General features: G+C 43.7%; 2 protein-coding genes across 3 annotated transcripts; one reads left to right on the forward strand and one right to left on the reverse strand.

Annotated features, from left to right (window-relative positions):
• Window positions 1-2,563: 2,563 nt before the first annotated feature.
• On the reverse strand, window positions 2,564-20,056 carry LOC120060705 (dnaJ homolog subfamily A member 2-like). Its single transcript, XM_039010112.1, has 10 exons — window positions 19,964-20,056; window positions 18,500-18,618; window positions 17,622-17,681; window positions 16,876-17,111; window positions 16,705-16,785; window positions 9,823-9,956; window positions 9,545-9,741; window positions 5,245-5,389; window positions 4,211-4,338; window positions 2,564-4,088 (listed from the first exon to the last, which is right to left on the reverse strand). Exons 2-10 carry the CDS (start codon window positions 18,575-18,577, stop codon window positions 3,900-3,902), a joined length of 1,248 nt encoding a protein of 415 aa, XP_038866040.1. The 5' UTR covers window positions 18,578-18,618; window positions 19,964-20,056; the 3' UTR covers window positions 2,564-3,899.
• Window positions 18,697-35,535, forward strand: LOC120060690 (serine/threonine-protein phosphatase 6 regulatory subunit 2-like). 2 transcript variants are annotated; one of them, XM_039010094.1, is made up of 25 exons: window positions 18,697-19,159; window positions 19,624-19,742; window positions 20,018-20,156; window positions 20,250-20,348; window positions 20,428-20,614; window positions 21,540-21,677; window positions 21,751-21,816; window positions 21,920-22,032; window positions 22,125-22,238; window positions 22,377-22,497; window positions 24,518-24,709; window positions 24,788-25,129; window positions 25,223-25,287; window positions 27,091-27,206; window positions 27,299-27,384; window positions 30,057-30,134; window positions 30,226-30,323; window positions 30,416-30,470; window positions 30,614-30,738; window positions 31,113-31,276; window positions 31,480-31,837; window positions 31,930-32,015; window positions 32,600-32,825; window positions 34,956-35,066; window positions 35,141-35,535. In XM_039010094.1, exons 3-25 carry the CDS (start codon window positions 20,029-20,031, stop codon window positions 35,172-35,174), a joined length of 3,102 nt encoding a protein of 1,033 aa, XP_038866022.1. In that variant the 5' UTR covers window positions 18,697-19,159; window positions 19,624-19,742; window positions 20,018-20,028; the 3' UTR covers window positions 35,175-35,535. The 2 variants fall into 2 exon arrangements, with proteins under 2 accessions (XP_038866022.1, XP_038866027.1); XM_039010099.1 differs by having other exon boundaries at window positions 20,021-20,156.
• Window positions 35,536-72,089: the final 36,554 nt, after the last annotated feature.

The raw sequence follows: 72,089 nt of genomic DNA on the forward strand, positions 1-72,089 counted from the left end.
AAAGGCACACATACCAGAGAAATATGCACTTAGGGCACTTGGACACACTAGACATATAGTCTGCCCATTCCACTAAAAGCACACATACCAGAGAACATGCTGAGGCACTGAGTTAAATACAGGGCTAAGTCATAGGCCTATAGGATAGATGGACATATATTATTTTTAAGACAAGCACGGGTCTGGCCACTATTATAATCTAACTGAAAGCAGATATGGGCGTTATTGGGCGTGAACAAGTAGGAAGCTTGAACTAAAAGATAATGGTGGTGAATGACTTAAGAAGAGAAACTTCATTTGCATAAGGGATGGACATAATACTATGTGTGTATAAATAGAAGAGCTAGGGCTCTGGGAAATTGTGTGTTCCGCGGGACATTCCAGCTTGCTATACAATTGTATTAAAAGCATGTTTGATTTCACAAGTTCTTGTCAGCGTTATATTTGAACCGATTGTCCACGACAAAATTCGTCACTCGTTCATCCCACGAGGATTGTTTTCAGCCACCGGTAGCTTGTGGGTGCTTTATATGCGCTACAGTCAGTCATTATGATTGCATGTCTACTTATATTAACTATAAAATACACCTACCATATAATAGGTAGCAAATTAATTTGCTAACTAACAGCCTGTCTAGCTGGAACTTCTGAAGGAGGAAAATGTTTTATTTATACAATTTCCAAAAGCTAACCAAACAAAAAACATTACTTTTACGAGACGTGTTTGTGCCGTCGTGTGCATTAGCAGCACCATTTCTAACTTATTTACATTTGTTTTTACTTACACGTGTATGTTAACTTCTCCATATTGACGTTGAGGTTTTGGCTGACTTTTCTTAGCGGATGTACAATCATCGCGAATTGAATTACAGGGCGTTTCAGGCCCTGACGTGAACATAATTGTACACTCGCAATCTCGATCAAAAACGAGAGCAACATGGAGCATAGCCCAGCAGGAGGCTGAGAGGGCAGGGCAGTCCTCCTTTCAATGAGGAACACACTGATGACTTCACTGCTGTGGGAGCCAATGAGAGTGCTTACCTGGGCTCTGTGGGAGCCAATGAGAGTGCTTACCTGGGCTCTGTGGGAGCCAATGAGAGCGCTTACCTGGGGTTTGTGGGAGGGGAGAGGGAGGAAGTGAGAGACAGAGCACTGTGCCATGAGTGGACTTGCTCCTCCTACATCAGACCAGGAGACCCATAAAACCCCACACGCTACTCTAGAGGGAGACAGAACGATGCGGAGTGTGATGGAGAGAGGACATTGGAGCCGTTCTCTGCAAAGGAGAGAGAATGATGCGCAGCCTGTTGGACCTGCAGAGGAAACAAAAGAGACAGAGAGACTACTGGGGCGGCCGGTAGCCTATCTGTTAAGAGTATGGGACAGTACCTGAAAGGTCACTAGTTCGAATCCCCAATCCGACAAGGTGAAAAGTCTGTGCCCTTGAGCAAGGCACTTAATGGCAATCCTGGAGCAATTAAGGTTAATAGTGACCCTGGCTGTGACCCCATATCCTGAGGGTGTCTCAGGATATGCAAAAAAAAAAAAAAATCTCCCAATCTACACATATTAATAAATACTTGTACATGTGTAAAATAGGAGAACACAATTTATATTACTGAGAGTGAGACAAAGGGGGAGTGGGGGGGGGTACTGAGAGTGAGACAGGGGGGGGTGAGAGACAACTACTGAGGGTGGGAGAAAGAGAGGGAGAGAGACATACTCAGTGTTTTTTAGGAAGAGAGGCACAAGGGGGGAAAAAAAGAGAGCAGCTTAGTTATAAAGAGATACTTCCTGTGTCAGGTCCAGGAGCGGCTGTCAATAATCCAGAACAGGAATTCCCATGAGGACCTAATGGGCCTGAGACTGATTGACACCTCACGCACAACCTGCCCCAGGTAACACACACGCATAACCTACCACATATAATATACCCTTTTGTTAGGCATTGGAGGGTGGTGTATAATTCTGGGCTGTATGTGTCTCTCTCAGGAGGATAAGAAGATCAGACAGAGACTGGAGCAGCTGAAGAGGGAACACTCCTATGTCATGCAGTCTAAACGAGACAGTTAACACACACACAAGTAATATGTAAGACATACAGGTAAACAAGACTGGTGTCAATTTCCACCTCTTACTCATTCTTTATTCTCCCTCCTTCCCAGGAATACAGCAGGCTATAAAAGGAGCTGCTGGGTCCAGTGGAACTCCACAGCGCAGACAGATGACACTGCTGACTCACTCAGGCTAGCCACCAACACTAACTAATATACTATCACTACCCATATAGCGATGCCATTACTACACATCTGTCACTAGAATTCTGATCAGTAAGTCCTGCTCTGGCTGTTCCCCCTCAATCTGTCAATTGCTATACTACTACCCACCCCGTTCACTTGCCTGGCTGCAGTTCAGTAATGATTGTTTGTGTATGTATAAGATTCAGCTTTCCTTTAATTAAATACAGTGGACTTCAAAGACCTATACTTTTTTTTATTAAACTGTCTGTCATCGGCTTAAATACCGTAGCATGCTGGTAAGTGGATGAACAGAGGCAGAGAGCTGATGGTGACAGAGTTTATTATACAGTTCAATTGTCATCCTGACAAACATGAGCATCAACAATAATATCACTTACTAAATAAAGCCTGTCTGTTGGTCTGAAGCGTGTCCCTCCAGTGGCCTATTTCATATTTACAGTGACAGTCACATGACTACATCTCTACAGTCTAAAGTAGCCTCCTATCCTCTCCATCTGCACTGGTCTCACAGAACTGGACAGGAGAAAGGAAATAGGCAGACTGTAGCTAAATGTTTTGAAACTGGAAATGAAAGTGTTTTTTAGGTTGTGATCAAAACATTTTCTAATTTGTGCCAACTGAACATGACCCTGCTGTTTTGTCCCATTAGTGCAGATGAAGGACAGGAATTTGGATAGGAAGGGAGGAGGCAGCTGAAGAGTACTGAGATGCAACCGTGCACAGGGGATGGGGTTGTGGCTGGTATTTACAGAGCTACGGGAATGGAAGTTGGAGATGGCATGTGACAGTTCTACTGGCATGGAGAGTTGTGTATAATACAGAGGTTTCGGGTCGAGGGTTAAAAGGTCAAGGTGGGACAAGTTCAACAAATTCAGATGTTTTTATCTTTAATTGAGCATAAACATGAGGTCATCACTCACACTGCCACTACACACAGAGTACAAACTGCTATGAGTAGAGAAGCCAGCAGCTCACACACACACACAGACAGAGAGCCTTGCTTGCCCGAGTTTAGAAAGAGGAATAGAGTATGCTACTCAGACAAAAACTCTGTGGTCACACGCACGGATGTGCAAAAGCACACAATCCTCACGCAGAAGAATCATTTTTTTCTGACTGAAAGGTAAATAAGCCTAAAGATTCAAGCTATGTGATTGGTGGAGATAAATCTGAGCCAGGAAGTTCCCAGGTAACTCAGTGATGAGAAGAGTTTGAGCTTACAGAAAGTGATGCAATCACTTCCTGTGTGGCTCAGCAGGCTGCCGTGTAGGCCAGGGGCTATGGTAGGCCTGTGTTAAATGTCTTTTCAGCATGCGCTGATGTGACAGACTAGACTACGACACTGAAGCCTGTTAGAAGATAAGTGAATGTATTTTTCCAGACAATATTTTCATTTTATACAAAGGTTCGCAAATGACGTTTCCAAAGACAGCAGTAGAGCCTAAAATCCTAGGATGTCAAATGGCCACCACACATCCAGCACAGCCTGCTGACCACACCCACACACTGATTGTGGAATGAAGAGGGTGGAGGGTCCTGATGGGACCTGGGCAGGGTGCAGTAGGGAGGTGCCCTTCCCTCACAACAGATGGGCACACAGAATGGAGAAAGGGTTGTCGGGGTGTGTGTGTATTCAGTCTACTGGTGGGCACACTGTACCCCTGGGCCGTGCGGCCCCCCCTCCTCATCAGAGCTATCATTGTAGGCCTCCCTTCTGGCCCCCGCTGACCCCTGACCTCTGACCTCACAGTCCTGGAGGTCAACCTCCTCTGCCTCCGACGAGATGACTGGTCCATCTGCACGCGCAGGCAGCAGGTCCTCCAACTCCTAAACACACACAGGTAAAAAAAACACACATTCTGTAAATTACGTACACAAAGTAAAGGTTAAGACAATGTGTGATGCACCAGACACCTTGGGCGGGCTATTTGGTTCTCAGAGGTACTCACGGTGAGTTTCTCGGGGCTGATCCAGTTGTTGTCAGGGAACTGGACATCAAACTTGATGAACAGATCTCCCTTCTCAAATGGGTTCCTGTACTGAGGCATACCCTCTCCCTTCACCACCCGGATACAACCTGACACACACATAATGATACAGGGCAAGCAAAATAGATAAAGTTAAAGAGCGACTGCCCCTAAAAAGCAACTTCTCGTTTTGAAAACGTCCTATTTGGCATCGATAGGAGTCAGAATTATCATGTCAAAATGTACTACAAAGTAGAAGTATGATCATAAAGTCATTCTCCAAAAAAATGGTACGTCACGGAATGAAGGGTACCGTAAGTGTTCCTTTGGTTGGGTTTATTTCAATCCTGCCCACAGCTGGCAGCACACAAGTAATCATGAATTCGGACCGAAGCTGCATGCGACCCGATCGTAATGACCATGGGCAATTTGTATTTGACATCCCTATGGGGCAAGTTAGGGACCATAAGTAAATTACAGTGTACATGGGACAATATTTTAAAATGTCAATAACTCCCAATTTCAATTATTTAAACACCTCAAACCATCTATAAATTGTAGAAATATCGAAAGCATTTAAAAAGATGTGCAACATGACAATATTGTCCCATTTTGCTATTTATTGACGGTCACTAACTAGCCCCAGAATTAGGCTATCTGATGTCAAACCAACTTTGCCACGGTCGCACACCAGCCAGCTGAAGCTAATTGGCGAAAGAAGTTGGCTAGCACTAGCAAGCCTAAGCGACTTCAAGACACAAGACCTGGTTAGACTGTTTCAAGTTATAAGCGTGAGTGAATACTGTGTGCTGTACAAACGAGTGACTGTACAAACGCTTGCCACATCCGAACACACACAGAGACACCCACATTAAACCACTCTCGTTTGGCTTCAGTCATGGCTGCTGCATTTCTTAATGACCAAGCCAAAAAACTAGGCAAAAATCAGGAAGTTCAGGCCCCCTTTAAACTTGAAGCGGTGTGTGTGTGTGTGTTGTGGAGTGGTGTGGGTTTACCTGGGTCTATGACCTTGCCAGGGGGATATTTGACGGCGAGCTGGCGTCCGTCGAGGTGTGTGACCGCCAACTGAAAGCCACACAGCGCTTCCACCAGGCCAATACGCTGGGTCATGTGGAGGTCATGGCCATCACGACGGAACTCCTGCAGAACACACTCAATAATTAACATTTTATCAGTACTTTGACCCAACCTCTCTGGGTGACAAGTCGGCGAGAGCGTTTCAGGATTGTCTCAAACTCAGGAAATGGGAATTGAGGGCCACCTTCAGAGAGGAAGCTAAAACATTTTGTCACTGGCCAGCTACCACCCAGACTCTATCCTCCACCTTAGACTGCTGTCCTATGTACATAGTCATTGATTCTCTGGCAGTAAACATGCCAATTGCACACTCCCTCAACTTGAGACATCTGTGGCATTGTGTTGGGTGATTAAAATGTGCAGTGTTGAGTGCCTTCTATTGTTCCCAGCACAAGGTGCACAGGTGTTACGACCATGATGTTTAATCAGCTTCTTGATATGCCCCACCTGTCAGGTCGCTAGACTATCCTGGCAAAGGAGAAATGCTCACTAACAGGGACATAAACACATTTGGGCACCACATTTGAGAGAAATAATATTTTGTGCATATGGACAATTTCTGGGATCTTTTATTTCAGCTCATGAAACCAACCTTTTACATGTTGCATTTATATTTTTGTACACACACACACACGTCAAAAGTTTGGGCACACCTACTCATTCAAAGGTTTTTCTTTATTTTTACTTTTCTACACTGTAGAATAATAGTGAACACAAACTATGAAATAACACATGGAACATTGTGGTAACCCAAAAATGGTTAAACAAATCAAAATATATTTTATATTTGAGATTCTTCAAAGTAGCCATCCTTTGCCTTGATGACAGCTTAGCACACTCTTGGCATTCTCTCAACCAGCATCAAGAGTTAGTCACCTGGAATGCATTTCAATTAACAGGTGTGCCTTGTTAAAAGTTCATGTGGAATTTCTTTCCTTCTTCATGAGTTTGAGCAAACCAGTTTATGTTGTGACAAGGTAGGGTTTGTATACAGAAGATAGCCCTATTTGGTAAAAGACCAAGTCCATAATGGCAAGAACAGCTCAAATAAGCAAAGAGAAACAACAGTCCATCATTACTTTAAGACATAAAGGTCAGTCAATACGGAAAATTTCAAGAACTTTGAAAGTTTATTCAAGTGCAGTCACAAAAACCATCAAGCGCTATGATGAAACTGGCTCTCTCATGAGGATCGCAGCAGTTACCTCTGCTGCAGAGGATAAGTTCATTAGAATTACCAGCCTCAGAAATTGCAGCCCAAATAAATGTTTCAGAGTTCAAGTAACAGACATCAACTGTTCAGAGGAGACTGTGTGAGACTTGCTTGGGTCAAGAACTTAGATTGGTGGAAATCTGTCCTTTGGTCTGGTGTCCAAATTAGAGATTCTTGGAGCCAACCGCCGTGTCTTTGTGAGATGCAGAGTAGGTGAACGGATGATCTCTGCATGTGTGGTTCCCACCGTGAAGCATGTAGGAGGTGGTGTGATGGTGTGGGGGGTGCTTTGCTGGTGACACGGTCAGGGATTTATTTAGAATTCAAGGCACACTTAACCAGCATGGCTACAACAGCATTCTGCAGCGATATGCCATCCCATCTGGTTTTTGCTTAAATGGGACTATCATTTGTTTTTCAACAGGACAATGACCCAACACACCTCCAGGCTATGTAAGAGCTATTCGACCTCAACCCAACAGATGGTTTGGGATGAGTTGGACCGCAAAGTGAAGGAAAAGCAGCCAACAAGTGCTCAGCATATGTGGTTGAGATAATGCCAAGAGTGTGCAAAGCGGTCAAGGCAAAGGGTGGCTACTTTGAACAATCGCAAATATATTTTGATTTGTTTAACAGTTTTTGGGTTACTACATGACTCCATATGAGTTATTTCAGAGTTTGTCTTCACTATTAATTCAACAATGTAGAAAATTGTACAAAATAAAGAAAACCCTTGAATGAGTAGGTGTGTCCAAACTTTTGACTGATACTGTAATATATATATATATATATATTATTTTTATTACACACACACGGCCAAAACTATTAGGACACAGCTTCAAATTTGGCTATTTCAGCCACACCCGTTGCTGATAGGTGTCTAAAATCAGCTCAGTGACTTTCAACGTGGCACAGTCATAGGATGCCACCTTTCCAACAAGTCAGATCACCATGCGCAATGACAAGCTCCGGCTGGAGTGGTGTAAAGTTTGCCACCATTGGACTCAGGAGTAGTGGAAACGCATTCTCTGGAGTGATGAATGACGCTTCACCATCTGGCAAAACTGGGTTTGACGGATGCCAGGAGAACGCTACCTGCCCGAATGCATAGTGCCAACTGTAAAGTTTGTTGTAGGAGGAATAATGGTCTGGGCCTGTTTTACATTCTTCAGGCTAGGCCCCAGAGTTCCAGTGAAGGGAAATCTTAACACTCCAACATACAATGACAACTTTATAGCAACAGTTTGGGGAAGGCTCTTTCCTGTTTCAGCATGACAATGCCCCCGTGCACAAAGCGATGTCCATACAGAAATGGTTTGCCGAGATCGGTGTGGAAGAACTTGACTGGCCTGCAGAGCCCTGACCTCAACCCTATCAAACTCCTTTGGGATGAATTAGAACGCCAGGACTAATCGCCCAACATCAGTGCCCGACCTCACTAATGCCCTTGTGGCTGAATGGAACCAAGTCTCCGAAGCAACTTTCCAACATTTCGTGGAAAGCCTTCCCAGAAGAGTTGAGGCTGTTATAGCAGCAAAGGGGGATCCAATTCCATATTAACGCCCATGATTTTTGAATTATGTGTATATGTATGCATGAAGGTATCTACACACACACAGCAAAAAAATAAACTTCCCTTTTTCAGGACCCTGTCTTTCAAAGATAATTCGTAAAAATCCAAATAACTTCACAGATCTTCATTGTAAAGGGTTTAAACACTGTTTCCCATACTTGTTCAATGAACCATAAACAATTAATGAACATGCAGCTGTGGAACGGTCCTTAAGACACTAACAGCTTACAGACAGTAGGCAATTAAGGTCACAGTTATGAAAACGTAGGACACTAAAAGAGGCCTTTCTACAGACTCTGAAAAACACCAAAAGAAAGATGCCCAGGGTTGTTGCTCATCTGCGTGAACGTGCCTTAGGCATGCTGCAAGGAGGCATGAGGACTGCAGATGTAGCCAGGGCAATAAATTGCAATGTCTGTACTGTGAGACACCTAAGACAGCACGGACAACTGATCATCCTCGCAGTGGCAGACCACGTGTAACAACACCTGCACAGGATCGGTACATACGAACATCACACCAGCGGGACAGGTACAGGATGGAACCAACAACTGCCCGAGTTACACAAGGAACGCACAATCCCTTCATCAGTGCTCAGACTGTCCGCAATAGGCTGAGAGAGGCTGGATTGAGGGCTTGTAGGCCTGTTGTAAGGCAGGTCCTCACCAGACATCACTGGCAACAACGTTGCCTATGAGCACAAACCCACCGTCACTAGACCAGACAGGACTGGCAAAAAGTGCTCTTCACTGACGAGTCTCAGTTTTGTCTCACCAGGGGTGATGGTCGGATTCGTGTTTATCGTCAAAGGAATGAGCGTTACACCGAGGCCTCTACTCTGGAGCGGGATCGAGGTGGAGGGTCCGTCATGGTCTGGGGCGGTGTGTCACAGCATCATCAGACTGAGCTTGTTGTCATTGCAGGCAATCAACACTGTGCGTTACAGGGAAGACATCCTCCTCCCTCATGTGGTACCCTTCCTGCAGGCTCATCCTGACATGACCCTCCAGCATGACAATGCCACCAGCCATACTGCTCGTTCTGTGCGTGATTTCCTGCAAGACAGGAATGTCAGTGTTCTGCCATGGCCAGCAAAGAGCCCGGATCTCAATCCCATTGATCACATCTGGGACCTGTTCGATCGGAGGGGGAGGGCTAGGGCCATTCCCCCCAGAAATGTCCAGGAACATGCAGGTGCCTTGGTTGAAGAGTGGGGTAACATCTCACAGCAAGAACTGGTAAATCTGGTGTAGTCCATGGGGAGATACACTGCAGTACTTAATGCAGCTGGTGGCCACACCAGATACTGACTGTTACTTTTGACCCTCCCTTTGTTCAGGGACACATTATTCCATTTCTGTTAGTCAGGTTTCCTGAGCAGTTTATTTAAGTCTTTGAGTACTCTCTGCTACAGTGTGTGTGTGCGTTTTACCTCATGCTCCTTCTCCTGTAGGACCAGTAGGATGTCTCCAGGCTCAGTGCCTGGGGCTTGGTCAGCCTCTCCAGTGAAGCTTATTTTCTGGCCATGCCTCATGCCTTTATCAACATGGACCTCCAACAGCTTGGTCTCCTTGTTCACCTTACGACCCTCACACTTCTTACAGCGGTCCTTCTCACTGATCACCTCCCCTATACAAAACACAAATTAGTTTCCTAACAAAAATGTTACTTTTTATAGTGTATTCATTATTGCAGTGTGTGTGGTCCTACCCTCTCCGTTGCAGTCTGTGCACACTGACTGCATCTGTTGGACCATGCCAGGAGCCAGCTGTCTGATCATGATCCTCATGCCTCTCCCTCTGCAGGCCACGCACTTCTGCACCGCCCCCGCCTTACCCCCGGCACTGGAGACGGACCAGAGAGAGAGGAGAGTCAATTATCACATTAAGCAATATACACTGCTCAAAAAAATAAAGGGAACACTTAAACAACACAATGTAACTCCAAGTCAATCACACTTCTGTGAAATCAAACTGTCCACTTAGGAAGCAACACTGATTGACAATACATTTCACATGCTGTTGTGCAAATGGAATAGACAACAGGTGGAAATTATAGGCAATTAGCAAGACACCCCCAATAAAGGAGTGGTTCTGCAGGTGGTGACCACAGACCACTTCTCAGTTCCTATGCTTCCTGGCTGATGTTTTGGTCACTTTTGAATGCTGGCGGTACTTTCACTCTAGTGGTAGCATGAGACGGAGTCTACAACCCACACAAGTGGCTCAGGTAGTGCAGCTCATCCAGGATGGCACATCAATGCGAGCTGTGGCAAGAAGGTTTGCTGTGTCTGTCAGCGTAGTGTCCAGAGCATGGAGGCGCTACCAGGAGACAGGCCAGTACATCAGGAGACGTTCAGGAGGCCATAGGAGGGCAACAACCCAGCAGCAGGACCGCTACCTCTGCCTTTGTGCAAGGAGGAGCACTGCCAGAGCCCTGCAAAATGACCTCCAGCAGGCCACAAATGTGCATGTGTCAGCATATGGTCTCACAAGGGGTCTGAGGATCTCATCTCGGTACTCAAGTAGCTTGCAATTGGCATGCTACTGCAGGAATGTCCACCAGAGCTGTTGCCAGATAATTTAATGTTCATTTATCTACCATAAGCTGCCAACGTCATTTTAGATAATTTGACAGTACGTCCAACTGGCCTCACAACCGCAGACCACATGTAACCACGCCAGCCCAGGACTTCCACAACCGGCTTCTTCACCTGCGGGATTGTCTGAGACCAGCCAACCAGACATCTGATGAAACTGTGTTTGAACAACTAAAGTATTTCTGCACAAATTGTCAGAAACCGTCTCAAGGAAGCTCATCGTCCTCACCAGGGTCTTGACCTGATTGCAGTTCGCCGTCGTAACCAACACCTATGGGTAAATGCTCATCTTCGATGGCCACTGGAGAACTGTGCTCTTCACAGATCAATCCCGGTTTCAACTGGTACCATGCAAATGGCACACAGCGTGTACGATGTCATGTGGGCGAGCGGTTTGCTGATGTCAGCGTTGTGAACAGAGTGCCTCATGGTGACGGTGGGTTTATGGAATGGTCAAGCATAAGCTACGGACAACGAACACAATTGCCTTTTTTATTGATGACATTTTGAATGCACAGATATTGTGACAAAATCCTTAGGCCCATTGTCATGCCATTCACCCGCCAACATCACCTCATGTTTCAGCATGATAATGCACGGCCTCATGACGCAAGTATCTGCACACAATTCCTGGAAGCTGGAAAGTTCTTCCATGGCCTGCATACACACCCATTGAGCATGTTTGGGATGCTCTAGATCGTATGACAGCGTGTCCAGTTCCCGCCAATATCCATCAAATCCGCACAACCATTGAAGAGGAGTGGGACAACGTTCCACAGGCCACAAACAACAGCCTGATCAACTCTATGCGACGGAGATGTGTCGCGCTGCATGAGGCAAATGGTGGTCACACCAGATACGGACTGGTTTTCTGATCCACGCCCCTACCAACCCACATGGTATCTGTGACCAACAGATACGTATCTGTCAGTGTATGTGAGCGGAATTGAAAATGGAAATCCCGCTCATGGAGCACTGCACTGCTACGGCGCACCACGTCCTTTCCAACTGCTCTGACAAAAACCGCTCCGAGCTCAAAATTGCAGCTCCATTGCAGCTCCAAATTCAATCCCTTCATTAAAATCACAATTTATCCAACACCCATCTATTTGTGACTACCTGGACCTTTCATTTGTTTTTTAAGTATTGAAACCAAACCATATGATTTGAATGAAAAGTATTTTAATAAACATGAAAAAGGTGAATGTAAGTGCTCAGAACTTCAAATAGGCTACATGTCATATTAAAACTGCATATAAAACCCTCTAAATAGGTCAGGAGCCAGACAGGGAGCCTAAGAAGGAACAAAAATGAATTATTTAGTTTATAGCCTACAAAGAAATACATTGTGATCAATTGTGTACAGATGAAGCAGATGCTAAGCTACTATTTTGCTAGCACAGACTGGAATATGTTCCGGGATCCCTCTGATGGCATTGAGGAGTACACCACATCACTCATTGGCTCCATCAATAAGTGCATCAATGACGTCGTCCCCACAGTGACCGTACGTACATACCCCAAACCAGAAGCCATGGATTATAGGCAACATCCGCACTGAGCTAAAGGGTAGAGCTGCCGCTTTCAAGGAGCGGGACACTAACCCGGAAGCTTATAAGAAATCCCGCTATGCCCTCTGACGAACCATCAAACAGGCAAAGCATTAATACAGGACTAAGTTCGGATCGTACTACACCGGCTCTGATGCTCGTCGGATGTGGCAGGGCTTGCAAACCATTAGACTACAAAGGGAAGCATAGCCGAGAGCTGCCAAGTGACACGAGCCTACCAGATGAGCTAAACTACTTCTATGCTCGCTTCGAGGCAAATAACACTGAAACATGCATTAGAGCACCAGCTGTTCCGGAAGACCATGTGATCACACTTTCCGCAGCCGATGTGAGTAAGACCTTTAAACAGGTCAACATTCACAAGGCTGCAGGGCCAGACGGATTACCAGTACGTGTACTGCGAGCATGCTCTGGTCAACTGCAAAGTGTGTTCACTGACATTTTCAACCGATCCCTGACTGAGTCAGTAATATCAACGTGTTACAAGCAGACCACCATAGTCCCTGTGCCCAAGAACACGAAGGTAACCTGCCTAAATGACTACCAACCCGTAGCACTCACGTCTGTAGCCATGAAGTGCTTTGAAAGGCTGGTCATGGCTCACAACACCATTATCCCAGAAACCCTAGACACACTCCAATTTGCATACCGTCCAAACAGATCCACAGATGATGCAATCTCGATTGCACTCCACACTGCCCTTTCCCACCTGGACAAAAGGAACACCTACGTGAGAATGCTATTCATTGACTACAGCTCAGCGTTCAAAACCATAGTGCCCGCAAAGCTCATCACTAAGCTAAGGACCCTGGGAATAAACACCTCCCTCTGCAACTGGATCCTGGACTTCCTGACAGGCCGCCCCCAGGTGGTAAGGGTAGGTAACAACACATGCTCCAGGCTGATCCTCAACACAGGGGCCCCTCAGGGGTGCGTGCTCAGTCCCCTCCTGTACTCCCTATTCACTCATGACTGCACAGCCAGGCACGACTCCAACACCATCATTAAGTTTGCCGATGACAACAGTGGTCGGCCTGATCACCGACAACAACGAGACAGCCTATAGGGAGGAGGTCAGAGACCTGGCAGTATAGTGCCAGGACAACAACCTCTCACTCAATGTGATGATTGTGGACTACAGGAAAAGGAGGACCGAGCACACCCCTATTCTCATCGATGGGACTGTAGTGGAGCAAGCTGAGAGCTTCAAGTTCCTTGGTGTCCACATCACCAACAAACTAACATGGTCCAAGCACACCAAACAGTCGTGAGGAGGGCACAACAAAACCTATTCTCCCCTCAGGAGACTGAAAAGATTTGGCATGGGTCCTCAGATCCTCAAAAGGTTCAACAGCTGCACCATCGAGAGCATCCTGACTGGTTGCGTCACTGCCTGGTATGGCAACTGCTCGGCATCCGACCGCAAAGGCACTACAAAGGGTAGTGCGTACAGCCCAGTACATCACTGGGGGCAAGCTTCCTGCCATCCAGGCCCTCTCTACCAGGCGGTGTCAGAGGAAGGCCCGAAAAATTGTCATGGACTCCAGCCACCCTAGTTATAGACTGTTCTCTCTGCCACTGCACGGCAAGCAGTACCGGAGCGCCAAGTCTAGGTCCAAGAGGCTTCTAAACAGCTTCTACCCCCAAGCCATAAGACTCCTGAACATCTAATCAAATGGCTACTCAGACTATTTGCATAATGACAAAGCCAACAGTTCATACATTTTTTGCAAATGTATTAAAAATAAAAAAAACTGAAATACCTTATTCATTTAAAAGTATTCAGACCCTTTGGTATGAGACTTGAAATTGAGCTCAGGTGAATCCAGTTTCCATTGGTCATCCTTGAGATGTTTCTACAACTTGATTGGAGTCCACCTGAGGTAAATTCAATTGATTGGACATGATTTGGAAAAGCACACACCCGTCTATATAAAAAGGTCCCACAGTTGACAGTGCATGTCAGAGCAAAAACCAAGTCATGAGGTCGAAGGAATTGTCCGTAGAGCTCCGAGACAGGATTGTGTCAAGGCACAGATTTAGGGACGGGTACCAAAAAATGTCTGCAGCATTGAAGGTCCCCATCCTTCTGAAATGGAAGAAGTTTGGAACCACCAAGACTCTTCCTAGAACTGGCCACCTGAGCAATCGGGTGGCCAGAGCAATCTTGGTTAGGGAGGTGACCAAGAACCCAATGGTCACTGACAGTGCTCTAGAGTTCCTCTGTGGAGATGGGAGAACCTTCCAGGAGGACAACCATCTCTGCAGCACACCACCAATCAATATTTTATGGTAGAGTGGCCAGACAGAAGCCACTCCCCAGTAAAAGGCACATGACAGCCCACTTAGATTTTCCAAAAGGCACCTAAAGGACTCTCAGACCATGAGAAACAAGATTCTCTGGTCTGATGAAACCAAGATTGAACTCTTTGGCCTGAATGTCAACCGTCACGTCAGGAGGAAACCCGGCACCATCCCTTTGGTGAAGCATGGTGGTGGCAGCATCATGCTGTGGGGATGTTTTTCAGCAGCAGGGACTGGGAGACTAGTCAGGATCAAGGGAAAGATGAACGGAGCAAAGTACAGAGAGATCCTTGATGAAAACATGCTCCAGAGCACTCAGGACCTCAGACTGGGGTGAATGTTCACCTTCCAACAGGACAACAACTTTAAAAACACAGCCAAGACAATGCAGGTGTGGCTTCGGGACAAGCGTCTGAATGTCCTTGAGTGGTCCAGCCAGAGCCCGGACATCTCTGGCGAGACCTGAAAATAGGTGACCAGCGACGCCACCCAACCTGACAGAGCTTGAGAGGATCTGCAGAGAAGAAATGGGAGAATCTCCCCAAATACAGGTGTGCCAAGCTTGTAACGTCATACCCAAGAAGGCTTGAGGCTGTAATCATTGCCAAAGTGCTTCAACAAAGTACTGAGTCAAGAGTCGAATACTTGCGATATTTCCGTTTTTTATTTTTAATATTTGCCAACATTTCTAAAAACCAGTTTTTGCTTCATTATGGGGTATTTTGTGTAGATTGAGGGGGGGGGGGGGGGAGACTATAATCCATTTTAGAATAAGGCTGTAACGTAACAAAGTGGAAAAAGTCAAGGGGTCTGAATACTTTCCGAATACACTATAGGCTGTGACATAGAATTAAATACAAATTAAACAAAAAATGCCTTATTAGTGCCTTTGAATTCATTTTTAGAAACACGAGTTTGGCCAGTCTGTGACTTCAGGCTCATGCGATGGAGCCTAGAGAGCAGGCCAGCAGCGATGCATGTCTTTTCAGATTCCACAATGATTCTTTAGTTGTGGACACTACATCACCGCAGTCGCTCTTGGTCCTCATCTTTGTAAGTCACCTTATTTTTGCAAGTGTGTTTTTTTATCCGTTTCTTTATGAAAATATTTAGCAAACTCAATGACAGTAGTTAAAGAAAGGGGCTATAGCAGCACTTGTTGGCTGACCCTCACTACATATTAGTCGCCAAACCCACTGGCTCCAGGTCATCTATAAGTCTTTGCTAGGTAAAGCCCTGCCTTATCTCAGCTCACTGGTCATCATAGCAGCCACCCGTAGCACGTGCTCCAGCAGGTATATTTCACTGGTCATCCCCAAAAGCCAACACTTCCTTTGGCCGCCTTTCCTTCCAGTTCTCTGCTGCCAATGACTGGAACGAATTGTAAAAAAATAAATAATAATAATCACTGAAGCTGGAGTCTTATATCTCCTTCTCTAACTTTTAGCATCAGCTGTCAGAGCAGCTTACCGATCATTGCACTTTTATACAGCCCATCTGTAAATAGCCCACACAACTACCTCATCTATCACTCAAGTGTTAATAATAAATAGTAATTATTTCACCTCTATGGCCTATTTATTGCCTCTCTACATTTGCACACACTGTACATTGATTTTTCTATTGTGTTATTGACTGTACGTTTGTTTATGTGTAACTCTGTGTTGTTTTTGTCACACTGCTTTGCTTTATGTTGGCCAGGTCGCAGTTGTAAATGAGAATTTGTTCTCAACTGGCCTACATGGTTAAATAAACGTGAAATTTAAAAAAATCTAATAAAAACACAAGTAGACTACAAATGCATGGTGAGCCCGGCATGCCCTGACCTCGTGAAGTGAGCACTACTGGAGCAAAATTGGTGCGGGCGAAAAGGTCGACGCTCCAGCTCCGCTCACATACTCTATCTGTATTCCAAGACATGTAAAATCCATAGATAGGTCCTAATAAATTCATTTCAATTGACTGATTTCCTTTTATGAACTGTAACTCAGTAAAATATTAGAAATTGTTGCATTTATATTTTTGTTCAGTGTATTTCAAAAAGTGTAGTAGCTCAGCAACTACCAACATTGATCTCCATGTGAATTACATTATTTTAAAGTGTGTGTGTAGACTCACCCATTGCAGGAAGCACACAGGACATTCTTGCTGAGTTGTAGTTTGGTTGTTTTACCATTGTAGAGGTCTTCCAGTGAAACTCTGTTAGACAGGTAGGCAGGGTAAGGCATAACTAAAATAATATGTCTGGATGAGGACCATAGATGTGAAGGGAGAATAACTGTCACTCACTTGAGGGGATGCACCATGTCCTCGCCTCTCCTGCGCCCTCCGTTGCGTCCTCCCCCTCCGCGTCCCTGCCCCCCCATGAAGCCAAACAGCCCCCCTCCAAAGATGTGGGAGAAGATGTCATCCATGCCAGCCCCTCCACCACCTCCCTCCCGCAGCCCCTGCTCTCCATAGCGGTCATATAGCTCCTTCTTTTCTGGATTGGTCAGCACCTCATACGCAAAACTTATCTCCTTAAACTGGGAGAGATGGGGGGGGGATCATTAGGGAGGAACCTGCCATTGTCCATCATAACTACCTCCCACAGACATTCTACTTCATCAGGTGACATTTTTCATACTGTTAACTTTAAATCCACATGAACAATCATCACGTTGTTGTCTCACAGATCCTCTCATCTCAATAGTCTAGGTTTCCTCTCCTTCATCTGCACTGATGTTACACAGGTCAGATGATAGAGATGCAGAAGAAGATGCCGGTTGGGGCAGTGCTGCAGATGAACCAAAGGAGACCAGGAAAGAGGGTGCCTCAACAGATTAGCTGGTGCACTCTTGCTCTGGAGAGGAGGCCATTTGAGTAATACCAAAAGCGATTGATTACCAGTCTCTGTTACTGCACAATACAGATACCATGTGATGGTACTACCATAACTAGTGGTCATGATGTGGCTTGATCAGTGTTATGTGCTGCTGTGAATCGTGTTGTGTGTACTGTGTCATGTTGTGATTGTGTAACTGCCTGTCTCTTACCTTGTCCCCGGCATCTGGGTTCTTATCAGGGTGAAATTCTTTGGCCAATTTGCGGTATGCCTGAACACAAGAGAGACCTACATTATCAGTCACTGTCTGGGAGTGGGCTGTTGTAGGGCCAACATTTTCTAACTGCGTAGCTTTACCCTGCTGCTGCGGCAAGAGAAACACTTGGTGAATCTGAAAATATTCTAACGTTAGCTAGCTAGCATGATTAACATAATCATCCTCCTCATGACAATCCCTAGTAAAATAGCAATCTGTAAATTAGTATCTGTCAAAAACATGACGACAGAGTGTGAGTAACTTTAGACCATATTAGCTAACAATAATATATGTAGTTAGCTAACATTACCAAACAAATTAGATAAATCCCGAGCTCATTATGTACTAGCTGGCTATAACTAGCAAATAACATACCTAGTACCTCTATATGGTTTTACTCTGCCAGCTAGCGCAGCATCTTACGCTAGCGTTAGCTAGCTACTGCAGCTAACTTCGCGCAGCAGTCTGCACTGCCTAGCAACGATCGGCCGCTGCCTGTGCTACGTTTCTATGCGTAAGGACGGTAGGCCTAGTTTCATATACATATACCCAAATTCCCAACAGGTAGTTAACTAACTAGTTAACTAGCTGCTTTAAATCGCGCTTTTCAAATCAGAGAAATACTTGCTTTTCATTAGATATTTGCCCCAGAATATGCACTGGCTAACTCGCATGATTAGCTAGCTAACGTTAACTAGCGATAGTTTAACTAGCTAAATTAGCTTAGCATCTGAATAGTGTTGGTAAGGCCACATCAACCCTGTTTTGGGGTCATATAATTTCCTGTCGGCGCTGATTGTGTATTATTTCTTTACATAACACCAGTCACTTACCTTCTTTAGGTCGTTTTCTGAGGCGGAGGGTGAAACTCCGAGGATGTCGTAGAGCTTGGTATCCACAACGTTGGCCATAATGCTAGCTAACGTTAGTCAACTACAGACAGAAACACCTTCTGCCGAGGAAAGGAAACGAGAGAAGATAAACAAGCCGGGTGGGAACGTCATAAGCAATGCGTCAATATGGGTCAGTGCTGACAGTCAGCTGATAGGCTACAGAGAGCAGCAGAGGCATGAAGGCATGAAGCATTCATATTTATTTGTATAAACCTATCTCTAGGCTAGTTGCAGTTTTGAATAACGCCGGCTAGTCAATGTTGGAAGTACCCTTCTGACTGGGCCGCCTAGTTAGCATTTTAATAATCTCCTGTTATTTTTACTAGGGGCGTGCAGTCTGGGCTATGTTTTAATGGTGCTACACATTTTTGTGGGACTTGTCAAGAATATTCAAGATGCGCAGTATCTTTGGTACAACAATAAACCACACATGCTCGGCGTAGATTTGATTGCTCGTTCCCGCAATAGTGTCCGCCATTTTGATTTAAAATATGTGAGAATCGTTCTCTGTCTTGCTCCAATCTTCAGGATAAAAGTGACAACTAATTTACTGAACCTGGGATTGTCCTATACACAGTTGGAAGGGTCAGGCAGCTTCTGGTGAGTTGACAAGGAAACACTCGACAGATTACTGACATATTTGGTTAAATAACCTGGACGTGCATCACCAGTTGACTGGTTTGGAACATAAACAAAATGCTCAGCTAACGTTAGCAGGTTAACAACACTGACGCACTGAAGCTAAAGTCAAGGTGCTTGTCGTAGCTTAGCTGAGAATTCTCAACCCAACGATATCGTGGAGATGATAGTTCTCAGATAGTCGTAGCTATGACATGGCAAGATTGCAATAATCAGCCTGGCTAAATACGCAGTCTAACGTTAATTAGCAGCGCGTAAGCTAGCAACAACATCCTGATCCTACTAGCTAGCTAATATATGCTCAGACATTTGACAGTCATGGATAGCTAGCCACCTTGCTAAGCAGCACTGCATCCTAAAGATAAGGAGAGCCAACTGTGTGTGCTGGAACACACTAATTACTGTTATCTCTCTATCACATTCAGGTTGCAGAGGTAGTGATGGAGTGTAAGTGTATCATCCATACAGATTCATGACCATTCCTACCTGCATATTTGAAATAAATGACTGAAGAGGTCTGACCTAGGATACACGTTTTACTAAGGTAAGAAGAAAACACACTCACATGTGACACATTATGCTCACTTAAAGGTACAATCTAGACTATCTGTTCACTTCAGGTTTAAAGTGCTTCCCCTGTAAACTGAGGGTGTGTGTCTGACTGTCACCCCCCCAATCATACCCCCTCCTTGCATCCGTCTTTAGCAAGACCATAGGAAACCCCATAACACACAAGACCAAACAGAAAAGTGAAAGTTGCAAAACCTATGATACACAGTGAAGTTGGTGTCTTTCTATTCACTGTGTCTCTCCTCCCAGCAGCAGCAGCCATGTTCTGGAAGTTTGACCTGCACACGTCATCCCAGCTGGAGGCCCTGCTTGAGAAGGAAGATGTCACGCTCACTGAGCTCATGGAGGAGGAGGACGTACTGCAGGAGTGCAAGGCCCAGAACCGCAGGTTAGCCTTTAGCATTAGCCCATGCACACTTTTTTATTAGCATTAGCATTTCCAATGCTAACAAGTGTCTGTTGGCTCCTCTCTGCGCCCCAGGCTGCTTGTCTTCCTGTCCCAGGACACCTGCATGCAAGAGCTGCTGCACCTCATCACCACAGAGCCCCCTGCTGGTCTGGAAGAGATCAAACGCTTCAAGTGAGTCGATACACACACATGCACGTACATCCAGTCAGTCACTGGGATGCTTCACTGAGCTTGTGTGTGTGTGTTCCAGGCACCCTAACATAGCATGTGAGCTGCTGACGAGTGATGTAGGGGTGATAAATGATAAGCTGGGGGGAGAGAAGCCCCTTCTAGACATCCTGTACACCTTCCTGGAGCAGCCCCCTCCCCTCAACCCCCTCCTCGCATCCTTCTTCAGCAAGACCATTGGAAACCTCATCACACGCAAGACCGAACAGGTACAGTAACAAACACATCTCGCACACAGTTAAAGGGATACTTCGGGGTTTAGGCAATTTTATTTCCTACTTACCCAGAGTCAGACGAGCTCATGGATACCATTTTTATGTCTGTGTGTGCAGTTTGAAGGTAGTATATCGTTAGCTTAGTGCATTTGTTGGAAGTCTCCACAAACTACTAGCCAGCTCCTTTCAAAAGCAGGGAAATGGACCTAACTACTCCAAAGCTGGGTGGTTGGTCATTTATATTCTTACAAAGCTATACATAGTAATCAATATTTTATAAATTCGTAAATTTTTCTGATAATCATAAGGAACAAAGTTCTATCCACTTCCTCATTCTGTCCCCTTGTCACATAGAGATTGCAATGTTGTATCTGTCTGTGGCACTACCCATGCGCTCACAGACGCAATAATGGGACAGATACAGCATTGCGATCTCTGTGACAGTGGAGTAGAATGAGGAAGTGGATAGAATCTTGTTTCTTATGATAATCAGTCAAATTAACACATTTATAGAATATTGACTTGTATAGCTTTGTAAGACTAAATTACCAACCACCCAGCTTTGGAGTAGTTAGGTCTATTACCCTGCTTTTGAGAGGAGCTTGCTAGTAGTTCCTGGAGACTTCCAGCAATTGCGCTATGCTAACAATATACTACATTCAACTTCGTTCAAACTGCATGCGGAGACACAAAAATGGTATCCGGGAGTTCGTCTGACTCTCGGCAAGTAGGGAAAAAGGCTTAATTGCCTAAACCATGAAGAATCCCTTTAATGGTTCTAATCTGGTTGTTGTGTTCCGTTTCCTGCAGAGCAAGGAGATTTCTTCTCTCTAGTGTAGATTAATACATTTGGTTATAATAATCTATATTGTTGAAATATAGGTTTTCAGTTGATGTGGTTGTGTTGTGGTCTCTGTAGGTGATCTTCTTCCTGCGGGGAAAGGAGGGTTTCCTGGGTCTGGTTCTTAAACACATCAACACATCGGCAATGATGGACCTCCTGCTACGCCTCATCAGCTGTGTAGATCCTGCTCCTCTCCGACAAGACACACTCAACGTATGTCACACACACACACACACCCTCTGTGTGATGTAAAATATGTAATGGTGTGTTTGTGTTCCCTCTGCAGTGGTTGAATGAAGAGCGGCTGGCCCAGAGGCTCATAGAACTCATTCACCCTGGGAAAGACAAGGAGGTGAGACACACACACACACACACACACACACACACACACACACACACAATCTACTGATGACTAGAGTACTGTCAGAGGAGTAATGTAGCCGAATGTGTTTCAGAGACAGTCGAATGCGTCCCAGACTGTGTGTGACATCATCCGTCTGAGCAGAGACCAGGCCAATCAGCTCCAAGAGAACTCTGAGGCCGACCCTCTGCTCGCCGTGCTGGAGTCGTAAGTCTCTCTCTCTCTCTCTCTCACACACACACACACACACACACACACACACCTTCCTGTAATGTTCTCTGTCCTGTGTGTTCCTGCAGGCAGGAGTGTGTGAGTCAGCTGCTGGACAACATGTTTGTGGGAGAGAGCACAGAGAGCTGCATCGTCTACGGAACTCAAGTCCTTCTCACCTTACTGGAGATCAGGAGGCCGGGGTGGGTGTTCCATTCTCACATTCCTATAAAGCCTACCGAATAGGATGTATAGGAATTTGGTCATAGGCTAGCCCCTCTTTGACTCACAGATTTTCACAAATCCTAACTGTGTCTTTGGTGTGTGTGTGTGTGTTCCAGAGTGGATGGTGTGCTGGATGTGTGTGTTCTGGGATATGAAAGGTGTGTCGTCAGCAGCATCCTGCAGGCTGTCCAACCCCACCTCAAACACTACCACCAACTACTGCTGGATCCTCCCGGGGTAATCTTGCACACACACAGACACACACACACAGGGTTGGGCGGTATCCAGATTTTCATATTGTCATACCGTCCTTTTCTCATCCTGGGATTTACGGTATTACTGCACAAGGGGGCACCAAAAAACGTTTAAAAAAAGCCCATCGGGTGTCTATTACCAGAATGCTAACAAAATTAGCACAAGTAATAGTGAACGAGCGCAAATGAAAATAAACAAATTGTAAAGACAGACAATCCAGCTCATAAAGTTATAGATGTGTGTGTGTAGGCGCTACTGAATGTCCTTTTTGGTGAGTTTGGATATTACAAAGCGAATGTGAACAGGAGACATTGTGCAAAGGAACAAAGTTTTGATGCGTGCGTGTCTGAAGGAAGTACAGTACTGGCTCTGGAGCAGCATGTGAACAAGCTGTGTTTGTGTGGTATTTGGAGTCGCTAGGGCAACTGGGCCTGCCTGCTCTGCCCGGTGAAGGGGGGGGGGAGCAGACAGGCCTAGAATGGAGAGGAGAAAAAAATGCAAGGAAATTAAGATGGCACTGGCAGCTGTACAGATAACCCATCCAAAGGGCTTTGACTTCTCAAACACGGCAGAAAGCTAACACAATATAATGCCCCAATACCTTATTAATTCAGCCACTTACTTACATAACTAGCACGTTAAACTTAGGGGTTGCTATCAAATCATAGTTTATTTGTCATGTGTGCTGAATACAACAGGTATTACAGTGAAATGCTTACTTACAAGCCCTAACCAACAGTGCAATTTTTAAGTAAAAAATAGGTACTGGGTAAACAATAGATCAGTGGAGAAAAAAAAGGAAATAGACAGTGAAAATAACAGTAGAGAATCTTTCTACAGGTGGTACCGGTACAAAGTCAATGTGCGGGGGCACCGGTTAGTCGGGCTAATTGAGGTAATATGTAGGTGTATAGTTAAAGTGACAATGCATAGATGATAACAGAGTAGCAGCAGTGTAAAATAGGGTGTTTTTCATGCAGGAAAAAAAGATACAACGCAGAAATATCTTGCTGCGTTTTGTCGACGCAGAGCTAAAATGCTTCTTATTGTAATTTCTGCTCGGGATTGAACACATTTTGTGCTTCAGTTGCACTTCTTCACTCGGATGAGAATTCACGAACGAACCGGCATTCTATCACCAGACAGCGCTCTGACTGATGTGTTGCTACTTTTACCGGTACTTTTCTCTGTGTAGCCAGCTTAATTTTCTCAGGTAAAATGCTAGATTAACTTAAAACAAAACATTAGGAAATGTAGCTGGCTACATTCTTTCTATAAATAAACTTTAGAAATATGGCAGCCATGCATTGTTTTTGCAAGAAAATACCATGCTTTTTCATTGTAAGCTCATTTACTTATGTGGTTGCCAGCCAAATGGAGTAGCACTTCTGTTGTCATCTGATGAAAATTAAGCTATTTTCTGCCGAATGTGTTGCACTAATGTATTTTCTGTGATGGGTAACTTTAGTTGCACATCCCTGATCACTCTATTGAAGCAAAAAAACACAACTTTCAATATAAAACGCGACCCCTGTCAATACACAGCTGGACTCAACCTGCTCCCGCTTTCTCCCGTTGTGCTATTTACAAACAAACAGGAGATGGCTCAACTGTTCTGTGGAACTAAGGTAATCTTCATAATGTAATGTGACCGGTGACATGAAGAACACGATCTGCTTTATCTCTTAACATATTGCACAAGGTGACTGCAGGTATTTACTTAAGTATATACAAATATAAAAATGTATTGGAAAAACTTCAAATAAATTGTTGTTGACGGTATTGAAAAACCATCCTGTGGCTATTTCCAAGTACCTCAGTATACCGTGCAAGCCTACACACACATGCACACCTTCAACATACACACATCCTGTATTCTCTGACTATGTCACCCTTCCAGTCTTGCGGTGTTATGTGTTATACATTCTTGGAGCTGTAATGTCAGCTATTCATCACGTCATAAAACTAAATTACACCTGTGTCTATGTGTGTGTGTTTCTAGCGGACCCCCATGCTGACCAGTCTAGGTGTGTTGGAGGTGCCACTGGGTAACTGTCGTCTCCATGTGGCCAGACTAATGGCCTCCCTACTACAGACCACTAACATGAGTTATTACACCTGTTTTGACGACACGATTTATAACAACACCGTCACACTGGAGCTCTGCAGACTCCAGACCATAAACCTCCTACTGGTGAGTGCACTCACACACACCATGTCCTGGTTTGTATACATATTTTATCTGTTAACCTGTTTGTGTTGTGTGTTGCAGGACCTGTTCTTTAAGTACACCTGGAACAACTTCCTGCACTTCCAAGTGGAACTGTGTGTGGCAGCCATCCTCAGCCACTCTGCTCAGGAGGAGAGGCCCCAGGTTGGCCTGGTTATCCAGGAAAGGCCCTTGGTTCCCCTGGAAGACATTCCCCAGGCCAGCTTTGTGGCCCAGGAAAAACCCATGTTTCCCCAGGCGGAGAATCCTCAGGGCAGCCTCTCGACCCAGGAAAAGCCCAGGCTTCAGCAGATGCCCCAGGAAAAGCAGGCCTTGCCTGGCCCCAAACCACCACTGCCCTCTGTTCCTCCTGACATCTCCACACATAACCCACTGGTGACCCATGTACGTGTCTCTGCCTGCCTGTGTTTCTCTGTAACATTTCTCTCTCAAGGTCTCCCTCTCCCTCACTCTCTTTCTTTCTCTCTCCATCTGTAGTTGTTTCAGGACTGTCGTCTGGTTCAGAGGATATTGGAGGCCTGGGAGGAGAATGATAAGACTCAGTAAGACACTCAGTGCCGGAGAAAATAGAGCCCTAAGGAGGCGCAAGTGTCAAACGCACATTAGTTTGCAATTTTGTAATGTGAATACTGGTGCAGTGGCATTTTCCAGCCCTAACGCCAGGTTTGGCAATTTACCTGTCTAACATTAGCGCGAGGAGGGGTGGCAATATTTGAGGCGTGTCATTAAAAACAAGCGCAAAAGTTTTAAGACCCACAAAAAGCATGTCTTAAGGGTAATGCAGTTAATAATGACATGGATTTTGAGAGTGGAAGTGCAGCCATAATGCACAGTGCCCATAGAAGAGGGATGTGCCGGTGAATCTCGTATTTACAAACATAAAAAATGTATTGCTTTCCCCTCATTTTATTTAAAAACCAAGCATAGCCTACCCTCCCCTTAATCAAAGTTGGTTTTAGCAGCATCGCATTGGTGCATCTTTTTATCCTGGCCATTAGCCAAGTAGCCTATGAATGAAGGCTTCTAAATGGTCTACTGAGAGTGCGTTGAAATATTTTAGGTTTTTGCCCTCCATTTTCAAAGAGCTCCCTTCATCTGATTACCAAAGACATGCGCCTCCAAACTATTCAGTCCTATAATGCCATATCAACGGCAGATTTGTTAGAGAATCTACCTCGCACATAAGCAACGATACAGTTGTATTTTGTATAGACATGCGAATGTTATGAGTAAAGACATTTAAGGCTACATGTGTACACGGTGCCATGGAACGAGAGAAGTGATTTTATGATAACGCTTCTGACCCTGTCCAATTTAGAAATATTGTTGGTGTTTTAATAAACAGATTGCTTTTTTTGTTTGATATCAAGCCCTCCATAGCCTGCTCTTACCCGAGGCTACTAAGGCTGGTTCAACAGCAATGCGTTGTGTTTTTTATCCTGGCCTTGCAAAGTAGCCTTCCATTAAAGGTGTTTAAATGGTCTATTCGTCGGAGTTCATTTTGCTTGTTCGAGTATCCATCTCCAAAAAGTGCCTCATCTGGTTACCAAAGACACACTCCTCTAGACTTAATTAAATGATTCTGTCCTATAATGCATTATCAATGGTAGGCCTAGGCTATATTGAGAACGTGCCTCACACATACAATTTATGGGAGCCTAGTATTTTCTTATTTTAGGAGAAGTGCAATGCGTAAAGACATGTAGGCTTGGTTAGGCTCGTTGAAGAGAATTGCAACGTTGACCACCAACACTCCAAACAGGCTATTGAGCAAACACTGGATTAAAAAAATAAATAAAAAACTTTTTTTTTTACTGTTGCTAATTGTTACTGTAGCCTATGCTATTTAATACTCTGTAGGATCAATCCACAATGGACCAGGATGAGAATATTCTGTGCTCCTAGACGAATTGGTGTTGATGACAATGCAAATACCGTCAATAACCTTCAGAACCTAAAACAAAACGCATTCAGTATTAAGCCATGGAACATGTTGATTGGCCAGTGAGTGGCCAAGCCCTCATCACACCGACAACTTGTTTATTCATCAAAACCCAGCCATTTCATGCCACCGCCAGCTATTGCGCTCTGTGAAAATATAAAAAATATTTCTGACACACCCTGAACCTATTAAGCTCTGCCAGCACTTAGATTTACCACTGTGTTAGGTTTGTTAATAGAGCCCTCAAACTGTTAAAGTTAAACAGATTCAACAGTTCAGCTGTTTTTGCTCCTGTTTTGTCATCTGTGATTGGTGTGTAATAGTGTGTCACAAGTGTAGGTTGTAAACGTTTATAAATGTAATTGTGCATGTTACATTTTCTCATGAACGTGTGTGTTCTCAGGGCGGAGGGGGGTATGAGGAGAGGCTACATGGGTCACCTGACAAGAATCGCTAATACTGTAGTCTGTAACATGGAGAAAGGACCAGTCCGCATCCAGATCAGCAGCCTTATTACAGGTAGGGCTGTGTGTGTTACTTAGGCCTACGGACATAGCAAGCTTATCGTAGAGTAAATGTATGTGTGAAGCTCTCTACTGTCTGTGTTGCAGAGCTGCCTAAGGATTGCAGGGGGCGCTGGGAGAGCTTTGTAGACCAGGACCTGACAGAGACCAACAGGAAGAACACTGTAGACCTGGTACTCATACCTGCTCACACAAATGCACACCAGTGTTTCCCCAAGCATTTTTTTCAGGAGTGGTGGCAAGGGTAGCCGGGGGGGGGGGTGCATTGCTACAAGCGGGGGACTTTGTCAATAAGCCAACGACTATCCATTTAAAAGCACGTCTCGGCAGAAATATATATATATATATATATGTGTAGATTGAGGAACAACAACAAACTTAATCCATTTTAGTATAAGGCTGTAGCGTAACAAAATGTGGGAAAAGTCAAGGGGTCTGAATACTTGCCGACTGCATTGTATATGCATACAGTGCATTCGGAAAGTATTCAGACCCCTTGACTTTTTCCACATTTTGTTATGTTACAGCCTTATTCCAAAATGTATTAAATAGTATTAAATAGTTTATCAATTGACGCACAATACTCCATAATGACAAAGCTAACACAGGTTTTTTTTTTTTATGTTTGCAAAAACGTTCTGAAATATGACATTTACATTAGTATTCAGACCCTTTACTCAGTACTTTGTTGAAGCACCTTTGGCAGTGATTATAGCCTTGAGTCTTCTTGGGTATAAGCTTGGCACACCTGTATTTGGGGAGTTTATCCCTTTGCAGATCCTGTCAAGCTCTGTCAGGTTGGATGGGGAGCGTCGCTGCACAGTTATTTTCAGGGCTCTTGGATCGGGTTCAAGTCCGGGCTCTGGCTGGGTCACTCAAGGACATTCAGAGACTTGTCCCGAAGCCACTCCTGTGTTGTCTTGGCTGTGTGCATAGTGTCATTGTCCTGTTGGAAGGTGAACCCAGTCTGAGGTCCTGAGCGTTCTGGAGCATATTTTCATCAAGGATCTCTGTACTTTGCTCCATTCATCTTTCCCTCGATCCTGACTAGTTTCCCCAGTCTCTGCCGCTGAAAAACATCCCCCGAGCATGATGCTGCCACCACCATGCTTCATCGTAGGGTTGGTGCCAAGTTTCTTCCAGATGTGACGTTTGGCATTCAGGCCAAAGAACCTTGTTTCGCATGGTCTGAGAGTCCTTTAGGTGCCTTTTGGCAAACTCCAAGTGGACGGCGGTGCCTGTTACTGAGGAGTGGCTTCCGTCTGGCCACTCTACCATAAAGGCCTGAGTGGTGGAGTGCTGCAGAGATGGTTGTCCTGGAAGGTTCTACCATCTCCACAGAGGAACTCTGGAGCTCTGTCAGTGACCATCGTGTTCTTTTTCACCTCCCTGACCAAGGCCTTCCTCCCCTGATTGCTCTGTTTGGCTGGGTGTCCAGCTCTAGGAAGAGTCTTGGTGGTTCCAAACTTCTTCCATTTAAGGATGGAGGCCACTGTCTTCTTGGGGACCTTCAATGCTGCCGAAATGTTTTGGTACTGTTCCCCAGATCTGTGCCTTGACACAATCCTGTCTCGGAGCTCTACGGTCAATTCCTTCGACCTCATGGCTTGGTTTTTGCTCTGACATGCACTGTCAACTGTGGGACCTTTTTATATAGACGTGTGTGTGCTTTTCCAAATCATGTCCAATCAATTGAATTTACCAGAGGTGGACTCAAAGTTGTAGAAACATCTCAAGGATGATCAATGGAAACGGGATGTACCTGAGCTCAATTTCCAGTCTCATAGCAAAGGGTCTGAATACTTATGTAAATAAGGTATTTGTATAAATTTACAAAAACATTTAACCTGTTTTCGCTTTGTCATTATGGGAAATTGTGTGTAGATTGTTTTTAAAAACATTAATTAATTTTAGAATAAGGCTGTAACGTAACAACATTTGGAAAAAGTCAAGTGGTCGGAATACTTTCCGAACGCTGTGTTTTTTTATATATAATAATTTATTTTGCAACCGTTTAGCAGCTAAATGAATATAGGGGGAACTCTGCATACCACAAATATAAACGCAACCATTTCTAAGATTTTACTGAGTTTCAGTTCATATAAGGAAATCAGTCAATTTAAATAAATACATTTGGTCCTAATCGATGGATTTCACATGACTGGGCAGGAGCGCAGCCTGGGAGGGCATAGACCCACCCACTGGGGAGCCAGGCCCAACCAATCCGAATGAGTTTTTCCCCACAAAACGGCTTTATTACATACAAATACTCCTCAGTTTCATCAGCTGTCCGGGTGGTTGGTCTGAGACGATCCAGCTGGTGAACAAGCCGGATGTGGAGGTCCTGGGCTGGCGTGGTTACACGTGGTCTGCGGTTGTGAGGCCGGTTCACCAGATTCTCTAAAATGATGTTGAAAGCGGCTTATGGTAGAGAAATTATCATTCAATTCTCTGGTAACAGCTCTGGTGAACATTCTTGAAGTAAGCATGCCAATTGCACGCTCCCTCCAAACTTGAAACATCTGTGGCATTGTGTGACAAAACTGCACATTTTAATGGCTTTTTATTGTCCCCAGCACAAGATGTACCTGTGTAATGATCATGCTGTTTAATCAGCTTCTTGATATGCCACACCTGTCAGGTGGATAGATTATCTTGGTAAAGGAGAAATGTTCACTTACAGGGATGTAAACAAATTTTTGCACCAAATTTGAGAAATAAAATAAAAATTCTAGGATGTTTTATTTCAGCTCATGAAACATAGGACCAACACTTTACAACTTATGTTTTATTTTTTGTTCAGTATAAATACACATGTAAAACCCCTGGCTTCTGTGTGTTCCAGGTGTCTCACAACCTGCGCTCCTCCAGTGAAGACGATGACCGACAGAGTCCCTTCCCCAAAGAGCTGTCACTGCAACAGGTACACAAATTTAGAGAGCCATCTACTGCTCCTACTCTGTCCTGGTAGCTACCATGATCTAGTTCTGTTTTATATGACTGATATCTTACAGACATTCTCAGACTACCAGATCCAGCAGATGACTGCTAACTTTGTGGATCAGTTTGGCTTCAATGACGACGAGTTCTCAGAACACGGCGACAACATCAGGTAAGACGCACAAACGCGACATCAAGTAAGTTCCCTAAGGGGTTCTGACTTGATTGTGACTGAGGTTGATCTACGTATGTTCTGTGCTGCAGCGCCACCTTTGACCGGATCAAAGAGATCAACTTCAACGTGGACACAGAGGACACTGTGAGTGACTGAGTCAATAGCCTCTACCTCATATGTGCTTCCAGTTTTGAAATTTACTGTCTGTCATTACCTAAAATGGTCTTGGAGTACAGTCATGCAGAGAATCTATAAGTATACATTTCTGTGTTTGCGTGCGCTCACAGGCTAAGACTGCAGCATTTGAGGCCTGCACTAAGGAGAAGATCCAGTTGTTTGATGATAGCGAGGAAGAAGACATCTGGGAGGAGAGAGAGATCAACTATACTATGCACACCAAGTCTAGGACCAGGTACACACAAACTCAGATTAACAATACAACACACCAGGACTATGTGTATACACACACAGGCCTACATACAGTATATGCTATCTTAATTTGAGCCTGCTTCTCACAGCAGGAAAATAATCCTTCAACGGGAAATGTGGATTATAGTTAATGGAAATATTTGTGGGTTAATACATTTTTTTGTTGGGAAAATTCAAATCTGACATTTTAAAGTTACAAACTTTAGAAGCCTTTTTAAACCTTGAATATACTAGAATTTGCCTTTCCTGGCGCTCAGGAAAATTCTTTGTGAAAACAGAGTGATCAAATTTAGACAGCAGATCTACATACAGACACACACACACACACACAAGTAATGCTCTCTCTTGGTTTCTCAGGTTTGGGGGGCCACAGATGTCTGTTGGATCGGCTCAGGGTGATGGAATGAGCGATACTCCTGATAAGTCAACAGGTTCTGACACAAAGGAGGGGGAGGTGCCTAATGAGGTCACATGTCAGACTGAACACAGCAAGAACATCAGCCAGACGGAGACTGCACAGAGTAAGGATGACTATTTGACCCCAGGTCTGCTTGTGTGGGTGGGGGTATTTCATGGGTTTGCTGCGAAGTGTTTTTGTTTGTGGGTGTTTTTGTGGTTGTGTGTGGTTCTAGTTTTCTTGGGTTGTGTGTTGCTGTGGTAGTATAAGTTTCTGCCTGATTTGTTTGTGTGTCTGGTGCTTACTCTGAGTTGTCGTTTCTCTCAGGCCCTGGCTGGGCAGCTAGTTTCGGGGAGGTGAACTTTAACTCCCACTCATCTGGAGTGGACCCATGGGATAGCCCCGCCCCCAAGCCTGGAGTGGGCGTTGACCCATGGGGTAGCCCCTCCCCCAAGCCTGGAGTGGGTGTTGACCCATGGGGTAGCCCCTCCCCCAAGCCTGGAGTGGGCGTTGACCCATGGAGTAGCCCTGCTCCCAAGTCTGGAGTGGGCGTAGACCCGTGGGACAGCCACGCCCCCATGCCCGGAGTGGGCGTAGACGCATGGGGAAGCCCTGCCCCACAGCCTGTAACTACAGCGGCTGAGAAGGGCTGGGCCAAGTTCACTGACTTTCAGCCCTTTTGCTGGTGAGTGCAGCCACGTTTCAGCCCATCTTTTTTAACCTTCTGCTGCTCATGTATAGGATTATATTCTGACACGTGTGTTTGTGTGTGTTCAGTTCAGAGACAGGTTTGAGGTGCACTTCTCCAGTGGACTCGGAGATCTGTGGGTCAGACAAAACTAAACCCAGCCAGGGAATGAACCGTAAGTCTGTGTGTGCTCTCCCTGCATTGTGAGTTGTGTTTGTGTACACTGAGTGTACAAAACATTAGAAACACCTTCCTGAGTTGCACCCCCTTTTGTCCTCAGAACCGCCTCAATTCGTCGGGGCGTGGACTCTACAAGGTGTCGAAAGTGTTCCACAGGGATGCTGGCCCATGTTGACTCCAATGCTTCCCACAGTTGTCAAGTTTGATGGATGTCCTTTGGGTGGTGGATCATTCTTGATACACACAGGAATTGTTGAAAAACCCAGCAGTGTTGCGGTTCTTAACACACTCAAACCGGTGTGCCTGGCACCTACTACCATACCCAGTTCAAAGGCACTTTAATCTTTTGTCTTGCCCATTCACACTCTGAATGGCACACGTACACAATCTATGTCTCAGTTGTCTCAAGACGTAAAAATCCTTCTTTAACCTGTCCTCCCCTTCATTTACACTGATTTGAAGTGGATTTAACAAGTGACATCAATGAGGGATCATAGCTGGTCAGTCTGTCATGGAAAGAGCAGGTGTTCCTAATGCAAAGTGTGTTCACTTTGCAGAGCATGTGTGTTTTCTCTGCAGCATGTGTGTGGAGTGTGTGTGTGGCGAGGAAGGCTCCCCTGGTAGCATCAGACACCTCTTCATCAGGAGGCTCAGACAGTGAGGAAGAGGAGGAAAAGACTGAATCTGTTACTATGGAGATAGTATCCAAGGAAATGGTCACTACAGAGCCCATCGTCACAACCGCCAGACTGGAGACCATCAGACTTAACATGAATGTCAAGAATGAGAGAGCTGGCTTCACCAGGTATTTACAGTGCATTTGGAAAGAATTCAGACCCCTTCACTTTTTCCGCATTTTGTTACGTGACAGTCCCTCATTAATCTACACACAATAGACCATAATGACAAAGCAAAAACAGGTTATAGACATTTTTGCAAGTAGATCTTTTTTTAAACTGATCACAATTACATAAGTATTCAGAGTATTCAGGTTACTACATGATTCCGTATGTGTTATTTCATAGTTTTGATGTCTTCACTATTATTCTACGATGTAGAAAATAGTACAATTAAAGAAAAACCCTTGAATGAGTAGGTGTATCCAAACTTGACTTGTACTGTATATAGACAGGAGTGTACCTTTCCAAATCATGCCCAATCAATTGAATTTACCACATCTCAAGGATGATCAATGGAAACGGGATGCACCTGAGCTCAATTTAGTCTGATTGCAAAGGGTCTGAATAATTAAGTAAGGTATTTCTGTTTTTTTATTTGTTTTTTTAAGAGTAGATTGATGGGGGGGGGGGGGGGGGGGAATAATTGAATCCAATTTAGAATAAGGCTGTAACGTAACAAAATGTGTTAAGTCAAGGGGTCTGAATACTTCCCAAATGCACTGTATGTAGGAAAGTACTCATTTGGCAGTGTCTTAACTCACCATGTGCACCACTTTATTTATTTTTTTCACCTCACACAAGTCAACAAAGTTTTTTAGCATCCATTGCGAATGATAGTTCCTCAGTATTTGAAATATCTTTCCAACACTCCTGGCCTCGCTTATCACCAAGCCGCGTGAAAGAGCTAAATATCACGATCTGATGATCCCAGTGGAAACGTCATAAACAGCTTACAGTCCCTGCCCGAGCTCACACAACTCTGCGGTTAGGGATAAGTGCCTTGCTCAATTGGCAGATTTTTCACATAGTCAGCTCGGGATTTGAACCAGCAACCTTTCGGTTCCTAGAATGTTGCACTTCACTAGCAATAGTTCAAGACAGATAGAAAGGGAGGCAGAACAAAGAGATGAATGTGATTTGAAAGAACCAGAATTTATCAGGATATTTTCTGCTGTTTTTTATTTGTCGGCCTATGTATTTGACTTAATTGACAATGGAAGTTATAGGCCTACTGCTGCATCTGAGTTATGCTCTCATTTCTTTAGCCACAAGTGGATCACAGTGTATCAATGTGTCCATATGGCAGAGGCTTGTGCTCTCCCAATAGTGTAATTTACATTTTCTGATTTTTATCATTTTACTTTTATGATTAACCACGTGACAATGATTTTGAGAAACAAACATTTTCGAAATTAAACTGTTCCACGAAAAATGCGCATGTAAAAATAATCATAACTGGTTCGCAGATTGGTAGGATAAATTGTAAGCTTCCCCAGACTTGAAACTCACCAGCTCCCTATGGTCTTTACTATTACATCCATTCAAAAAAATTGTGAATGCACGTGCACAGATGGGAGGTCCCGTTAAAAAAAATGTGCCCTCTTATGGAAATCAAAGGCCCCTGCCAACTGATTCGTTCTGGTGCCTGGTCTATGTTCCCCTCCCTGCCTTACTGTCTACACCACTCATCTCATCTTACCTTCTCTCCTTCCCACTGTCCCAATACTCATCCCTCCCACCTCTTTTCCTTTCATTCTCTTCCTCTCCTCTCTCCTCTACTCTCTAATTTCATCTCCTCTCTCTTCCAATTCCACTCCCCTTTCCTCCACTCCCCCATTTCCTCCCCTCTCCTCCTTTATGTAGTGTAGGTCTCCAACCACTGAGTGTGTTGCCTGTGGAGTTTGTTGCGTTGGGAGTGTGTTACAGAGTGTACAACACTTTGCAGACCAAACACCAATGGTATGTGTTGGCCACAGTTGTGTGCAGCTGCATGATAACTAACTGTTTGTGTGTGTGACCTTTGGCTGGACATCCCTCCGTTCTTCTCTGACCCTATTACTATGCCTCTCTACTCTAGGTCTACAAGGGGCAAATCTGAAAAGGCTAGAAAGTCCCAAATAGTGCACTACTTTTGGCCAGAACCACATAGACCTGCCACATAGTGCTCTGTCTAATAATAGTGCCCTGTACAAGAAATAGGCTGCTATTTGAGACACAACCAAGATGTTCTTAGTTGTGCCTTTCTACTTTTACAGTGAGGTTGACATGAAAGAGAAGGAAAAGGAGAAAAAGAGGGTGATGGGTGGAGAAGACCTGCTTAATGCCACAGCTGCTCCTCTCACAGATCGGCCTGCCACCGTCACAAAGTAAGTGTGTTTCTGTCTGTCTGTGTTGTGTACCTGCTTCTTCACTGACACTACCCCCTCCACTCTCCCCACAGAGAGACACCCTCCTCGGCAAACGGACCGGCCTAGTACTGCGCTACCACGACACTCACACACATACACACTCCATTCCCTAGCTAACACAACCACACTCCACTTCCCAACAACACTCTATGCCATGCAACAACCTGTATTTGTGAGCAGTGCTGCCCTGTCATTGGTCCGTGTCAAGGACATCTATGGTGGATGAGCGGGACAAAAAGCAGAAGAGAAAAGCCCATTCAGAATCCAGACCACAGCTCCTAAACACCAACAACCAATAAACAGATTAATGTGATGTTTGTACCTGCCCTTCTGCTGAAGTCTCTCCTACACACCTATCACCACACTACACACTGGGACATGACGTGTGTGTGTGTGTGTGTGTGTGTGTGTGTGTGTGTGTGTGTGTGTGTGTGTGTGTGTGTGTGTGTGTGTGTGTGTGTGTGTGTGTGTGTGTGTGTGTGTGTGTGTGTGTGTGTGTGTGTGTTGCACAATTAATCAAATTCACATCACAATATTGACATGTGTAATGTCCTTGTCTCAACATCCAAAATTGCAACAATAGTTTTAAAACGCCACTAAGTAAGGAAAGTTTTTATAGTTTACTCTGTCGTCCCTCTTGCGGCATATTCCCACTCACACCAAGACTCTACCCCTGTCAATCAAGCAGCGCATTTCCTCCTCCTCTGTCAAATGCAGTCCACAGATTGTTCTAAACAAGAGCGATGCTTCTTTCCACTTTGCTTCCTAATATACAGTACCAGTCAAAATTTTGGACATACCTACTCATTCAAGGGTTTTTCTTTATTTTTACTATTTTCTACACTGGAAAGCTCCAACAGGTGCTTCGCATATGTGGGTACTCCTTCAAGATTGTTGGAAAGGTATTCCAAGTGACTACCTCCATGAAGCTGGTTGAGAGAATGCCAAGGGTGTGCAACGCTGTCATCAAGGCAAAGGGTGGCTACTTTGAAGAATCTAAAATATATTTTGATTTAACACTTCTTTGGTTACTACATGATTCCATATGTGTTATTTCATAGTTTTGACGTCTTCACTGTTATTCTACAATGTAGAAAATAGTGAAAACACTTGAATGAGTAGGTGTGTCCAAACTTTTGACTGGTACTGTACGTCATTGTGTTTCTATGATTCCAACAGTTCACCCAAGTGTTTTGATCTTCATCACGAGTCAAATCGCAATATTTGGTTAAAAAAATTGCTATTCATTTTTGTGGGCTATCATGCAGCTCTAGCACACGCAGGTGATCCAGCTTTATGTAGTCTTGAGACTTAGAGACGAGATACTTTACTCCCGCTGTAGTCTTCCTCAGCCCAGAGCAAAGTCTGAGGCCTGGGGAGGAGGGGAATGGGTAGTCAGTACTGACTGTAAGATCCTCAAAGCCAAAATGTGTTCCTAGTTTAATTTATTTGACTCAATCATTTTATTATAGAAAATCCAGAATGATTATGAAAATCAACCACTATCTTTCTCTCTCTTTGTGTGGACTATTACAAGTAGTGAAGATATTGATTGTATCTGTGCTGTCTCTTCGCTTGCGTGTCGGTGTGTGTGGGAGATTTGGGATATATTCTCAGGTTAAAAGAGCAGTCCTGTGGATGTGATGAAAGCACACCTGTGTGACGTCACACAAACACACAGCATGAGTACACACACACAGATGAGACTATATATACACACACAAACACAGCGTGAGGCATACACACACACACACACCACTACCTGAGCGCACACACACACACAAAGCGTCAGACATACACCACTACCTGAGCACACACACAAACAGTCACACCCTTCCATATCACCCCTCCACAGAGCTGTGTAAATGTAATATTGTGACATTTGAACCTGTATTAGGTTGTGGTATAATGTAAACGTATTATGTAAACACTATATAAATAAACACTTATCTATTTTTGGTATCAATTCAGATGTATCGGAAAGCGGTTTGCTGTGTGTGTGTTGAAATGAGGCAATAATGACGGCTGTGTTTTGGTTTTTACCCCAGCATCAGACCCTGTAACCCTGCTACATGCTTTCACCTGGGTGTGTGTGTGTGTGGGGGTGCGCATGTTTGATATATTGGAAATGTCTTCCATATACATACAGTTTCACATAGTTTTGGTGAAGGAGTTAATGGAATGCATATGTTCCATTGACCAGATTGGCGCACATTCAACAAATCTGATCTAACGAAGTGGATATTCATCAATTACAAATATCATGATTTTTGTATTGTAACAGGCCCACAATGTCGGTGCTTAAGTCCGATTTTGAGTTATTTTGCTGCATGGGACGCAGATGATAGCATTTAGCAAACTCACATTCACATAAGCTGGCTAGCATACAGAAATCAGAGGCAGTCAAATTTTGTTTTTAACTGTAATGCAGTTGATTGGTAACGATGACATGAACATGTGTTGGGGTTGACATCCATACCAGCATTATACTCTGATTTTTAGAGACTCGTGATCTTTCCCCCACGCATTTCCATGGCAATTCCATTATTTTGGTCAAGTTCGATTGATCTCTTTACTGCATCTATGCTACAATCATGCTCTATCATCCCATCAGTATCAAAAGAGCTCTCTCTCTCTCTCCCTCCTTTCTCTCAGAGCATGTCCTTAATGTTATGTGGTTTTATGTTTTTAAAGCACTTTGTGATGGTGTCACAACCACCAAGGTTTTTCCTCACAGCTGAGGAGATGTTTGACTTAAAGGAATCTGTTTGACATATTAAGATTTTTAAATAACTATGTTATATGATGGGTTTTTATCCACAGATCGTGATGCCAAAGTGTCTTCCAGAGTGGGCTGGGTCTCAATCCTATAAGAGATAGTCTTCTTCCTCAGAAGTGTCCAGGGGATTAAAAAGGGTTGTGTAAGTGGTAAAGGCTAGAGACAAATGAAATAGGCTAGATTTGGGACTGGGAGAGGGATCCACCCTGAGTCAGGGTCTGAAAAGCTAACTAGTTGTGTGTACAGGGTTACATCATACCTTCACCCCAACACCACACTGCATCTAACCCATACGTGTGTGTGTGCTTTCTGAGGTCAGAAGTATTTGGTAAAGGGCGTGGCTGCTGGTGGTTCATTTCTGTATAAGTAATAGGTATGTTACTGTTGTCAAACCCTAGCCTGTACGTTAAGATATCAAACTAATAAATATGTCAATCATCAATACTGGCTTCTGAATGTCATTGCTTAATGTGCTGAAATTATTTGAGTGTGGCGCGCACACACACACAAGCAGCAGCCAGCACAAATACAGAATGTTTATCTTTAGTTTAGGTGAGTGGTGTGGTTGGGTTCCACTTGCAGTCCAAAACACAACATTATGCACACGGTTATTTAGGGTAGAAAGAGTCAATAACCCCTCGACTTTCACACACAGCTACTCGCAGACAAGAAACGCCTGCATTCTTTCTGATAGATCTTCCTCCCTCAGTCTCTGTGATATGAGACACACAGTACAGACACTGCTACTCTAAAATCAGATTCTTGATGAGTTTGAGGCCAAACACCATACGGTCTCACACACACACTGTCTAAAACAGACATTCTGTCTTTCTGTTACTCTTCCTCTCTGTCTTTCACACTCAGTGCTGCTCTTGCACCGCCACAATACGTAGGCTACATTAAGTTGAGTTTCACTGGGAAGCTGTGAAGTGCTGGGGAAGCTGTGGAGCCAGCTGTAGACTATTGCAGGATTGTGTTTATGAGTCTGTTATTAAATGTGTATGTTTACTGCTTTTCATTAAATCATGTATGGCTACAAATATTGTACATAGATTCCTTCATATTGGCAAAGTATTGTAGCCCAGGCCTATATAGATTTGTTCATATGTCAATATCTAGTTTCTACAATGTATTTTTTTTTACACTGTCCATTAACATCAACCATTCACTATAAAACCTTTAATCAACAAAAAAGCTTACCAAAATACAAAAAAATATGGGGGGAAAAAAGAAATGGGCCTAAAACATTTTCTTTAAAATAACCAAAAAATACAACAAGGCTACATGACAATGAATCGCCATTAAAAACTAGTTCAGGTCCAAATCTTTCAAGAATGTGCTCAACATTCTGGTCTCATACGGATTGTCGTTGAGACCAACATCCATTTTGTTGAAATGGATGTGTCATGAAGAAGTGTCCAAGTAGGCTAGGTGCTCATTTTTCTCAGATTAATTTTGCAGTGTCTTGTCATTTTGGTCATTTGTGTGGTATAAAAAAATATTATTGTAATGTATCCAGTCATGTATAATTTCAGGAAATTATTTTAGAAAAGGCTATGTTTTTCTCAGTATATGTCCCCGTCAGCCCCTGGTCTTCAGGGCTGCGTTCCTGGTTATGAAACTCTGGTGAAGTCCCTGTTGCTTGTTCTGACCTCTAAGAATAATGAATGCTGAGGGTAGCAATGCAGAATACTTTTACTATTAGCATATGAACGACTTGCAATTCGATTGCTGGACTATCAAAGCCATCCATCTAACCCATTTATTCAGATCTGGTAGTTCAAAGAGGATAGTTTCAAAGGTAATCGATTGGGCCTAGTTATTGTTCATTAGTGGCATACGTTTGCATTCATTCTCTCTTAAATCTCTTAAAATAGCCTATACTCGTCTTGTGCAATGTGTAGCCTTCTGCACTGTTGGTGAGAACCTTAAGTTAATAATTATTTAGACATGAGGTGAATATAAAAATAGTTTTAAAAGATGCTGGGTAGATCTTTTAGTATAATAGGCTATAGAGTCAACTCAAGTAAAATATGAAATAGCCTACATTTTCCATATCATAATGAGACTAAATGAAATTACATAGATCAAATGGATTTGGCGATGTTTTCCTATATTAAATGGACTTATTAGACTGTTTAAAATGTAGGGGGGAAAGCATTTTATATAAACATTGGATTTCTGTGTCTGAAATGTCATCATTTTCAGATGTTTTCTTTTGTTAGGCCTACCCATGTCTTTCCTCACCCAGATAGCCTGCTCACTGATGTCAATACGAAAGCTGATAATTGTGACTTCATTAAATTGGAATGATGTGAATAATGATCGTGATGATGGTGAGAGCCCAGTATTGCCCTTTGATAATAGGCTATTGTTACTTTGTGTCTCTCAAATCACAATGTTTCAAATTCTAGTCATGTGATCGATTATCGGAGATTTATCAGTGGTGAGTGTTTCCTAGCCTCAGTGCAGGTGGGAGGAGGTGCTCTTATTCTCCATGGACTTTACAGTGTCCCAGAACTTTTGGGAGTTTGAGCTACAGGGTGCAAATTTCTGTTTGAAAAAGCTAGCCTTTGCTTTCCCAACTGCCTGTGTATATTGGTTCCTAACTTCCCTGAAAAGTTGCATATCGCGGGGGCTATTCGATGCTAATGCAGTACGCCACAGGATGTTTTACGCAGTACGCCACAGTCAAGTCTGGAGTGAACCAAGGGCTATATCTGTTCTTAGTTCTAAAATTTTTGAATGGGGCATGCTTATTTAAGATGGTGAGGAAAGCACTTTTAAAGAATAACCAGGCATCCTCTGCTGACAGAATGATATCAATATCCTTCCAGGATACTCGGGCCAGGTCGATTAGAAAGTCCTGCTCAGTGATGAGGGGTGGTCGTTTGACCGCGGACCCATTACGGACGCAGGCAATGAGGCAGTGATCGCTGAGATCCTGGTTGAAGACAGCAGAGGTGGTCAGGATGATATCTATGAGGGTGCCCATGTTTACGGATTTAGAGTTGTACCTGGTGGGTTCCTTGATAATTTGTGTGAGATTGAGGGCATCTAGCTTAGATTGTAGGACGGCCAGGGTGTTAAGCATATCCCAGTTTAGGTCACCTAGCAGAACGAACTCTGAAGATAGATGGGCGGCAATCAATTCACATATGGTGTCCAGGGCACAGCAGGGAGCTGAGGGGGTCTATAACAGGCGGCAACAGTGAGAGACTTATTTCTGGAGAGATTCATTTTTAAAATTAGAAGCTTGAACTGTTTGGGCATAGACCTGGAAAGTATGACAGAACTTTGCAGGCTATCTCTGCAGTAGATTGCAACTCCTCCCCCTTTGGCAGTTCTATCTTGATGGAAAATGTTGTAGTAGGGGATGAAAATCTCAGAATTTTTGGTGGCCTTCCTAAACTAGGATTCAGACATGGCAAGGACATCAGGGTTGGCGGAGTGTGCTAAAGCAGTGAGTAAAACAAACTTAGGGAGGAGGCTTCTGATGTTAACATGCGTGAAACCAAGGCTTTTACGGTTACAGAAGTCAACAAATGAGAGCGCCTGGGGACACACAGGGCCTGGGTTAACCTCCACATCACCCGAGGAACAGAGTAGGATGAGGGTACGGCTAAAGGCTATCAAAACTGGTCGTCTAGTGCGTTGGGGACAGAGAATAAAAGGAGCAGATTTCTGGGCATGGTAGAATAGATTCAGGGCATAATGTACAGACAGGGGCATGGTAGGGTGCGGGTACAGTGGAGGTAAACCCAGGCATTGAGTGACGATGAGAGGGGTTGCATCTCTGTAGGCACTAGTTATGCTAGGTGAGGTCGCCGCATGTGTGGGAGGTAGGACAAAATAGGTATCTAAGGCATGTTGAATGGGGCTAGGGGCCCCGCTGTAAAATAAAACAATGATAACTACCCTAAACAACAGTATACAAGGCATATTGACATTAGAGAGACATAAAGCGAGGCATAAAGCAATCACAGGGGTTGATTGGGAGAGCTAGCTAAGACAACAACGGGTAAAATGGCGATGAATGGCCAGAGAGGGTCAGTTAACTACACACAGGGCCTGAGTTCAAGGCTGGGGCAGACAGATAAACAAAATCAACAAAATGGAGTACCGTGATTATTGAACAGTCCAGCAGGCATCAGTTATGTAGCCAGGTGATCATAGGGTCCAGTGAACAGCAATAGATGAAACAGGGAAGCCGTTAGTTAGTCGTTACTACGCTAGCAAGCGGGAGAAACGGCGTACATAAAGATAGCAGGCCGGGGCTAGCAGAAGTGTCTTCATTGACGTCCGGCAAAGGCCGGTTGAGGGCACAACGGACGGAATTATGTCGGCAGACCAGTCGTGATGGATCGGCGGGGCTCCGTGTTGACAAAGGGTCCAGGCTAATTGGCAAAATGGGTATTGTAGCTGGAGAAATTTTGTTTGCTATCCGGGAGATGCGCCTGGCTCGAGGCTAACTGGTGCTAGCTTCGAGACAAGGGCGTTAGCTAGCTGCTACCGAGTGGCTATAGTGGCTATCTGCGATGATCCAATGCAAAGGTCAAATCTAATTTATTTGTCACATACACATGGTTAGCAGGCGTTAATGCAAGTGTAGCGAAATGCTTGTGCTTCTAGTTCCGACCATGCAGTAATATCTAACAAGTCATATAACCTAACAATTTCACAACAACTACCTTATACACACAAGTGTAAAGGAATGAATACGAATATGTACATAAAAATATATAAATGAGTGATGGCCGAACAGCATAGGCAAGATGCAGTAGATGTATAGAGTACAGTATATACATATGAGATGAGTAATGTAGGGTATGAAAACATATAAAGCGGCATTGTTTAAAGTGGCTAGTGATACATTACATCAAGATGGCAAGATGCAGTAGATGGTATAGCGTACAGTATATACATATGAGATGAGTAATGTAGTGTATGAGAACATTATATAAAGTGGCATTGTTTAAAGTGGCTAGTGATACATTTAATTACATCAAGATGGCAAGTTGCAGTAGATGGTATAGCGTACAGTATATACATATGAGAGGAGTAATGTAGTGTATGAGAACATTATATAAAGTGGCATTGTTTAAAGTGGCTAGTGATACATTTAATTACATCAAGATGGCAAGATGCAGTAGATGGTATAGCGTACAGTATATACATATGAGATGAGTAGGGTAAGTAAACATTATATAATATAAAGTGGCTAGTGGTAAATTGATTACATAAATATTTCCATTATTAAAGTGGCTGGAGTTGAGTCAGTATGTTGGCAGCAGCCACTCAATGTTAGTGATGGCTGTTTAACAGTCTGATGGCCTTGAGATAGAAGCTGTTTTTCAGTCTCTCGGTCCCCGCTTTGATGCAGCTGTACTAACCTCGCCTTCTGGATGATAGCGGGGTGAACAGGCAGTGGCTCGGGTGGTTGTTGTCCTTGATGATCTTTTTGGCCTTCCTGTGACATCGGGTGGTGTAGGTGTCCTGGAGGGCAGGTAGTTTGCCCCCGGTGATGCGTTGTGCAAACCTCACTACCCTCTGGAGAGCCTTCCGGTTGTGGGCGGAGCAGCTGCCGTATCAGGCGGTGATACAGCACGACACGATTCTCTTGATTGTGCATCTGTAAAAGTTTGTAAGTGTTTTAGGTGACAAGCCGAATTTCTTCGCTGTTGCTGCGCCTTCTTCACCACGCTGTCTGTGTGGGTGGACCATTTCAGTTTGTCCGTGATGTGTACGACGAGGAACTTAAAACTCTCCACCCTCTCCACTACTGTCCCATCAATGTAGATAGGGGCTGCTCCCTCTGCTGTTTCCTGAAGTCCACGATCATCTCCTTTGTTTTGTTGACATTGAGTGTGAGGTTATTTTCCTGACACCACACTCCGAGGGCCCTCACCTCCTCCCTGTAGGCCGTTTCGTCGTTGTTGGTAATCAAGCCTACCACTGTAGTGTCGTCTGCAAACTTGATGATTGAGTTGGAGGCATGCATGGCCACGCAGTCGTGGGTGAACAGGGAGTATAGGAGAGGGCTGAGAATGCACCCTTGTGGGGACCCAGTGTTGAGGATCAGCGGGGTGGAGATGTTGTTACCTACCCTCACCACCTGGGGGCGGCCCGTCAGGAAGTCCAGGACCCAGTTGCACAGGGCGGGGTCGAGACCCAGGGTCTCGAGCTTAATGACGAGTTTGGAGGGTACTATGGTGTTAAATGCTGAGCTGTAATCGATGAACAGCATTCTTACATAGGTATTCCTCTTGTCCAGATGGGTTAGGGCAGTGTGCAGTGTGATGACGATTGCGTCGTCTGTGGACCTATTGGGGCGGTAAGCAAAGTGGAGTGGGTCTAGGGTGTCAGGTAGGGTGGAGGTGATAAGGTCCTTGACTAGTCTCTCAAAGCACTTCATGATGACGGAAGTGAGTGCCACAGGGCGGTAGTCATTTAGGTCCAGAGCTTACGGCAGAAATCCGGTGATGTAGTAGCTTCTAGTCGTGTTAGTGAAGAGTCCGGGAGGCATCAGCTGTGTAGCCGAGTGTTCATAGGGTCCACTGAGCAGGCCGGGAGATGGGCCTGGCTCAAGGCTAGCTTCGGGGCTGGGCCACTCGGTAGCAGCTGCGATGATATGGAGTAATGGTCCAGAGCTTACAGCAGGAAAATGGTGATGTAGTGGAGAAGAGCAGTCCGGTATGCTCAGGGTTGATATCGCGCTGTGCAGACTGGCGGGTATTATCCAGGCTAAAAGCGGCTGGTGTCTGAGCTAAAGGTAAAGGCCACTAGCAGTGGCCAACAATGACTAAATAGCTAGTAGCTAGTTAGCATCTGATGGCTAGCTCCTGATGGAGGTTATAGCTATAAGGTCTAAATATTGCAGATCCGTATCACATTGGGTGAGGCGGGTTGCCGGAAGGTAAATTTAATTTATAAATGGAAAAAGAGATTCAAATATATTGAAATATATACAATAAAAGACGGGGGGGGAAATGATATCTGTATACCACGGATATGACAAAAATATATTTTTCCTGTTTTAATTATGTTGGTTACCAGTTTATAATAGCAAAAAGGAACCTCAGGGGTTTGTGGTATATGGCCAGTATACCATGGCTAATGGCTGTATCCAGGCACTCGGCATTCCGTTGTGCATAAGAACAGACCTTAGCCGTAGTATATTGGCCATATACCACACCTCCTCGGGCCTTATTGCTTAAGTATAACCCATCTCTCACTGTATCAGCCCCTCAGCCAGCCCCTCCTCGTTTATGATTTGTTACGCTGTACAAGCATTTCCGTTATGACCAGACACATAGGTCATTCAATCACATAACACAGACACATAATTAATTCACTGAATTGCCCATGAGCACCGGAGGTGAGACTGCAGCAACGTGTGTGTGTGTGTGTGTGTGTGTGTGTGTGTGTGTGTGTGTGTGTGTGTGTGTGTGTGTGTGTGTGTGTGTGTGTGTGTGTGTGTGTGTGTGTGTGTGTGTGTGTGTGTGTGTGTGTGTGTGTGTGTGTGTGTGTGCGTGCTTGCGTGCGTGGGTGGGTGCGTGCATGGGTGTGTGCGTGGGTGCGTGCGTGTGTGTTTTTTTGTAGTAGTAAACCAGAGAGTCCAGACTACAACAAAGTGCAATCGCATGGCTGGAGCAATGAAACATACACTTAAATACTGAAACACACACATCTGGAGCATCCCTACCTGTAGCAGCAGTATGTCTCTGAGAGGATCACACACACCGACATGACCGACCTCACCGCCCTGCTACCCGGACTGGACCAGGCTGAGTGGTACGCAAGCAACAGTCAGTGCACACGCACACACCAACTGATTAATGGACTGCTGAATTTATATATTTTTTCTCTTGCTTTGTTTTCTGTCTTTTCCATATTATGTCTATCTCTGATACTCAGGAAATGGCTGAAAATAGCCCATATTAATTTATGAGCCTTAGAAATTAGGTTCATGAAATCAATAACTTGCTAACATCAGATAACATTCATATATTAGCCATTTCTGAGACTCACCTATATAATTAATTTGATGATACAGCAGTAGCAATACAAGGATACAATATCTATAGAAGAGACAAGAATGCTTATAGGGGAGGTGTTTCCATATACTGTATATTCAGAGCCATATTCCTGTAATGCTTAGAGAAGATCTTATGTCAAGTGTTATTGAAGTGTTGCGGTTGCAGGTTTGCCTTTTCTTTTGGGGTGTTGCTATAGGCCGAGTGCTAACAGTCAGTATCTAAATAATATGTGTGAAATGCTTGATAGTGTATGTGACGTAAACAGAGAGGTCTACTTTCTTGAGGACCTGAATATTGACTGGTTTTCATCAAGCTGTCTGCTCAAGAGGAAGCTTCTCACTGTAACCAGTGCCTGTAATCTGGTTCAGGTTTATTTTTATGATTATTTAATGACAAAGTGTGCAAACTTGGGCAGTAAATGCCAACAACAAACAGTGAGCCATTGTACTCATGCATAAAAAAAACTAATAATGAAAGAAATTCATTGTAATTTTGTAAAGTGTGGGAGAGGTGGAAAAATTGTTCAATAATGACAAACCTCCTGGCGTTGACAACTTAGATGGAAAGCTGCTGAGGATGGTAGCTGAGTATATAACCACTCCTATCTGTCATATTTTTAATCTGTGTCTAGACTAAAGTCTTTGTCCTCAGGCCTGGAGGGAAGCCAAAGTCATTCCGCTAAACAAGAGCGGTAAAACAGCCTTTACTGGTTCTAACAGCAGGCCTATCAGGTTGCTGCCAGCTCTTAGCAAACTGTTGGAAAAAATGGTGTTTGACCAAGTACAATGCTACTTCTCTGTGAACAAATTAACAACACTTTCAGCATGCTTATAGGACACACAACATGTACTCCACTGATACAAATAACTGATGATTGGTTGAAAGAAATGGATAATAAGAAGATTGTGGGAGCTGTACTGTTAGATATCAGTGCAGCATTTGATATTATTGACCAAAACCTGTTGAGAAAACAATGGTGTTATGGCTTTTCAACCTCTGCCATATCGTGGATTCAGAGCTATCTATTTAATAGAACTCAGAGGGTTTTCTTTAATGGAAGCTTCTCTAATGTCAAACATGTAAAGTGTGGTGTACTGCAGGGCAGCTCTCTAGGCCCTCTACTCTTTTCTATTTTTACCAATGACCTGTCACTGCCATTAAACAAAGCATGTGTGTCCATGTATGCTGATGATTATTGACCATAACCTGTTGTTGAGAAAACATATATGTTATGGCTTTTCAACCTCTGCCATATATTATACAATGGCGCCGGATCAATTGTGCTATTGTGGGTTTTTTTCATGTTATTTTTTACTTATTTTGTACATAATGTTTCTGCCACCATCTCTTATGACCGAAAAGAGCTTCTGGATATCAGGACAGAGATTACTCACCTCGTACTGGACAAAAAAAAAGATTTAACGAGTTGGACGCCAAGGATTTACTTCAGACACCGGGCAAGGCCCAAATCCCCATCATTCGCATGAAGAAGAGACAGAGATATCGGGGATGTAAACTCAGCAAAAAAATAAACATACTCTCACTGTCAACTGCGTTTATTTTCAGAAAACTTAACGTGTAAATATTTGTATGAACATAAGATTCAACAACTGAGACATAAACTGAACAAGTTCCACAGACATGTGACTAACAGAAATGGAATAATGTGTCCCTGAACAAAGGGGGGGTAAAAATCTAAAGTAACAGTCAGTATCTGGTGTGGCCACCAGCTGCATTAAGTACTGCAGTTCATCTCCTCCTCATGGATTGCACCAAATTTGCCAGTTCTTGCTGGGAGATGTTACCCCACTTTTCCACCATGGCACCTGCAAGTTCCCAGACATTTCTGGGTGGAATGGCCCTAATCCTCACCCTCCGATCCAACAGGTCTCAGACGTGCTTAATGAGATTGAGATCCGGGCTCTTTGCTGGCCATGGCAGAACACTGACATTCCTGTCTAGCAGGAAATCACGCACAGAACGAGCAGTATGGCTGGTGGCATTGTCATGCTGGAGGATCATGTCAGGATGAGCCTGCAGGAAGGGTACGACATGAGGGAGGAGGATGTCTTCCCTGTAACGCACAGCGTTGAGATTGCCTGCAATGACAACAAGCTTAGTCCGATGATGCTGTGACACACCGCCCCAGACTATGATGGACCCTCCACCTCCAAATCGATCCCGCTTCAGAGTACAGGCCTCGGTGTAACGCTCATTCCTTCGACGACAAACAGTTGCCTCCGGTAAGACAAGGGGTAGCGGTCTGTGTCTATTTGTCAATAACAGCTGGTGCATGAAATCTAATATTAAGGAAGTCTCTAGATTTTGCTCCCCTGAGGTAGAGTATCTCATGATAAGCTGTAGAGTATCACATGATAAGCTGTAGACCACACTATTTACCAAGACAGTTGTCATCTATATTTTTCCTAGCTGTCTAATTTCCACCACATACCGATGCTGGCACTAAGACCGCACTCAACGAGCTGTATAAGGCCATGAGCAAACAAGAAAATGCTCATCCAGAGGCGACACTCCTAGTGGCCGGGGACATTAATGTAGGGAAACTTAAATCCGTTTTACCTCGATTCTACCAGCATGTTACATGTGCAACCAGAGGGGGAAAAGCTCTAGACCACCTTTACTCCACACACAGAGATGTGTACAAAGCTCTCCCTCGCCCTCTATTTGGAAAATCTGACCATAACTCTATCCTCCTGATTCCCGATTACAAGCAAAAACTAAAGCAGGAAGCACCAGTGACTCACTCAATAGGGAAGTGGTCAGATGACGCAGATGCTAAGCTTCAGGACTGTTTTGCTAACACAGACTGAAATATGTTCCGGGATTCTTCCGATGGCATTGAGGAGTACACTACATCAGTCACTGGCTTCATCAATAAGTACATCGATGACATCGTCCCCACAGTGACCGTACATACCCCAACCAGAAGCCATGGATTACAGGCAAAATCCGCACTGAGCTAAAGGGTAGAGCTGCCGTTTTCATGGAGCGGGACTCTAACCCGGACACTTATAAGAAATCCCGTTATATAAAACAACGCAAGATTCAAGACTTCATGCTTTTCAGCTAAAATTATTATATAGAATTCTTGCCACCAACAAAATGTTGAATATTTGGGGCATAAAATCCTCGAAGCTCTGCAGATTTTGTTGTGAGGATACAGAATCAATAGACCATTTATTTTGGTATTGCCCTCAGGTAGCCTGTTTCTGGTCTCAGGTTCAGGAATGGCTGAAAATGCATAGCATTGATCTAAAATTGACCCTAGAAATAGTACTGTTAGGAGATCTGGAGAGACCGGGTCAGACAATTACTAATACACGAATACTCTTCGTAAAAGTATTTATCTTCAACACGCAATCTGTAGATTCTATTCGATTAGATTGATTGAAATTGTACGTTAAAAGATATGTGTTGCATTGAAACACAAAGTGGGTGGCCAGCAGAGATAGATGGGATGGGCTGAGGAAGCTGAGGGTTGGTATGTGGAATTGGAGACAAGTGAGAGTGGAGTTGCTGCGTGAGAGAGAGAATGATGGTCAAAAGATAAAGGGGGAAAAAATTCAAAATAAAACATAATAAAGTACATTTTGTCATGACGTTGCCCTCTTTGGACACAGCGAGCACCATCCCCCTACCTCGGCCACAGTATAGAGAGAGAGTGAGTTTCATAGAGAGAACAAAGGAATTTCTTCCACCTCACAGAACTGGAGAACCGAACGACATTTGTGTTCTGGAGAAGGTATAAAAGATCGGTGAAGAATCCAGCTACGAACTGGTCCGTTTGGTACAATTTTGTGAAACTCATGGGAGACAATACGGTCACATTACCATAACGCTGTTTATACAATAGCCTCAGTTATGAGGCTTACATCTAATTGTTGTATAAGATGAATGAGTGAGGATGATACTGTTTGTGAAATTGTGTAATGTGATTTTGGACTGTTTAATGAAGGAAACTCCAATTCCCTAAAAAGTTTCACTAAGTCATTGGCACGCCCCCAGGGGCACAGACAGGACCTGGCGTCATGAAACAGCCTTTTTCTATGTCCCGAATAAAACCCCCACCTGGGTTTTCTATCACCAGACCGAGCTTACCTCAATTACGAGATGGCTAAAGGTTGCAGACCAGCTTACCACGAGAGGGCCAAGGTTTGAGTAGAGACCATAAACCTGAGTATAAGCTAAGGTTTGAGTAGATGGCTGAATCTTTTAACCATACCATGTGGTTAAACTCTTAGACTATCGACACCGACAGAATAAGAACAAGTCTTTGATATTAATTACTAGTCTGCAGCTAGGAATTCGGTATGATTGAACGCGAAGACCGACAACCGCCGAAACATCTATAACGACATGAATGAATGTCACTCTGAACTATCCATTCTAACCATGACAGAGAGAGAGAGCGGACAAACTCTCCAACAGAAACAAACTTTTCAACAGAGCTCCCGACGACACACTGAGCGTAAATATATATATTGATTGCAATTATTCCCGAATGAGTGAGCGTTCATGTGCAAAGGATTAGCATTTCAATTGTTATAATTATCACTTATCAACAAGCCGCCATGCCGGTTTAGCCCACTAGGGCACATCCCCCTATCATTTCTTTGTAACCATATCTACTTTGTTTGTTTGTGTGATGCATTTCTGTGAGTACTTAGTTAGTAAATAAATGATTTTAAGACAATTGATGTATGGATGACTCATAGTGAAGACTGGGTTCGTGCAGATAACCAACAATTTACGACGTTTGGAATGAGACTAACGTGAGGTAAAGAATAATTCATTAATCAGAAGACTAAGTGATCAGATAATAAAATATCTGAAAGTTATATTAGGAAAATTATAACTTTGTAATCTGAATATTTTCCTTGGTGCCCCAACTTCCTAGTTAATTACAATTACATGAATAAGTTAGTTTAGTCACGTAATAATAATTACAGAGAATTTTTGATAAAGATCAATCTTCAGTTTAATGATGCCAAAGACACGACAATTTGAATGACACAAAGTGGCAGTGTTTAACAGCAAAGTGGCAGTAACTCCCGGGTGGCGCAGTGGTCTAGGGCACTGCATCGCAGTGCTAGCTGCGCCACCAGAGTCTCTGGGTTCGCGCCCAGGCTGGGCTGGGTTCGCGCCCAGGCTGGGCTGGGTTCGCGCCCAGGCTCTGTCGCAGCCGGCCGCAACCGGGAGGTCCGTGGGGCGACGCACAATTGGCATAGCGTCGTCCGGGTTAGGGAGGGTTTGGCCGGTAGGGATATCCTTGTCTCAGTATGTAAAAAATGTAATAAAATGTATGCACTCTACTGTAAGTCGCTCTGGATAAGAGCGTCTGCTAAATGATGTAATGTAAATGTGTTTTTACAACTAATGCCGGTTTGCCTGAGGCTGATGCCGTGCAGGTGCTTGTACACATGCATATATACACACTCTCATTCAAATAAACACATACAAGAACGCACACATACATGTAATAGTGCCAGACATGCACACAAACATACAAAGTAGCCATTGCTGTTATGATTTCAGTTGTCCTTGATGTCCTTTGTTTTACATGTATTATTATAAATTTAAAAAATGTGCGTTGCTCTTTGCTGTTTTCTTCTGTCTTTTCCTTTTTTCTCTGTAGTTCATTCTCTTGGTTGTTGGTGCATTGGGGGGTTCTTGGGGGTGGGGAATGGAATAAAAAATGTTTTTTTTAATTTTCCGGGGGGGGGGTGGGCGTGGGAGGGGTCTCGAATGGTTGAGGGACAGCTTTTGGGGAACTGTGGTGGGATCTTGGAGGGTTCAGGCTTCACAAGATTGTGATCATGAAAAAGGAAACTATGACATATTTATTTTATATCACTATCATGCACATGCACCCTCACACATAAGGATGGCTCTGTTGCAGAAAGACTGATTGATACATGTTTGATAGTGTCTTGATGCTGTATTGTTTGTCCTTCATGTTCTAATACTTAAATGTTATCCCTTCCTTGTGTTTTTTGTAATAAATAAGTATTAAAAAAATAATTTAAAAAAATCCCGTTATGCCCTCTGACGAGCCATCAAACAGGCAAAGCGTCAATACAGGACTATAATCGAATCGTACTACACCGGAGCCGATGCTCGTTGGATGTGGCAGGGCTTGCAAACTATTATGGACTACAAAGGGAAGCCGCAAGCTGCCAAGTGATACGAGCCTACCAGACGAGCTAAATTACTTCAATGCGAGCTTTGAGGCAAGCAACACTGAAGCGTGCATGAGAGCACCAGCTGTTCAGGACGACTGTGTAATCACGCTCTCCGTATCCGATGTGAGTAAGACATTAAACAGGCCAACATTCACAAGGCTGCAGGGCCAGACGGATTACCAGGACGTGTGCTCTGAGTATGTGCTGACCAACTGGAAAGTGTCTTCACTGACATTTTCAACCTGTCCCTGACTGAGTCTGTAATACCAACATGTTTCAAGCAGACCACCATAGTCCCTGTTCCAAGGTAACCTGCCTAAATGACTACAGACCCGTAGCACTCACGTCTGTAGCCATGAAGTGCTTTGAAAGGCTGGTCATGGCTCACATCAACACTATTATCCTAGAAACCCTAGACCCATTCCAATTTGCATACCGCCCCAACAGATCCACAGATGATGCAATCTCTATTGCACTCCACACTGCCCTTTCCCACCTGGGCAAAAAGAACACCTACCTGAGAATGCTATTCATTGACTACAACTCAGCGTTCAACACCATAGTGCCCTCAAACTCATCACTCAAGCTCAGGAACCTGGGAAAAAACACCTCCCTCTTCAACTGGATCCTGGACTTCCTGACGAGCCGCCCCCAGGTGGAAAGGGTAGGTAACAACACGTTTTCCACGCTGATTCTCAACACAGGGGCCCCTCAAGGGTGTGTGCTCAGTCCCCTCCTGTATTCCCTCTTCACCCATGACTGTATGGCAAAGCACGACTCCAATACCATCATTAAATTTGCCGACGACACACCAGTGGTATGCCTGATCACCGACAACGATGAGACAGCCTATAGGGAGGAGGTCAGAGACCTGGCAGTGTGGTGCCAGGATAACAACCTCTCCCTCAACGTGATGAAGACAAAGGAGATGATTGTGGACTACAGGAAAAGGAGGGCCGAGCACACCCCCATTCTCATTGACAGGGGTGTAGTGGAGCAGGTTGAGGGCTTCAAGTTCCTTGGTGTCCACATCACGGTGGTCCAAACACACCAAGACAGTCGTGAAGAGGGAATGACAATGCCTATCCCCCCCCCCCCCCCCCCTTGAGGATCTGAGTCATCAGATTCTCAAAGTTCTACAGATGTCAACAATGGGTGTGTCTGAAATAGCTGAATCCACTAATTTAAAGGGGTGTCCACATACGTTTGTATACATAGTGTACATGCATGCATGCACCTTCACAGATGTACAAACACACACGCACACACAGCTTCATTGAAGTTGAGAGACAAACTCAGTGACTCTGTTGTATAAACTGTGAGATAATTTAGAAGAGCATGTGTGTATTGCTCTTTATGCTGTTGCATGTGTGATGTAAATGTTATACATGTGCTTTTCTTATAACTCATTTCTGTGTTCTATTCATGTGCTGTTTTAATAACCAATTTCTTTGTTCATGCAAGTGACTGATTGAACGAATCCTCACTTATCAGTATCTGCAATTTGGCAATACGCCCAGACCTCGTTTTGAGAGTGAAATATATCTCAGTTTCAAGGTCTCAGCTTCGAGGGAAGAAGCCTCGTGAGGTATTGGTCTGTCTACATGTGATTCATGTTCTTCTGACAGACGTTCCCTATGGTGCTGTCACGACTTCCACCGAAGGTGGCTCCTCTCCCTGTTCGGGCGGTGCTCGGCGGTCGTCGTCGCCGGCCTACTAGCTGCCACCGATCCATTTTTCCTTTTCGTTTATGTCTGTCTGTATTGTTTACACCTGTGTCTTATTAGTTGATTTCGGTGGGTATATTTACCACCGCTGCCTGTTAGTCTTTGTGCGGGATTGTTTTCTGTGGTTACGTTAGTAGGGGTGCGTGTCTGCACAACGGGGTTTCTTTTCTCTCGGCAGTTGTGCCGTTTAGTATGTGAGTTTAGGAGTAGAGGTTTCTCCTCCGTGTGTAGCGCTTTATTCCCTGTGTATGTGGCAACCTCGTTTGGGCGTGTTTTCAGTCCCATGTTTGTAGTTGAGTTGGGACTGCTGAAAAACATTCTTTGCCACTGGGATTTCCTTGCTCTCCTGCTCCTGATTCCTGCACCTACCTCCGTTAGGAGGCACGTAACAGGTGCATTATGTTTGTTGGAACCTCTCCAGCGCGGTGGCAATAAACAATGATTCATTTAAGATTGACTTTGAGTGTCCCTGTGTAAAAATTTCCACAACATGGTGGTGAATTTTCACAACACATGTGATATGTTTAATATATATACTATATACCATGTTAAGATGATGATGTTCTTGTTGTTGTATGTTTATTGAAAATCTGTGGTCAAATTTCCCAAAGGTCATGTATTCTGTAGGTCAGGCCTGGGCAACTCCAGTCCTCGGGGGCCTGATTGGTGTCACACTTTTGCCCCAGCTAACACACCTGACTCCAATAATCAACTAATCATAATCTTCAGATAGAAATGCAATTAGTTTAAATCAGCTGTGTTTGCTAGAGATGGGGGAAAAGTGTGACACCAATCAGGCCCCGAGGACTGGAATTGCCCAGGCCTGCTGTAGGTTATCTATGTTCTCCATAAAGACTTTAGGTCGTTCCATGAGTAGAGTGCCTTTTGCATCCCTTAGACATTTTAAGTAGAAATTGTGCACCAATATTGAATTTTAAAAGCCTGATGTATTAAATGAAGTGCCCTTTAATATAGACCTCATGGGAAATTCAAAGCATCTTATTTTGAATAAATCTAATCAAATGTTACTTGTCACATGCGCCTAGTACAACAGGCGTAGTAGACCTTACAGTGAAATGCTTACTTACAAGCCCTTAACCAACAATGCAGTTAAATAAAAAAATACATAAAAAATAAAAGATTAAGAAATAAAAGTAGCAAATAATTTGGTTAGAGCGTTGGGCCAGTAACCGAAAGGTTTCTGGATCGAATCACTGAGCTGACATGGTAAAAATATGTTGTTCTACCTCTGAACAAGACAGTTAACCCACTGTTCCCAGGTAGGCATCATTGTAAATAAGAATTTGTTCTTAACTGACTTGCCTAGTTAAATAAAAGTTACATTTAAAAATCATGTACTGCATTGTGTGCATGCCATTCCAAACCCACCCACAAGGTGGTGGCAGTTTCCTACTGTAGTACAAAGGCACCAATACTATTGTAACTATCACACTAATCCAGTGTCAAACGTATACACCATTGCAGATCTACGCCCCGAGTGAGTGAGTGTAAATGTATAAAGGCTTTAATGGATATGTTAGTTCTGTTCTTTCAGTGGAACTGCCACTGTTGATCTTATAAAAGTGAACTGCTACAGCCTTAGCCAGTCACAGCCTTGTTATAAACGTCTGATAAAAGTTTTACTGTTGTTCTTTGGTCGGTCCAGAAGGGTGTGTAAATCTGAGCCAGACAGACAGACGGATGGATGGAGACCTCAGCCAGACAGAACACTCATTGAGTCTGAGCTCAGCCTGAGGTGGTAAATTAAGATACATTCTATCTGACTTCATTACTGAAATGCAACTCCTCCATGGTGTACTGAAATTTAGGAGATCAGAGAGATGGGAAAGATACACAGACTCAGACACTTACTTGCACGCACACACCCACACACAGTGGTCTGTGCTAAAAGCAGACTGAAGGTGTGCTAATGCACATATTGGACGGTGATGGGGCTCACTGAGTTAAGAGCAGAGCTAAGAAGGTATTACTATAGACTGCTGAGTCACACATGCACATGCACACACACACACACACACACACACACACACACACACACACACACACACACACACACACACACACACACACACACACACACACAAAGTATTCTTTTAATCTGGGCCAGACACTGATCCTCTAATCTCTTCACACCGTATCACTCCATCTTTCCTCCATCCAACCATATCTTATCCCAACATATCTCTCATATCTCTCCTCTCCATCTCTCAACTTCTCCTGACTTCATAACGGTCTAGTTTTTCTTTCGGTTCTTAAGTGAAAGCAGCCAACCTTTCTCTTTCATTCTCTCTCCATCCCTCACTACAGAGAACCCGGCTCTGAGCTGTGTCCACATCCCTCCACCCTGACATGATGCCAAAGACAGCCTGGCCTACGAATCCAGGGCTACAATCCAGGCCAAGAGGTTGCCTTTTATTCCTGGTAGTCTATTGATTGATTAATGTCATTGTTTGGCCAGACAATCCAGTCACCTGTTGTCTCAGATCTGAATCCATCTGAATAGAGGGAAAAATTGGAAACCAGCAGTACTGCAAACCTGCAGATCTGGATTAATGAACAGGGGATTTTAGGCTGTTCCTAAATGTTGTGAAGCACTGTGATAAATCACTGTATGGGAAATCAGACCCAGTTGATGATGGTAAGGCCGTTAACATACTGTAGTTTACATGTCAACTATTGTTGTGGTTTAGCTATGGTTTACCGCCACTGTCTCTGTGGTCTGCTCAGCTCTTCTGAATCACCATCAGGATTTTCCCAGAACTGTTGTCCCATATGTTCCCACTTTTGCTCTGACTGGATTGGGAATGCCCTGGCACTGGCCGACACTGTCAACTAACAGCTCCACACAGTTTATAGGGTGGATTGCACCAACATGGTTTAAATAATAATGACGAATACCAAAATGAGTTTTGAACATAACACAAACATTATTACATTACATTTATATTCAGTAAATTCATAATGTTTTTTCTTATATCATTAAAAACTTCTTACGGCTAGGGGTTCCAAACATCCGCTGAAAAGGCGGATGTTAAAAATAAAACACTCATCCTGTTTAAAAGGTAACATCAAACATTGTAAAACAGTACTAAGTTCTTGTCATTTACATGCTCCTGCGAAATTCAAAAATATATATTTTTAAATATTTAACTTTCATACATTCACAAGTGCAATACATCAAATTAAAGCTTAACTTCTTGTTAATCTACCCATCGTGTCCGATTTCAAAAAGGCTTTACAGCGAAAGCACACCATATTATTATGTTAGGTCAGAGCCTAGTCACAAAAAACATTCAGCCATTTTCCAGCCAAAGAGAGGAGTCACAAAAAGCAGAAATAGAGATCAAATGAATCACTAACCTTAGATGATCTTCATCAGATGGCACTCATAGGACTTCATGTTACACAATACATTTATGTTTTGTTCGATAAAGTTCATATTTATATCCAAAAATCTCAGTTTACATTGGCGCGTTATTGGCGCGTTTTCGAGGCACAACAGTAATGTTGTGCCTCGAAAACATCCGGCGAATTTTCTGAGAGCCACATCAATTTACAGAAATACTCATCATAAACTTTGATAAAAGATACAAGTGTTATGCACAGAATTAAAGATATACTTCTCCTTAATGCAACCGCTGTGTAAGATTTCAAAAAAGCTTTACGAACAAAGCACACCATGCAATAATCTGAGTATGGCGCTCAGACACAAAAACAAGCCATACAGGTACCCGCCATGTTGTGGAGTCAACAGAAGTCAGAAATAGCATTATAAATATTCACTTACCTTTGATGATCTTCATCAGAATGTACTCCCAGGAATCCCAGTTCCACAATAAATGTTTGTTTTGTTCGATAAAGTCCATCATTTATGTCCAAATACCTCCTTTTTGTTAGCGCGTTTAGTTCACAATCCAAACTCACGAGGCGCGGGGAAGTCCAGGCGAAAGTTCAGACAAAAAGTCCAAAAAGTTATTTAACAGTTCGTAGAAATATGTCAAACGATGTATAGAATCAATCTTTAGGATGTTTTTAACATAAATCTTCAATAATGTTTAAACCGGAGATTTCCTTTGTCTTTAGAAATGCAATGGAACGCAGGTCGCTCTAACGGCCACGCGCGTGACCAGCTCATGGCATTCTGCCAGACATCTGGTTGAAACAGCTCTCATTCTCTCCTCCTTCACAGTAGACGCCTCAAACAAGGTTCTAAAGACTGTTGACATCTAGTGGAAGCCTTAGAAAGTGCAATATGACCCCATAGACACTGTATATTAGAAAGGCAATGAGTTGAAAAACTACAAACCTCAGATTTCCCACTTCCTGGTTGGATTTTTGTTTGCCATATGAGTTCTGTTATACTCACAGACATCATTCAAACAGTTTTAGAAACTTCAGAGTGTTTTCTATCCAAATCTACTAATACTATGCATATATTAGCTTCTGGGCCTGAGTAGCAGGAAGTTACTCTGGGCACGCTTTTCATCCGAACGTGAAAATGCTGCCCCCTATCCCAAACAGGTTTTAACATTTAGCTCTAAGTATAAGCAAGTGCAAGCAAACAACCTGCGACGAGGTAGGCCTATTCGTTCAGCATTTTCAAAATGGACACAGACAGAAATTCAGACAGATGATAGTTCAGATTTAAAAAAAAAAATATATTTTATTTATTTCACCTTTATTTAACCAGGTAGGCAAATTGAGAACACGTTCTCATTTACAATTGCGACCTGGCCAAGATTAAGCAAAGCAGTTCGACACATACAACAACACATAGTTACACATGGAGTAAAACAAACATACAGTCAATAATACAGTGAAAAATAAGTCTATATACAATGTGAGCAAGTGAGGTGAGATAAGGGAGGTGAAGGCAAACAAAATATATATATAAATAAATACAAATATAAAAAAGGCCATGGTGGCGAAGTAAATACAATATAGCAAGTAAAAAAACACTGGAATGGTTGGTTTGCAGTGGAAGAAAGTGCAAAGTAGAGATAGAAATAATGGGGTGCAAAGGAGCAAAATAAATAAATAAATACAGTAGGTGTCACAATTCCGATGGTGAAATGAAGGAGTCAGGTGCAGAGAGCAGGATAATAATGAGCAAGTGGAATTTATTATTTCACCCAGAAATAATCTATGAGGTGGCTACGCCACTCAACAACGGGCGTGTCAAAAATACTGTCCAACATAAATTAGGACCGAATCCACTATACAAAAACACCACCACAACAAACAGAATAACAAGCCCGCACAAAAGTCGGCGGGCCAACTGGGTTTAAATAACCCCCTACCCTAAACACAAAACAGGTGTAACCAATTAGACAAACCTAAATGAAAACAGAAAAGGGGATCGGTGGCAGCTAGTAGACCGGAGACGACCGCCGAGCACCGCCCGAACGGGAAGAGGCACCATCCTCGGCGGGATTCGTAACAGTAGGTAAAGAGGTAGTTGTTTGGGCTAAATTATAGATGGGCTATGTACAGGTGCAGTAATCTATGAGCTGCTCTGACAGCTGGTGCTTAAAGCTAGTGAGGTAGATAAGTGTTTCCAGTTTCAGAGATTTTTGTAGTTCGTTCCAGTCATTGGCAGCAGAGAGATGGAAGGAGAGGCGGCCAAAGGAAGAATTGGTTTTGGGGGTGACCAGAGAGATATACCTGCTGGAGCGCGTGCTACAGGTAGGTGCTGCTATGGTGACCAGCGAGCTGAGATAAGGGGGGACTTTACCTAGCAGGGTCTTGTAGATGACCTGGAGCCAGTGGGTTTGGCGACGAGTATGAAGCGAGGGCCAGCCAACGAGAGTGTACAGGTCGCAGTGGTGGGTAGTATATGGGGCTTTGGTGACAAAACGGATGGCACTGTGATAGACTGCATCCAATTTATTGAGTAGGGTTTTGGAGGCTATTTTGTAAATGACATCACCGAAGTCGAGGATTGGTAGGATGGTCAGTTTTACAAGGGTATATTTGGCAGCATGAGTGGAGGATGCTTTGTTGCGGAATAGGAAGTCAATTCTAGATTTAACTTTGGATTGGAGATGTTTGATGTGAGTCTGGAAGGAGAGTTTACAGTCTAACCAGACACCTAGGTATTTGTAGTTGTCCACATATTCTAAGTCAGAGCCGTCCAGAGTAGTGATGTTGGACAGGCGGGCAGGTGCAGGCAGCGATCGGTTGAAGAGCATGCATTTAGTTTTACTTGTATTTAAGAGCAATTGGAGGCCACGGAAGGAGAGGTGTATGGCATTGAAGCTCGCCTGGAGGGTTGTTAACACAGTGTCAAAAGAAGGGCCAGAAGTATACAGAATAGTGTCGTCTGCGTAGAGGTGGATCAGAGACTCACCAGCAGCAAGAGCGACATCATTGATGTATACAGAGAAGAGAGTCGGTCCAAGAATTGAACCCTGTGGCACCCCCATAGAGACTGCCAGAGGTCCGGACAACAGACCCTCCGATTTGACACACTGAACTCGACCAGAGAAGTAGTTGGTGAACCAGGCGAGGCAATCAATAGAGAAACCAAGGCTGTCGAGTCTGCCGATGAGGATGTGGTGATTGACAGAGTCAAAAGCCTTGGCCAGGTCAATGAATACGGCTGCACAGTATTGTTTCCTATCGATGGCGGTTAAGATATCGTTTATGACCTTGAGCGTGGCTGAGGTGCACCCATGACCAGCTCTGAAACCAGATTGCATAGCGGAGAAGGTATGGTGGGATTCGAAATGGTCGGTAATCTGTTTGTTAAATTCATCAAGATGATGAGGCCTTAACTTTACTCTTCTTCAAGTCACCACAGACAGACAGACAGACAGATAGACAGACAGACAGACAGACAGACAGACAGACAGACAGACAGACAGACAGACAGACAGACAGACAGACAGACAGACAGACAGACAGACAGACAGACAGACAGACAGACAGACAGACAGACAGACAGACAGACAGACAGACAGACAGACAGACAGACAGACACTCGGTTAACCTACCATTTTAAGTATTTTATTAGGCCTATGTGGTCTAAAAAGGAAGGAGAATACAATCATGAGGATCCACTTTTAAAACCAATATACCGACGCACAGACAGCGCATTGCGCAAACAAAACCCTGGCAATATCAACTGGAATTACATGTCTCTATTACTGAACTTTAAAAATAAAAAAAATGGAATGTTTGACTGTCACTGGCAAACATGGTTAAAGACCCAACAGCATTATATAGTATCTCATCCTCGTCAAGAAAAGCACATGAGCTAATTATAATACACAAAGTAAGCAAAACAATGAAATCATTCCAACATTGCCAAAAATGATGAATAAGATACTAATGATTGTCACGAATACCACCGAAGGTGGCTCCCCTTCCTGTTCGGGTGGCGCTCGGCGGTCGTCGTCTTCGGTCTACTAGCTACCACCGATCCCTTTTTCCTTTTCGTTTATGTCTGTCTAATTGTTTTCACCTGTTCCTTGTTGGGGTTTTGGGATGGGTGCTATTTAGGTTCGTTTTGCCCGCTAGTGTTTGTGCGGGTTTTTCGCTGTCCAGTGTTTGTAACAAGGTTTGGGGTTTGTTTAGCGCCAGTGTTTTGGGCATTCACCCATGTTTGGACCTGTTACGTTTTTGAAGGACATTAAAGCGTTTTCCCGTTCATTTCGCTCTCTGCATTTGACTCCTCACTCATTTCACTCACCCGTCGTTACAATGATAAATGAGATGTACAAACTATGGCATAAGGGAACGATCAGCGTATAAGAAGCAATCCGTAATTTCGATTAAGACGTTACAATAATGAGCGAGCTAAGTAGGACGTAGTCAAAATAACTATTTGTTTAGTACTTTGAAATGTACAGCGACATAATTCAGAACATGGGCCATTCTTACAGTATTCTCCCTGTACACCAAGTCAAAAACATATAATAAATAAAGGGGGAATATAAGCAGATGATGACATTTCTCTAAAACAGGCTATAGGCTACATGTGCACCACCTAGTCAGAACAGTAGGCTAAGTTGAGGGGGAAAGGGACCAAGTAATAAGTGTGAGGCACATGAACTACTAACTTACTACACAACATACACTTAGTATTACTTTCTTAGCTTCAGTATACATATCCCTGGCATATTACATCATTTATGTGATATCTAAGTCCGTGGGGATGTAGATGCGGTCCAGAGGGCAGGTGGCAGGAGTGGGTTTGCTCTCCAGAGCCTGCTGGATGTCCACATCTACATCCCAAAACACAAGGCCAACAATACAGGAGGACCGATTGATGGGCTGGTGGACACTCACAGGGCCCTCCACCGATATGGAACCACAGGGTGCGGGAAAGCAGGTCCTCCAACATTCTGGTCCCCAGGTGGTAATCCTCCTCTCTGAACAGGAGATGGTGGAATTATGGAGTTGGAGCCATGTGAGGCCAAGGATGACTTTGTGCACCGATGCAGAGGTGATGAGGAAGGAAAGACTTTCCTGGTGCTTGGCTCCCACAGTGAGGGTGAGTGGACCTGTGACGTGCGTAATAGTGCCGGATCCCAATTGTCGCATAGCCAACACTTGGAACTGAAACGGAGAGGAGAACGGGTATGAAGTGATGTGCAGGGAGGAGGCAAGGGCCTGATCAATAAAATTCCCTGCGGCACCGAAATCCACTAGAGCTGTCCCTCTGCTCTCGTGGATTCCGGGTTGGGACGTACCGGACACCCTTCCTAGCCACAATAGGGACAGAGCCCTAACTGTCTCCGACGGCGTCGCTCAGCTGCGGGGGGGGGGGGGGGGGGGGGGGGGGGGCATTTGGCCTCCACGTCCATGGGTTCAGGCTTTGACTCAGAACGGTCAACGAAGGAGGTAGAGAGGCGATTGCGGTGCCTACGCCCACGAAGAAGGATTGTCTTCTTGGCACGCCACCTCCGTCTGGACCTCTTAGCTTAATCCTCTTCTGAATAGGGCGCAGAGCGCGGCACATTCCATCTGCTGGATGCTGCCACCCGCCAAAAGGTGAGCGCATACTCCGCCTTGGTCTGACCCTCTTGCCGTAGTTGAAGTAGGCACTCAACCCCCCCCCCCCCCCCCCTGCCCTCCGGTGGATGGTCGAAGACCCCCCTGAACAGAGCCATGAACCCCTCATAGGAACCTAGCTCCTCCTCTCCTCTCTCCCACACGGCCGTAGCCCACTCCAACGCCCGTCCGGTCAGAAGGGAAATAACCGTGGCAACCTTGGACCTCTCGGTGGTAGGTGCTCCCATCTGATGAGTGAAATAGAAGGAGCACTGGAGTAGGAAGCCACAGAATTTGGATAGAGACCTGTCATATTTGGGCATCACTGTCACATTGGGCATCGCTGACCTGGGCGGACTGTTGGCAGGGCTGGGGTGCTGGCTTGCTGGGTTAACTTGTGGTAGAGAATCCTCCGCTTGTTGGAGGTGATACCCCTCTGGAAATTTTTTACGTGGAGGACCTCATCCATATGTTAAGATAATGGGCATAATGCCAACCCATAGATGGCACTAGTGGGGCACGTATCTAGGATATATAAACAGGTGCATTATCAGTGTCTGAATAGGATGTTGTGACCTGTAACATGTTATACCTGAGTAAAGGACCATGTTTGAACTTTACCTAACTCTCCGAGGACCGGTGGTTAGTAGACCGGCAACGTCGAGCGCTGGAGAGGGGGAGCAGGAGTAGACGTAACGGCAGTGCCTGGATATTGTACCAGCCATGGCACCAGCAGCAAAACACCAGAGAGGCCAAGCAAACACTCCCGAACTGACATGAACCAAGCTCATATTGGTGTTTTGGAGAGAGCTGTAGTGAGAGAAACATTCTAGGTCCTGAATTTACAAAAATAGCTACTGCAATTTCAGAAACAGAAACTTCTTCAGAGAAACAAATGCCCACTGTGTAAAGAATGCTGATCTTTTAAGTTATACAATTATTTATTAAAACAATGCTTTCCAAGCAATTTGGTGTCCTCCAGTCTTGTCCCCACTCTTGTGTTCTGGTGCTTCCAGTTCCACCCTGTATGGTATTGAGAATAACAATGTCGTAATAATACATTTTAATACAGACAGCCTAATTAGGAATTGTACTTGTCTATTAAAATATACAATTTAGGCTGCAAAATGGTTCTCAATCAAGGTTCTCCTTACAGCATTCCAGTTGCATTGGCAGCATGTTGCCATCTTCTCCATTCTCTTCAGGTAGGTCCTCCTCAGCCTACTCGGGTAACTCGTCTCCTTGTCTCTTGCAAAAGTTATACAAAACTGACACTGCAATAATGATTGTCAGTATAGTGTCCATCTTCGTTGCGGAGCCCCTCCTGTAGGCACAGGAATCTTTTTTTCCACACTCCAAAAACTCTCTATGATACCTCTTGCCAAGAGTGTGCAAAGCTGTCATCAAGGCAAAGGGTGGCTACTTTGAAGAATCTCAAATATAAAATATATTTTGATTTGTTGAACACTTTTTTGGTTAATACTTTATTCCATATGTGTTATTTCATAGTTTTGATGTCTTCACTATTATTCTACCTTGTAGAAAATAGTAACAATGAAGAAAAACCCTTGAATGAGTAGGTGTGTCCAAACTTTTGACTAGTACTGTATAAAAAATATTTAAAAATTGAGCAACGGACTTAAAATGAATCTAGGTTTAAAGTGAAAACTAAATTTAGATTAGAGAAAGGATTTACTTTAACTAGGATTCATTTAAAACTAGGTTTAAAGTTTGGTGCAACAAATCCCTGTTTCCACTGACACTTAAAATTTTAGCCAAATTAGGGTTAACTTCAAGGTGGTTCGAATGTATTTCCAAATTTCCAAATTCGAACCTGGGTTGACTTCAAAGTACCAATGGAAACAGGGCTCAAGATTAATAGATACACCTTGATTTAACCCAGTTTAACAGTCTTTAGTCAGAGTGAGTGAATGGGGTATCTTATCATTATGTGATATCATACTGAAGTCATATATCACTGTAGGCTCTAACACTAACGGGTGTGACTGCCTGGGTTTGAACTTGGGTTTCATGCAAGGTTACTCATCATGTAAGTGTAGTTCACTAAATCAACTCCATCACAGAGGTTTTGTTACTAAAGCTTTAAATGGGCATGGTGACACTGGACTAGGAGCCACACTCCTTTATTTCTGTACCTCACAATAAATGTTTTTTAATAAATGTCACATTTTGCAGCTTGTTTTACTGAATGTCACCAGGCCGGGTTCTGGTTTAAAAAGGCCAGAGAGGTGATTGGAGGAACAGAATACGCTGAGAGTCCCGCTGACCAATAGAGACAGCCCAGAGTGACCACTGAGACAGGCCTGTAAAACAATACTTTTTACTGTCTGTGGGGTGACCCATCTCACATCCAGTATATCTCTAATCTCTCTAATATCAATCTCTATATCATCATAGACAATTAACACATTAGACATTTCCAACACTTAAAAAATGATGCTGTACACTCTGGATCTCTAACCATTTATAGCAGCTCATAGTTCCTTTACAACGGTCTTTATACAGTGGGTATGAGTTAATACAGAATGCATAGGGGCCTATAAAGACATTTCGAGATGCTTTCCAGTTCCCACACAGCTAGAAGTCTGAAAAAAAAACAGTCTAGGGCTCTATTCTATCTGTATTGCTGAAGCGTTACAGATTGCGCGATAGAAATGTATAGGCAATTTCCTATTGACTCAGCCGACTTTTTCAGAGTTTAACGTGAATACAGTTTCCACTAACACAGGAACTTTTCCTTTAAAGCCCCCATGCAGTCTTTGTAATAATTTGTTTAATCATCATTCTATGTCTAATAAATCACTGTGTGTGTTTATTTAATCTTTTTTTTTTACTCAAAAATATATTTTTTACCATTTATTTCCCTGAGCCTCCTTTGGTACTTCAAATGCTCAGAACTGAATGTGTGGGCATTAGGAAACACGTTTGAAGATATTTTCATACACAGTCCTGATTGGCTGATAAGATGGTCTAGAGCCCACCCCCTTACCCAGATGAACAGACATTGGTCTAGTATAATCAGATCACATTGTGACATCATGACGTGTGCCAATTTTTTTTTAGAACAGCTCTTACACAAAAAGGGCGTTATCATATTTTTCACGATTTCAAAGCTCTAATTCGACCTCATAGTGTGGAAATAGCCAGTGGTGGAAAAAGTACTAAATTGTCATACTTGAGTAAAAGTAAAGAAAAAATGACTCAAGTAAAAGTGAAAGTCACCCAGTAAAGTACTACTTGAGTAAAAGTCTAAAAGTATTTGGTTTTAAATATATTTAAGTATCAAAAGTAAATGTAGTTGCTAAAATATACTGAAGTATCAAAAGTAAAAGTACGAATAATAAAAAGATCCTTATATTAAGCAAACCAGATGGCACAATTTTCACACGCCGACACTCAGACATAATTTAAAAACAAAGCACTTATGTTTAGTGAGTCTGCCAGATCAGAGGCAATAGGGATGACCAGGGATTTTGTCTTGATAATTGTGCAAATTGGACCATTTTCTGTCCTGCTAAGTATTCAAAATGTAACGAGTACTTTTGGGTGTCAGGGAAAATGTATGGAGTAAAAAGTACATTATTTTCTTTAGGAATGTAGTGAAGTAAAAGTAAAAGTTGTCAAAAATATAAATAGTGAAGTACATATACCCCCCAAAACTACTTAAGTAGTACTTTAAAGTATGTTTACTTAAGTAATTTACACAACTGGAAATAGCCTATAAAAAAATCTGGAAAATCACGTTTTAACTCCATTGCTCCTTTAAGGTCTAGCCTGGTGATAACTAACACCCTGATGTTTTGGCGATGTTGGAGGTGAAAATGCGTTGGAGCTGTCAAAAATGGGAGAAGCTGACCATGTGCTCATTGTCATATAGTCACACCTATCCCACTCGTTCTGAACTACGTCAAGTTCAGAACGAGAAAGTGTAGGCTATATAGAAATAATTGAAAATGTATAATCATTAAATGAAATAATGAGGATTTCTATCAGCCTAATCGAGGTGTAGATTACATCTCACATCCCAGTGTTCGAACTTGTGAAAAAGGCTGCATGTAATTTCTCTTAATGCAACTCCGTGCAGCTAATGGCAATGTTGGCTTTAAGCAGTGGTGTAAAGTACTTAAGTAAAAATACTTTTAAGTACCACTTAAGTCATTTTTTGGGGGGGAGGGGTATCTGTACTTTACCACAGTGGCTTGTGAAAGTATTCACCCCCTTGGCATTTTTCCTATTTTGTTGCCTTACAACCTGGAATTAAAATAGTTTTGGGGAGATTTGTATCATTTGATTTACACAACATGCCTACCACTTTGAAGATGCAAAATAGTTTTTCTTCTGAAACAAACAAGAAATAAGACAAAAAACCCTGAAAACTTGAGCGAGCATAACTATTCACCCCCCACCCCCCTCCCCCAAGCTGCAAGTCTCTCGGGGTATGTCTCTATAAGCTTGGCACATCTAGCCACTGGAATTTTTTTCCATTCTTCAAGGCATAACTGCTCCAGCTCCTACAGGTTGGATGGGTTCTGCTGGTGTACAGCAATCTTTAAGTCATACCACAGATTCTCAATTGGATTGAGGTCTGGGCTTTGACAAGGCCATTCCAAGACATTTAAATGTTTTTCCTTACACCACTTGAGTGTTGCTTCAGCAGAATGCTTAGGGTCATTGTCCTGCTGGAAGGTGAACCTCTGTCCCAGTCTCAAATCTCTGGAAGACTGAAACAGGTTTCCCTCAAGAATTTCCCTGTATTTAGCGCCATCCATCATTCCTTCAATTCTGACCAGTTTCCCAGTCCAATGCCCAACGAAAAACATCACACAGCATGATGCTGCCACCACCATGCTTCACTGTGGGGATGGTGTTCTCAGGTGATGAGAGGTGTTGGGTTTGCGCCAGACATAGCGTTTTCCTTAATGGCCAAGAAGCTCAATTTTAGTCTCATCTGACCAGAGGACCTTCTTCCATATGTTCGCCACATGCCTTTTGGCGAACACCTAACGTGTTTGCTTATTTTTTTCATTAAGCAATGGCTTGTTCTGGCCACTCTTCCGTAAAGCCCAACTCTGTGGAGTGTACGGATTAAAGTGGTCCTATGGACAGATACTCCAATCTCCGCTGTGGAGCTTTGCAGCTCCTTCAGGGTTATCTTTGGTCTCTTTGTTGCCTGTCTGATTAATGCCCTCCTTGCCTGGTCCGTGAGTTTTGGTGGGCAGCCCTCTCTTGGCAGGTTTGTTGTGGTGCCATATTCTTTCCATTTTTTAATAATGGATTTAATGTTGCTCCATGGGATGTTTAAAGTTTCTGATATTTTTTTATAACCCAACCCAGATATGTGCTTCTCCACAACTTTGTCCCTGACCTGTTTGGAGAGCTCCTTGGTCTTCATGGTGCCCCTTGCTTAGTGGTGTTGCTGACTCTGGGGCCTTTCAGAACAGGTGTATATATTCTGAGATCATGTGATCACTTTTACTTCACTACATTCCTAAATAAAATAATGTACTTTTTATTTCATTCAAATTCCCTGACACCCAAATGTAGTCATTACATTTTGAATGCTTAGCAGGACAGGAAAATGGTCCCATTCACGTACATATCAAGAAAACATCCCTGGTCATCCCTACTGCCTCTGATCTGGCAGACTCACTAAACACACATGCTTCGTTTGTAAACGATGTCTGAGTTTTATTTTTATTTAACCTTTATTTATCTTTATTTAAAAGGATCCACCCCTTTTTTCAATTTTCGCCTAAACTCACATACCAAAATCGAACTGCCTGTATCTCAGGACCTAAAGCAAGGATATGCAAATTCGTGATACCATTTGAAAGGAAACACTTTGCAGTTTGTGGAAATGGGAAATGAATGTAGGAGAATATAACACATTAGATCTGGTAAAAGATAATACAAAGAAAAAACCAACTGTTTAAAAAAAAAAAAATTGTACCATCATCTTTGAAATGCAAGAGAAAGGCCATAATGTATTATTCCAGCCCAGGCGCAATTTAGATTTTCGCCACTAAATGGCAGCACTCTATGTGCAAAGTTTTAGAATGATCCAATGAACCATTGCATATCTGATCAAAATGTTGTATCAAGACTGCCCACATGTGCCTAATTGGTTTATTAATAACTTTTCAAGTTCATAACTGTGCACTCTCCTCAAACAATAGCATGGCATTCTTTCACTGTAATAGCTACTGTAAATTGGACAGTGCAGTTAGATTAACAAGAATTTAAGCTTTCTGCCAATATAAGATATGTCTATGTCCTGGGAAATGTTCTTGTTACTTACAACCTCATGCTAATTGCATTAGCGCACATTAGCTCAACCGTCCCGTGGGTGGGAGACCAATCTGTAGAGATCCTTAAGAGGTTTTTAACTGAGTGTTGGAGTGTGCCCTTGGCTATCCATAAAAATAATATATTAAAAATGTAATGGTTTTGTCTGGTTTGCTTAAATTTAAGTATATTTTAGCAATTACATTTCCTTTTGACACTTAAGTAAAGTTAAAACCTAATACTCTTAGACTTTTACTCAAGTAATATTTTACCGGGCGACTTTTACTCGAGTCATTTTCTATTAAGGTATCTTTACTTTTACTGAAGTATGACAATTAGGTACTTTTTCACCACTGGCTTTAGGTATAATGCTGGGAGCCGCTTGTGGATTTGACAGCTCTACCGCAGTTCCACCTCCGACACACAAAAAAAACCACTACGCGGGTATCGGCTAGGATGGTTCTAATAGAATCTAGCCCTAAATTTCACTCACGATGTAACGCTGAACTTCCGCGATACGGATTGAATAGAGCACAGCAGGTCTTAACAGCCTAGTAATGCACACTGAACAAAATTATTAACCCAACATGCAACAATTTCAAATATTTTACTGAGTTACAGTTCACATAAGGAAATCAGTCAGTTGAAATTAATTCATTACGCCCTAATCTATGGATTTCATATGGCTGGGAATACAGATATGCATTTGTTGGTCACAGATACCTTTAAAAAAAAGTAGGAGTGTGGATCAGAAAACCAGTGAGTATCTGGTGTTACTGTCTGCCATCATGCAGTGCGACACATCTCCTTCGCATAGAGTTGATCGGGCTGTTGATTGTGGCCTGTGGAATGTTGTCCCACTCCTCTTAAATGGTTGTGCGAAGTTGCTGGATATTGACGGGAACTGGAACACGCTGTCGCACACGTCGATCCAGAGCGTTCCAAACATGGGTGGTGAGTATGCAGGCCATGGAAGAACTGAGACATTTTCAGCTTCCAGGAATTTTGTACAGATCCTTGCGACATGGGGCTGTGCATTATCGTGCTGAAACATGAGGTGATGGCGGCGGATGAATGGCATGACAATGGGCCTCAGGATTTTGTCACAGTATCTCTGTGCATTCAAATTGCCAATGATAAAACGCAATTGAGTTCGTTTTCTGTAGCTTATGCATGCCCATACCATAACCCCACCACCACCGCGGGGCACTCTGTTTACAAAGTCGACATCAGCAAACCGCTCTCCCACACACGCCACACACGCTGTCTACCATCTGACATGTACAGTTGAAACTGGGATTCATCCATGAAGAGCACACTTCTCCAGCGTGCCAGAGGCCATTGAAGGTGCGCATTTGCCTACTGAAGTTGGTTATAACGCAGATCTTCAGTTAGGTCAAGACCCTGGTGAGGACAACGAGCACGCAGATGAGCTTCCCTGAGACGGTTTCTCTAAAATCCCGTTGGAGGTGGCTAATCATAGATAAATCAAGATGAAATTCTCTGTTAACAGCTCTGGTGGACATTCCTGCAGTCAGAATGCCAATTGCACGCTCCCTCAAAACTTGAGACATCTGTGGCATTTTGTTGTGTGATAAAAATACACATTTAAGAGTGGCCTTTTATTGTGCCCAACCAAAGCAGGGTCCCCCCACTTCCTCTCCTCCCACAGCTGGTGATTAGCAGCAGCAGGCTATCTAAACTCATTGAAAGCGGGGTCCTGTGGTTGGCGGTTGCAGTAAAAAAAAATGTTTACCACCCCTACGGGCTGGGGTCCCGGGGCTTCAGCCCTTTAAGCCCCTGCATTAATCAGGCCCTGCTCCCGAATTATAAAGGCGCGCCATGCCAGCGCACTATCATCTCCAGAGTTCTGTCTGAACCCGCAAGACGCAACCGAGACTACACTGATAATTATTAACACCAAACTAGGTTAGTAGCCTACTAGGACTGTTAATATAATCTTGTTCAGGTGATTTTCAATCAGGAAAGCGTTATTCTGAATAATTTAAACAGTTGGAAAGTTGATTTAAATGTTTTTGTCATGAAATCTTGATGCATCGTTTTGACATTGAATTTCGCAAAATTGCTGCTATTTTGTCACGCAATTAGCTTACAACTAAATACCTTAGTTATGATATACTGATTGTTATTTAATTTAAGGAATTCCACGTTTGTTTCTTTTAGACTTCAACAGGTGCGCTGACTAAACCATTCCTCAGTGAGGGGAGATTCTGCCTTTGCCTGAGAACAGTGGAGTTTTTCTTCAGTTGAGGTTTTCTGTCCTGTTGTAACCTGTACCCGAGGGGTTGTGACTCCCGCTTGCCGCTATGCCCTCACTGTTCCCGGCATGGCTCTGCTGCCTTAGCCTGCTAACCGTGGAGACACACACCCTGGCCCTGCCGCGGCCAGCCCGGACAGAGCCTCACAGGTACGGCCACTTCACACTATCACTGTGACTGATATAACATCGTTTTGCTACAAACCTCTAGACTACTGTAGTAAATCAATCAAATTACAGTATGCTAGTCCTAGGTTTTAGGAGGTGAGGGTGCAAGGCAAAATAAGGTGTCATTACATTATTATTATTTTGAAGGATGGAGATCAAGCAGTCCATAATGCAACATATTTAAGAAGAGACATTATGAACTAATGATATTGATCCAGACAGAGCTGTGGGCCAATCTCTGTGTTCACTGTTTGGTTCATCATATCTGTCTTTGCGATGTGTGTGTCTGCTTTAGTGTATTAGGTGGAAGGGAGAGATGGAACATAAATTATACACCCCCCATCTTCTTTATTTTACACACACACCCTGCCCCTAACCTCGCTCTCTGTCTGGCCATTGCAGTGGCAGTAAGTTATGTGTGAAAAGGTTACAACAACAGAATGAGGTAATTCCTCTAAAAGCC

This window comes from Salvelinus namaycush, chromosome 2 (genome assembly GCF_016432855.1).
Source record: "Salvelinus namaycush isolate Seneca chromosome 2, SaNama_1.0, whole genome shotgun sequence".
Classification (NCBI taxonomy): Eukaryota; Metazoa; Chordata; class Actinopteri; order Salmoniformes; family Salmonidae; genus Salvelinus; species Salvelinus namaycush.

Coding starts and splice junctions, on each gene's coding strand:
- LOC120060705 (XM_039010112.1), bottom strand. CDS start 18,577: ATGGCCAACGTTGTGGATACCAAGCTCTACGACATCCTCGGAGTTTCA. Junction 16,786..16,875: donor GACATGGTGCATCCCCTCAA/GTGAGTGACAGT, acceptor CCTGTCTAACAG/AGTTTCACTGGAAGACCTCT. Junction 5,390..9,544: donor TACAGGAGAAGGAGCATGAG/GTAAAACGCACA, acceptor TGTGTTCTGCAG/GAGTTCCGTCGTGATGGCCA.
- LOC120060690 (XM_039010094.1), top strand. CDS start 20,029: ATGTTCTGGAAGTTTGACCTGCACACGTCATCCCAGCTGGAGGCCCTG. Junction 21,678..21,750: donor TCCGACAAGACACACTCAAC/GTATGTCACACA, acceptor TTCCCTCTGCAG/TGGTTGAATGAAGAGCGGCT. Junction 25,288..27,090: donor GAGGAGAATGATAAGACTCA/GTAAGACACTCA, acceptor GTGTGTTCTCAG/GGCGGAGGGGGGTATGAGGA.